A 60,948-nucleotide genomic window follows, 5' to 3' on the forward strand; every position below is an offset into this window, starting at 1 on the left:
CAGCTACTGTCACAACTCAACGAGCAAGTTGCAGCTTTGAAGGAACATATTTGATTGGATACAGAACAATGTCAGTCGTTTCAGGATGTAAAGTTAATAGAACCAGGGTTGGGCTCGACATCTCTTACCTTTGAATAATGGTAAAGTATGGTAAGTTATTTTGATCATTTTATATACAGAGATTTTCATACAACTGGTTCATTAAAAGTTTTTCACGGTATATATTTTTATACCTGTAACTAGTTTAATTTGGACTAAATTTCGTTTTAAAACACTTTTAATGGACTAGTTACGTGAAATACCCTGTATATATTGTCATAAAGTGGCATTGATGAGCTTGAAAATTTTGTAAAATGATTAAATTTTGCAGAATATTCATACTCCGCAGTTTGTACAGTTAGCATTTTATTTTGCCCTAAATTTTAACAGGTTTTAACTTTTTTTTATTTTAGAAGCTAGAACATTCATTGAAAAAAAAAGAAATTATAAAGTTTTAGTTCAGGTTTTAATGTGTATTTTTTTAAATGGAAGACCCTATACATGGCACATTTTTTAATTTCTGAAAGACACTCGTGCCCTTTCTTTGTAATAGTTTTATCAAAATTTAATAAAAAATACACCAAAATTATTATGTTTATTTTTTTTTTAATTTATTCACTTTTTACTCGTTTCAATTTAAAATATACAGTTTACCAATAACTGGGTGATACTTGAGAGTGTATGACATTTATAATAATAAAACCGTATTAAAAAACTTGACTGGAAAACTAATATAATTGTTTTTTAATTAATATTAGAGCTCAAAAAAATTAAAAACATGGCCAGTTAAAGTGGAAAAAAAAAATACAATGCTAACAGTGTTTTACTGGTTGCATATCTTTAAATTTATTTCAAAATTATTAAAGTTATCACCAAAATAACGCAATAAATTTACGAGTTATTACTAAATATTAATTTTTTCTTTTTCTATATATCTAGTAAATTAGATATTTTATTTTTAGTTAACTCATTATAATAGTGCTTTATTTTCTTATCAAGGAATTTTACAATTTTTTGTATCATTTCTGAAGTTATCAATAATTTTTTTTTTTTTAATTTTATATAACTATTACATAAAATGTCTATTATTTGTTTGTTATGTTACATAGTTGTAAATATTAACATAATTTATGTTATTGTCTGTTTTCTGATAGCTTCAAAAATTGCTATAATAAAAAATTACCTAATATTTTTTTTTTTATTTAGGCATACGATAGGACAATTGCTATTAGAAACCGATAAGCCAAACTAGCTGCAAATAATATGTATGGTGGTTATAAAAGAGATTTAAATGGAATGAAACTTGTGCAGAAGAAATTGGTCTGCTGTTACTTAATAGCTGTTAGAGCGGATCCAGTTCTTCATCAATGGTAAGTTATTTATATATTTTATATAAAATTTCATTGGACAGCTTGAAAATGTTTAAAATTTTCTAATATTCGAGCGCTTTTCCAATATTAGAACGGCCAACAACTATAAAAAATAGGCAAGATAAAATAAAATGCTGATACTGTATTACTGGTTGCATATAGTTAGGGTTTACGGGGGTCCACTAATTTAAACTCACGATAAAATACTTACCGGATTTATTTCCTCACAATTTATACTGATTACAACACACAATTAACTATTTAAAAAAATCCTTCGCCAAATTGTCAACATTTCAAAACTGTTTGGTTTAAAATTGCAGAACTCGTCACACACACCTTGACGATAAAGTTCCCACTAGAATAAACGCTATAAATATATATTTTTATAAATATAATTTTGATTAATCTTTTTTATTTTTGTTTTTTATTAATATTGTTTTCAAAATCTTCCAAAATTAGTATAGTAAAAATGTACTTAATATTTTTTTGGAATTTTAGGTATAAGATGGGATAATTGCTGTTAAAAATCCACAAGCTGTACTATCTGCAAATATTATGGTGGACATCAAAAAGCTTTAAATGGAATGAAATTTGCAGGGAAAGACTCAGAAAGACCATTGAGGACTGTACTTAATAGCTGTTAGTGTGGTCGCAGTCCTTCATCACTGGTAAGTTATTTATTTCTTTTTTTTCTTATTAAATTTCATCCACAAGCTTGAAAATTATGATAAGTTTTTATAATATTCAAGCTGCACAGGTCTGTGAGGTCAACGTCTATTTCTATATGTCATTTATTACAAATTGATATAAAAATTTGTCAAAAATAATATTTAAATGAAAAAGGAAAAAGGTTTCAAACATACCGATTATTATACAAAGGTGAAAACCTTAATTTAAAAAAATATGAACTTTGAATTTTTTTAACATTTCATTCTTTAATTTTTTATACATTTTTATACCAATTTTTTATAAATGATATATTGTGGTCTACCTCTCAGAAATAATTGTCATTAATTGTTATTTTAAAAGCCACTATGATGCTGTTTTTTTCTCATAGGGTATATACAAATAACTATTAATTTAAAAAACATAGTTATTGCGTTAATAAAAATATATTTATTTTAATTTTTACATAGTTCGTTTTATTCTTTTTTTTTAATATTATTTTTATTTTATTTTTTAGATATCTCTGCATTTTTTTAATAATGGATATCCCAACAGTTGCTCCTACTCCTCACTTTCCTCTTTCACTCAACATAAAGCAGACTCAATACTCCTCAATGCCTCACCAAGGTTCGTTAGCTTCATTAATATTGTTATTGTTTCAATAAATTTGTTTACTGGTTTTTATCCTCTTCTTAACTATTTAAGTATATCAGGCGTCATATTAGTGTTATTGATTTTTTGTAAAATTTTGATAATCCGGAAAAAAATCTTTTTTTTTCTTAAGATTTTGCAAAATAAAACACTAGTTAAGAACAATTCACTTTATTTTATGAATAGGACCATTATTTCTGTTTATATTGTCTTTTTATTTATTTATATTTTGATGCTCTATTTATTATCTAATCGCCTCTAGTTTGAGGCATGTTTGATTAATTTTAAATCATTAAAATCTATGCATTAATCTTTATGAAAAATATGTTGAGCAATATAATAGTAATCTGTTATAATTTCTCTTAAGCTTTTTTTCAATCTCATTTATCTTTTATTTTTGCATTCATTAAAGGTCATTAGATATTGTAATTATGAATTAAATTGTTTTAATCGAATTAAAGACATTCTTTATTAATTTGTATCAATACCAATTTTTTATAGTAGTAGTTCTTTAATTATTTTTGTCTTATACTATTTATAATTTCCTAAGCTACTCATTTATTTCGGATTATCAAAATTATAAATTTTATACTTGCGCAGCTGCGTCACTATAACTCTATGAACACAAGTATTATTTTGGTTCTAAAGTTTATATTTTTTAATATTTTATTTATTGTATTAACACAAACTAAATGTTATGGAATGTATCTAACTATATCTACGATCAGATGATAATTTAATAGTTTAATGGTCGATTTAATCATTTTTTATAAGTTCTGGATTGATTATTTTTAGTAAAATAATCCATTTTGTTAATACTTGTGTTCATATAGTTTTTTTTTGCTTTTGTGAATTATTTTTGGTACCCTAGGACAGGGGCGTGACCCTAGACAGGTTAGGGTGGTAAAGGGAATAATTACCCCTCCCAGAAAGAAATTTATAAATAAAATAAAAATAATTAAAATTCCAAGTTTATTTTTTTTCCACGATTACTAAAAAACTTTTTAGCAAAAATTTCATTCAAATCTACTAGTTTAGTTAAATATTGCAATTATTCCTCCCAGATCCAGTCTGTAGATGCGCCACTGGCCTAGGGACAGATGTTTTTTCATGACTGATCAATTTTTATCATTATAAAATTTTTTTTTTCAAACGTCACAAAATATTAATTTTTGCGAAGTGATTGACAATATAAAAAAATATATTAATGCCTAGGCATAAAAATACGAAAAAATATATTATTAAACTGACATTAAGTGTCAAATTTAACTAGCGTAATCATAGTTTCTCGATATATAATTACTTACTTTTAAATGTTTTTATTTTATTTGCGTCGTTCTTTGTGTTTAAATCATGGCATCAATTATTTGTGACGTTTGAAAAAAATAGTATGTTCTATTTGGAGTAAAAATGACTTTTTGTGCCTCGCCTGTAACGTCGAACGTACAGCGTCGCCACAAAAAGTATCATTTTTACTCCTAATAAATCGATATACCTACTATTTTGCATTGTTTTATGTCATGTGTAATAGTCTATCCAACGAGAGGATCCCTGACAGTGACAGTTGTGTTTGTCATTTTAATTAACAGGTAAATTGTATTTGCTGTCATTTTTAAGGATATCTTCTGTCAAAGTCTTCTTCGGCTCGTTGAACAGACTATATAACGTAAGCCATTTTGTATGTATTTGTAATAATAATAATGTAATAATTGTAATACAGCGAAATGGAACAAATTCGATAATAAATAAATAGGAATAATATGTCGTAAAAACGCTTGCACACGTGGACTGACATTTTTAGTTGCGCATTTCATTCAACAAAGACTTTTGTACAGGGTGTGTCACGAAACAGTCGCTAATACCGATTTTTATTGTATATTCTAAAATCTAGCGCATCTGTCATAACATAATACAAATTAACTTGACAACTTTATTTTATTTTTTACATACCTATAACATTGCTGTTTGTCCTAATTTTTTTGGTCAAGTTTTAATTTTAAATTAGCAAAAGCTCTCAATTGTTAGAGTTATTGGTATAAACATGTTTAATGTTTAAATAAGACACCCTGTATATTAGGAGTGTATTAAATAGCACATTTTTTTCTGATTTTAAAGATTGTCACACATGGTTTTTAATTTTAACAGTGCAAAAATGTTGTAAGTTGTCAATTTTTTTTAATATTATTGGTATGAAATATATTTTTAAAACGGGACACCCTGTATACTAAAGTAAATATACATTTTTATATCAAAAATATATTACACATTCTTTTATTTTTTACAGACAGTTAGTTGTTTAGTTGAATATTTCATATTGTATCTAACTAAATATATTCCAGGATAGCCTAGCGCATTCGCCATAATATAAAATGAGCAAAACTAATTTATTTTAACCAGTTATTTTTTTAAATAATATTTATTATCGCATTTATTTCATATTCACTCTTCTTACCTGAAGTTTTGTAGTTAACTAATTAGAAGTACATGGGGCACCATCTGTTTATTATAGCATCTTTTTTAATATTTTGTGTGATATTTCAACTTAAAAACTTTGTGTTTGACGTTAAAGTTATTTGCAAACGCTTCTTAAATATAAAGTCGGATAACTATTCAATCATTATTTTTTTTTGAATATTTCATTTTGTTGATTTAACATTAATTATTTAAATATTATAATCATTCTTATTTCAGTTTAGAGTAATTTTTTCGCTAATACATTTTTCTTTAGGTACTTAATTAATAGCTTATAATTAAATAGCTTATTGTTACTATTGTTACTTGCCTTGTTTCTTAATACAAAATTTAGATTAGCGTAAAATATTGAAAATTACCTCATTAGAATAACAATAAAAAAAAACAGAGTTAATAAAAAATATATATTTATTTATTTTTTCATCTATTAATAAAGTACAGTATAATTAATATCAAATTATATTTTGTTAATAAATATATGGATGCTACATGTACGTCTAATTGTTGTTTTGCAGTTGTTTCTAATTGTTCTTTATTTATGTAAAACTTAACTGTCGCATTTTTCTTAATATTACAATTTGCTTTTATATGTAATATAATCAATATAAGGTGTTTTTTTTTCAGTACAAATATTTAAATAATTTAATTTGCAGAGTAAGGTAATTGTTAAATTATAATATTATTGGTTTTGTTGCTCTAATTTTTAGATGTTTTTGATTGTGCTAAAAGAAAAAAAGATAAAACACTCCTCAATTTGATTGAATGCGCCTAATATTGATTATAAATATTATTGTGTCCTGTGTCCTATTTGCTGTGGTTATCAAACTTTTAATTTTTTTTTCGGGTTTTTGTAAGTTAAGATGATTTTTTGGTTGCCTATATTTTCTAAAAAATATTTTTAAAACCTCCAACAACTATCAGTTACATATTATATTTTTTTTTCTTTTATTAAATAATTGTAATATATTTCTTTTAATTTTATATGATAATTTACAATATATACTGTATACAGGGTGATCCAGTATACTGAAAAATCTTCATATCAAGTTAACATCTTTTCCTCATTCTTTCTTGCAAACTGTTTTAATAGATATTACACGGTGATTCTACTATAATTTTACACTTAGCAGTTTTTTAAATTGGAAGGTTTATATTTTGTTTGCTCTGTAGATTTACTATAGAAATTTTCAAATTTTAAATAACATCACTATTATTTTGTTTTTCAAATTGAAGTATATAGTGTCTTTTTCAAAACTATATGTATTTATTTTATTTAGAAAATTGGACAATACAAGTTTTAAAAATGTCTGAAAATCTGTGTCATGCTTCTATATCAAATCTAATTGAAGTCAAAAATAATTTTTAACTTTATTATCCAACCTTATCCAACGATATAAAGTCTAAAAAATAACTCAGTTTAAATTAATAGTAAAATCTTAAACAAAAACGGTACAAAAAGTATGAGCTCTATAAATTATTATAGATAATTTTTTTTTAGTTTTAAGGGAAAACTATAACAACATTAGTGCAAAAATATTTTTGTATCACCCTGTACATGTGTAAAAATATTTTCAACATGTGCGCTACCATTGGCCACATTTGTAAAATAAATTGGGGTGAAAATCGCAAACAGAAAAAATTATATTAGGTCTTTTTAATATACCGGGTCGCCCTGTATTTCGATATAGGCTTTTTGTCTAATTGGCATAGACCTATGGCATAGACAGTGTTGATAACCACAGTAAAAAATATACAGGATCCTGCAACAAAGCGTCTTAAGTTAATTTTAAGTGCAGACCATAAACGTGCACTAGGTCGTATTTCAGGAAATTATGTTCAGTTGTATAGGGTGCTGAAAAAAGTGTGGATGTATTAATGGCCCTCTTTTACACGTTTTTAAGTTTTTACACTAAACTTGTTTTGATAGTTCAAGAGAAATAAGTACATAAAATATAGATGCAGGTTTTTCAGAGACATTTAGTGCGATAAAAAATTAAGTTATAGAATTTTTTGGAATAATTCTGATCGTCTTTTGTTTATTTTTATTTCACTCTCTGGCGATTTAGGTAAAACCTTACATGTCCTACATTTAAAGTTTTCTTCTACCTTCAATAGGAAAACTTGCTGGTATCGCACTAAATATTTCTGAAAACTCTGTACATATACCGTATGATAAAAAAAACGGCGTCCAGTTGGCTGGGAAATGAACATCGATATTTCCCATATAATTAACAGCTATCGCTGACGCGGTTTCTTTTTCGATCATATTGTATTTTGCAGCCATTTTCTAAAAAAATTAAAAATACAAGGCTTGAAATAGAAACAATGCTTGGTATTTACTACAGGTGGTCTGTACTAACGATTATAAATGTTATAACTATACAGGGCTATACGTTTAATATGCTAATAGGTGGTTAAAAACATACAGAAATTTTTCTTGGGTTTTTTTAAAAACTATTGGGTGAAAAAGTCGTGTCAATATTTCAGTGCGTTCCTTTTAAAAAATAAGAAATTTTAGCAAGTTCGACATCGAATTTTGAACCCCCTGTACAATGTACGATTACGATATTCATGATAAAGTTAGTGTGAACCAACTGTAAACACTGAGTATAGTTTTAACTTCAAGGCGTCAATTTGTAGGTTTTTAGTTATTTTTTAAAATATATTGTAAATGTATATGTTTTTATTGGTTAGTTTATTTCTCTGGAACTATCAAAACTTCTACAGTGATAAGAAAGGAATACTTTACACTCGCACTTTTTTTAGATATCCTGTATACAAGTGAATATATTTTCGTGAAATATGTTCCAGCAAGAGCGTAGCTAAGGGTGGGCAGAGCGTAAGCTAGAGATTAAAAAATTGCCTTAAGGGTAAATTTTTGAGAAATTTGCAAAAAAAAACGAGGATTTTGTTTTACTGCGCCTTCTAGGCCATGGACTGGCGACGCTCTTCTCTTGTATTCAGTAAGATCTCTTCAACGTGTTTGGGAAAATTTTGACAGACGATTTCCAAAAAATGACAGAAAGTACAATTTACTTGTGGATTAAAATGACTCACATAACTGTCACTGCCATGTACCCTCTCGTTGGACAAACTATACACAATTTAAGTCTGCACTTAATGCGTCTGTGCAGTAAAATCCTTAAGTTCTTGAATAAACGACCTCTATCGATGCTCGGCGTACTGTTTGTTGCTGGACCCTGTATAGTATTCCATTTAGTTAGTGGGTTTTTTGGCTTATTCGTAAAAAAACTTCCGATTTTTACGAACATGAGTTACATTTGCTAGCCCATTTAGTATTCTTGATACGGGGCGAATTTGAAAATGAGGCAATGTCAGACCCCCTCGTATCACAGTTATTTATATTTTTATGATTTTTTCGAAGAATCCAGTGGTCTTATTAGTTTCTATTTTTGAAATTTTGACCAATGTTTATTTTTAATTGGGACAACCTGTATATTACGAAATTAATTCGTCCTTTTAAAAGCTTATTAAAAATAGATGCCACTGTGTCATTAAAAAATACTTTGAAAAGCTTGTAAAAAGATTCCCTCGCAAATATACAGGGTGTCCCATTGTGTCCAAAACAAAGTAAACATTGGTCAATACTTTGTCTATAAAATTCTTAAAAGAAAAACTAAATAAGCCTCTGGGTTCTACGTAAATAGTTTTATAAAAATGCGTTTCTATCTTTTTGACATATCAGGCTAGTGAGATACGAGGGGTGTCTGAAATGCAACATTTTTATTATCATCTTTAGCATGGAAACTGCGAAGGCTATGTTGGTTTCACTTAAATGTAACTCAAGTTTGTAGAAACTGTTAGGTTCTATTAATAAGTCAGGCCATCTTAATTGCAACTAAAATGGATACTCCTGAGGCATGTACAGAGTGTCCCATTTTGGTTGCAATTGAAGATATCTCGCTCATAAGCAACCTTGAGCTAAATAGTCATGGCCTCCTTAGACCTTAGGAGTTTAGGAGACTATGACTAAAGGCTTGTTGACACGGTCCAAGTGCGATGTAAATACTCTTGTATATAGGCACTTTTCATCATCCAGTATAAAATAAATAATCATTGTTTAAATCCATCCTTCTCGAATCCATGTTATGTAGTAATTTATTATAAATAAATAAACCTATTGAAATGAAAATAATTGTTTTTTTAATTTGTGCATGTGGCGCCCTTTGGTGGTAATGCCCGGAACTAAAAATGATAGCAGCGCCCTCTGACGTTAATGCCCGGAACTAAAAAAATGATTGTGTCGCCCTCTGGTGTTAATGCCCGGAACTACGAATGAAAGCAGCGCCCTCTGGTGTTAATGCCCGGAACTAAAAATGATAAGCAGCGCCATCTGGTGTTAATGCCCGGAACTAAAAATGATAAGCAGCGCCCTCTGGTGTTAATGCCCGGAACTAAAAATGATAGCAGCGCCCTCTGGTGTTAATGCCCGGACCTAAAAAAATGCTGGTAGCGCCCTCTGGTGTTAATGCCCGGAACTAAAAAAAATGCTGGTAGCGCCCTCTGGTGTTAATGCCCGGAACTTACGTGCATATGTTTAGTTCGGTACATTGACACTAGGGGGCGCCACATAAACTAGTGTGCTTAATAAATTGTTTACTATAAAAAAAACAAATATTAAATTCATTATTTTGCGTATATTTATTTGGTACATAAAATTTACATTAAAGAGAGAGGAATAAGGTATTAAAATTTACATTAAAGAATTAGGTATTTTTGACAGCATGTTCTGAGAACACGCTGTAAGTTTTTTGCAGCAAGTTCTAAAGCCTGGTTGACTTGGACTAAGTTACACTTGGATGCTGCCATAAAAGTATATTTATGTGGATGGTGTGCGCGCCTCACTTGTAAGCTGATTCTATTTTATCAAAGTCGAATTGGAAAGCTTTGTAGGATGATATGAAGTTTTCCAACTCGACTTGGATAAAACATTGATACGATACAAACAGTGTACAAGTGAGATGCGCGCAGCATCCATAAACTACACTTATATGGCAGCACTTGGTCTAAGTACACTTGGACCGCGTCAACCCGCCTTAGTGCAGCGTTACACTATGCGTTTCAGCAGCAACGTGTAAACCGGCCTTTAGAACGCGCTGTCTCTTCCGGCAAGTTCTAAGAAATAAGAACTTGCTGTAAGTTTCTTACAGCGAGTTCGAAAAATGTGCTGCTACAGGAAAATAAACAACAAATAAGATTTATCGCAAAAATAAGGCGTCAGCGTTGGCTTGAAAATGGCAATCGATGATGTTTTATATAAAAATAAAATGTCATCAACCCAAAAATCAAATGTCATCAACCCAAAACTCTAACGCCGTTAACTCTAAACGCTACGCTCCAAACTACATATTTTGATTAGTAAAGATTGAATCTTGCGGTTTGTGTAAATTTGAGTTACTTTTAAGCGAAATCAACATAGCCTTCTTAATTTCCATGCTACAGGACGATAAGAAGAATAAGAAGACTGCATTTCATACACCCCTCGTATATCGTTAGCATAACATGTAGACGAATCGTTAAAATAGAACCTTTTACGTAGAATCCGCAGGCTTATTTTTTATCTATCAAGACCATGTTTAGTTAATTTTTAAATAAGACATCCTGTATATTTGATAAGAACTAAAAAGACCATTTGAATGGATTAATCAACGCCGTTCAAAAATATACAGTAAAGAAAACAAAGAAAAAACATATAATCATATGACAGTCAAGCATTGTGTGCATGGCAAATATTTAGGAGGCTAGTATAAAATGAATTTTTGGAAGCTTGTAAAAAGACAAATTAATTTCTAGATAAATACACATGAAGCGTCCTATTTAAAAAAAACTAAACAATGGTCGATATTTCACAAATAGAAATATTAAGAAAAAAACTAAGACACTGGATTCCACATAAAGTATAAAGCTAAGCATATACAGGAGCGGAGAGCAGAACAGCGAAAACAGACACACAAGTTCCTTACTACAGCTCTTACTACTGCATTTTTAGTAACATCCTGTAGCAGGAAAACAAAGTAGGCCGCGAGAATTTTGTTTGGCACATTAAATTTTACAAAGAAGTAGTAAGGATCGTGAAAACCGCAAGGTTCTCAATCTTTATTAATAAAACGAATTCCACATTTGCTACCAAAATGGGACACTCTGTATAGTGTTAGCTTTTATTTCATTTCGCTTTTAAAAAGGTTTAACTTTATTTTTTGGCCTAAAAAAAGAAAATATTTTTTTTAGTCCAGTGTTTATACCACTGCTAATTATAAAGCCTGTTAAATATTGGACAAAGTAAATTGCTAACCTGTACAGGGTGTATCAATTTCATTCGTTCGTGCTTTAGGGAGTTTCTAGCTTATGAACGCAGATAGAGAAAAAGTTGAGATTTTCGCAATAGTTGGCTTAGTTTTTTTTTTTAATTTAAAAATATGAACATATTTTTTTAAGATAAAAACATTTGCTTTGAAAAGAACGTTACACTGAATTATGTTTTTACATTTACAATAAGTGTTTATATCTGAATACAAGGGACGGTTAAAAGCATTTATCAAAATCACCCTGTAGTTCAAAAACTAAGAAGGTTATAACATGTGATTTAAAAAAAGTAAAAAAACTACGTCAAAGGCCTCTGGGGAATGACAATCGATGATAATTTAGCCGAGGTGAATCTCTAGACGTCATTTAGTAAAATTTTACATAAAACTTCAATATTAACACTAATTATGGAAAGAATAAAAAAGGATAGAACGGTTCTAGACACACAAATCTATTTTCAAAAAATATTTTTACCCTGTAATTTTAAACTACGCCATTTAAAAATCGTTTTTTACTCAATATAAAAATAAATTACCACCTTCTTAAGGGCAATTGGCAGTAAGCGCTATTAAACAATAAAGAAGAGGACGGGCCAAGAAAACGAAGTCTAGGGCTTGAGTTCGCAAAAATTGTCATCGTCATTCCCCAGCCGTTCATCACGCCGTTTTTTTTACGACCGTAGAGTATTTTATAAAAAATTAGTAGCCACTGCGAAAACCGCTTCTTCCTATCTCCGTTCACATAAGGGAGAAACACTATAAAACATGAGATACCCATGTTAAACGGGTTCGTCATTTCCACATTTAGTTGCAATTAAGGGCTTTCTCGCTTATTAGTAAAGAATACTAAATGTCGAACTCGTTACTTAAATGAACCCATTATTTTTTTCTTGAAAGCAAAGATACAGTACACAAAATTGTCATGGCCTTCTTAGTTTCCATGATACAATGTGCTGCAGTTTTACACACACCTCATATTATATCAGTAGTCTGAAAAAAATAAATAAAAACAGATTCATATACTTAGAACATATTAGGTGGAACCAGAGGCATAAGAATAAGTTTTTTCTTAATATTTTCATCACACACCCTGTATACTTGTCAAAAAAATAATCTTCGTCCTTCACAAGCTTTCAAAATATATGTAACAGTATATTTTAGTTAAAAGCTGCAGAATTAATAATTTTAAATAATACAAATAAAAATTTACATAGGACCATGCCAAAACAATGCTGCTATTTATTATCTTTTAATTGGCGAAACCAATTTTGATCTATTTAATTTTTAAATGAAAAGTTTAAACAATAAAGAACTAAAAATACAAATACTAAGAACAATGACATAGGATATAACAAAATTTGTATTAAACTCTTTCCTCTAATTAAAAACTGTGACTTATGGTGGCTTGTGAGAAGATACGTTAATTTCCTGACAAATATACGGGCTGCCCCATTAATAGAAACTAAACATTGGTCGATATTTAAAAAAAAAACTATTTAAAGAAATTAAAAAAGAAGTTCAATAGCAATATGTTTTAAAATTTATAGGTAAGTTGTTAGACTACTGAAATAGGAACTAACATTTTCAAAATCACCCTGTATCATAGAAACTAAAAGGGGACCGTGGCAATTTTATTTTTCATAAAAATCAAGTTTATAAAAATCGCAATATCCTATCCTTACTAATGAGCGAGAAAACTCAATTGGACAGTCTGTACAACATTATTGATTGATAAACTTTTCCTAGCAAGCGCCAATACTTTCAATAAAGCACACAAAGTGGAAATGATAAAATGACGGAAAATATTACTCATGAGAAAGTGACAAATACCATTCACATGAGTATACCAAATATTGCGTTATAATTTAGAGCATAGCCGTTAGTTTTTCCTTGATTACAATTTAAATAAACATTTTAACAATGGAAGTTTTTACAAGGTTTATTGTTTATTTTCCATTTAAACTAATATAAAATTAAAAATTGCATAAATTAATTAATCGCTCATCGCATGAATTGAAATTATACAAAAAAAATTGAAGTGAATAGTTGATAAATAAATAAAAAACATATTAAATAACAAGGTAAACTTCTGGTTAACTGAAATTTTAAATGGCTTTAATATGTGCTCTAATATTACCGGCATCTTTTGTAATAAAAAGGTTGAAGTGAAAATCTCAAATAGAACACCTAGTTTATTTAACACTGAGCCACCCTGTAGTAATTTAAACGATTTTTTTTTTAGAAAGCAATAAACAAATATATTAATTACTCTACAAATTTTAACTTTTAAGTTGTTTGAATTTGAATGAGTAAGAATCGATTAGGCAACCAGTTATACTAAAATTTAAAGAAATTGAGATAACTATTTTCGGATTATTTTTCTATGTAAAATGAGCTTTATATAATTAATTTACGCAATTTTCTACTGGAGTACAGTGGTGGATTAATCATTACACAATTACAAATCTTAATCCCATCACTGACTAAATATCTTAAAGATTCCAAAACTACAGTTTACAGCCTTAAAATTAGTTCAGATAATTGATAAGTGCTTAAATAAATTATTCCAGAAAAAGCTTGCCAGATGCATACAAAACAACAATATCAGCTCATAAGAATGTTATTTAATGTAATTTATTTGTGTCGAGTAATTTGAAGTAGGTAGTAATTACTTAAGTATCATTTTTTTAATATATTCTACTTTTAAATATCTGGATATATTTAATTTCTAAATATTCACAATGCCACAATTTTGTTATTTATAAAGTATATTATTATAACATTAAGGGTGTTTTATTTAAATAGCAGAGAAAGACATTATATTATATTTAGTTACCAACATATAATGTATTTTAGTATAATTTGTTTTGATCTTCCGTTATATAAACTATTTTCTATTAAAAAAAATACGACTTTATAAATTTGTGAAAGTTTAAAAATGTACAGGAAAAATCTAAAATAACAATAGAATTAAAATTTGAATAACATTTCATTTAAATACTACCAATATAAAGCAAAAATATTACTACAAACTGGCTTTAAAATATGGTCTACTGTTCCTGTACGTTTTATAAAAAAAATTCAGTGAAAATCTCAAACTGAAGACATGACTATTTTTGGAACCCAAGAGTGGCCCAATACTCTGGTAATATAAATTATTCATTTTTACCTACTAAAAAACGATTCTTAATTAGCTGATTAATAATTATTAGATACGACAAAAAAATATTTAAAATGAAAAAAGAAATGACTGTAAACGTATTGCTCGGAATCTCTAAAACGCTTACAAAATATAGATGTATACAAAACATTTTTATAACAAAAATACAGGAATACGTCACAATAATATATAGAAAACAGATAATAACATTTGTACAGAAATAGTACAATATTATCAATAAAAATGGCGTCGGCGATGGCTATGAAATGAAGATCGCTGTCATTTTATATATAAAATGATATGGGAAATGTTATTGATGTTCATTTCCAAGCCAACTGGACGCCGTTTTTTTCGATCATACGGTATATTGTTTTATTAGAAGTAAAAATGATAGTTTTTGCGGCGAGACTGTACGTTCGACAGTACAGACAAGACACAAAAAGTAATTTTTACTCCGAATAGAACATGTTCTTTTTTCAAACGTCACAAATAATGTTTTAAACAATTTCAAACGTTGCAAAAAATATAAAAATATTTAAAAGTAATATGTTGTAAGTAATTATATATCGAGAAACTAACTTACAATCTTTGTTGTCATCATGTCGCAAAAATTAATAGTTTTGTAACGTTTGAAAAAAAAAATATATTGTATTGAAATACTTTAATGATATCTCTTTGATAATAATAGGGATCTTCAAATTTATTTTGCTTAATAAATGTTATAAAGTAATATTTATTTTCAACAAAAAATATTTAGAAATATTTCCTATTACAGATAGCAAAGGTAAGCTATAATAGATCACTATTATTAACAAAATATTAAAAACAATATTTATAGAATTCTAATACACCAAATAACATACAAAATTGGTATTAAAATAAATCTTTTTGTGACACTAAAGTGGAATGAAATCTATGCCAAAAGATTTTAAATGTTGAAGGACCAACTGAAAAAAGATATGCCACATATAAAACTAAAATTATTATTTTTGTGTAAAAATGTGTTTTATCTTAAAATTATATATTTAACAAATATATCTACGAATGTTAATTTTTATATTATGACTTAAGATATTTCAATTGATCCTACAATAAATATATTATATACCCTAGCAGACCATTTTCATATGTAAAATTCATAAATTTTAGGAGATAAAGTTTGAGTAGAGGTCTAATAGATATGTTAAATAAATATGACAAGATAGAGACATTTTAAATACTAAAATTGAGAGAAAAAAATACTACTGGAAATGAGATTTTTTTAAATAATAAGAACATTATCACAACATTACATAAAAAACGATTAGGCAACCAGTAATACTAAAGGTTAAAATTCATGTATTTATTTTCAATTTAACTCTTCTAAAATAATTAATTTATGCAATTTTGATTGGATTACAGTGGTATACTAACTAGTACCGTATGATCGAATAAAAACGGCGTCAACGATGGCTATGAAATGAAGATCGCTGTCATTTTATATGTAAAATTATATGGGAAATGTCATCGATCGTCATTTCCAAGCCAACTGGACGCCGTTTTTTTTCGATCATACGGTACATACATAAAAAAAACACAATTTTAGTATAAATATACTTGAATCGCACAGTATATCTACGAAAAATAATTTTAAAATGTGTGCTCACAATATATTTGTTAAAAAAATTGAAATGAAATTATTAAAAAGAAAAATATTTTTATAAGGAATGTATCTTTTATGAAAATATTAATAAAAAAAGTTTTTGCCCTTGTAAAGACGTTCTGAGGACAGACTGTATATAAAGATAATTCTGCACATAAAAAAGAAAGCAATGCATGAAGTGCATTGCTCTTTGTGCTCAAAAAACAAACTTTATCACTAAAATTTAAGTACAAAATAGATATAAACATAAATGTTTTTAAATCATATAAATTGATTTAAAACATCTGTGTTAGGGTACCAATATTAATTATCAAAAGCAAAAAAAACCATATGATCACAAGTGTCCAAAATTGATTTAGTAAAAAAAATTATTTACAATAAAATAAACACTAATAAATCATATCTACTGTCTTGACATTAGTATTCAATAATCACATTTAATTTTTATGGAAAAATATTAAATTGACCATTAACTATTAAATTATCATCCGGTTGAAGATATAGTTAGTTAAATTCTATAAAATTTAGTTTTGCGTTAATACAATAAATAAAATATTAAAAAACATAAACTTTAAAACCAAAATAATACTTGTGTTCATAGGGCTATAATAGTGACGCAGCTGCGCAAGTATAAAAATTATAATTTTGATAATCTGGAACAAACTTAGAGAAGCTTAGGAAAATATAAATAATACAAGATAAAAATAAATTGGAAATGATATTATAGCCTATAGATTGTTTTTTAATTCTTTTAAAAAATCCCTTTGACGAAATCCAGAATACAAATTATAGTTATTTAATAATAATTTAATGACTGAACTAATGGAAGTAAATATAAGATAGGTGAGATTGAAAAAGTTCTATAGTTCTATAGAAAAAGCAATTGCTTCTCTTTATTCATCAGGCCCAATGGTCCTATTCATAAAATAAAGTGTATTGCTCTGAACTAGTGTTTTACATTGCAAAAGCTTAAGAAAAAAAAAGGTTTCTATCCAGATTATCAAAATTTTACAAAAAATTAACATTAAAATGACGCCTGAGATAATTATATAGTAAGAGGATAAAAACCACTAAACAAATTTATTGAAACAATAACACTATTAATGAAGCTAACGAACCTTGGTGAGGCATTGAGGAGTATTGAGTTTGCTTTATGTTGAGTGAAAGAGGAAAGCGAGGAGTAGGAGCAACTGTTGGAATATCCATTGTTAAGAAAATGCAGAGATATCTAAAAAATAAAATAAAAATAATACTAAAAAAGGAATAAAACGATCTATACCATTAACTCCTATAAGTTAATGTCTATAATCTAAAAATTAAAGTAAATATATTTTTATTAATGCAATAACTATGTTTTAATTAAATTAATAATTTGTATATACCCTATGAGAAAAAAAAGCATTATAGTGGCTTTTGAAATAACAATTGATGACAATTATTTCTGCCAGGTAGACCCCAATATATCATTTATAAAAAAATTATAAAAATTAAAGAATGAAATGATAAAAAAATTCAAAGCTCATATTTTTTTAAATTAAGGTTTTCACCTTTGAATAATAATTGGTATGTTTGAAACCTTTTTTCATTTAAATATTATTTTTGACAAGTTTTGATATCAATTTTTAATAAATGACATATAGGAATAGACGTTGACCTCAGAGACCTTAAATATTATTGATGATAACTTACCATTGATAAAGGACTGCAACCACTTTTCCACAGCTATTAAGTACAGTCCTAAATGGTCTTTATGAGTCTTTTCCTGCAAGTTTCATTCCATTTAAAGCTTTTTGATGTCCACCATAATATTTGCAGATAGTACGGCTTGTGGATTTTCAACAGCAATTGTCCCAGCGTATACCTAAAATTCCAAAAAAATATTAAGTAAATTTTTATTATACTAATTTCGGAAGATTTCTGAAAACAAGATTAATAAAAACAAAACAAAAAAGATTAATTAAAATTATATTTATTAAAATATGTATATAGTATTTATTGCGTTTATTCTAGTGGGAACATTAATATATCGTCAAGGTGTGTGTGACGAGTTCTGTAATTTTAAACCAAACAATTTTGAATAGCGAATGTTGACAATTTGGCGAAGGATTTTTTTAAATAGTTAATTGTGTGTTGTAATCAGTATAAATTGTGTGTATATAGTGCGAAAATAAATCCGTTAAGTATTTTATCGTGAGTTTAAATTAGTGGACCCACAGAATCCGTAACAATATGCAACCAGTAATACAGTTTCAGCATTCTATTTTGTCCTGCCTATTTTTAATAGTTGTTGGCTTTTCTAACATTGGAACAAAAGCGCTTGTATATATTTAAAAACATTTCAAGCTGTCCAATGAAATTTTATAAGACAGATAAATAACTTACTATTGATGAAGAACTGGATCCCCTCTAACAGCTATTAAGTACCAGCAGTTCAAAATGGTTTTCCTTGATTTCTTCTGCCACAAGAGTTTCTCTTTCTCATTTCATTTAAATCTCTTTTATGACCACCATACATATTATTTGCAGCTAGTATGTCTTATCGGTTTCTAATAGCAATTGTCCTATCGTATGCCTAAATAAAAAAAAATATTAGATAATTTTTTATTATAGGAATTTTTAAAGCTATCAGAAAACAGACAATAACATAAATTATGTTAATATTTAGAACTATGTAACATAACAAACAAATAATCGACATTTTTTTATATTAATTTGAATAAGTTATAAAGAGTTGTATAAAATTAAAAAACAACTTTTACTGATAACTTCAGAAATGATACAAAAAATTGTAAAATTCCTTGATAAGAAAATAAAACATTATTATAATGAGTTACTAATAATCCAAAAAATAAATATCTAATTTACTAGATATATAGAAAAAGAAAAAATTAATATTTAGTAATAACCCGAAAATTTATTGCGGTATTTTGGTGATAACTTTAATAATTTTGAAATAAATTTAAAGATATGCAACCAATAAAACACTGTTAGCATTGTATTTTTTTCCACTTTAACTGGCCATAACTTTTTATTTTTTTGAGCTCTAATATTAATTAAAAAAAAAACAATTATATTAGTTTTCCAGTCAAGTTTTAATACGGTTTTATTATGATAAATGTCATACACTCTTAAGTAAATGCCCTATAAATTAAAAAAAAAAATAAATAAATAAACATAATAATTTTGGTGTATTTTTTATTAAATTTTGATAAAACTATTACAAAGAAAGGGCACGAGTGTCTTTCAGAAATTAAAAAATGTGCCATCTAATATATTTTTAATGTATAGGGTCTCCCATTTAAAAAAATACACATTAAAACTTGAGCTAAAACTTTATAATTTCTTTTTTTTTTCGATGAATGTTCTAGCTTAGCTAAAATAAAAAAAAGTTAAAACCTGTTAAAATTTAAGGCAAAATAAAATGCTAACACTGTACAAACTGCAGAGTATGATGAATATTCTGCAATATTTTATCATTTTCAAAATTTTCAAGCTCATCAATGCCACTTTATGACAATATATACAGTGTATTTCACGTAACTAGTCCATTAAAAGTGTTTTAAAACGAAACTTAGTCCAAATTAAACTAGTTACAGGACTTAGAAAAATATATACCGTGAAAAACTTTTAATGAACCAGTTGTATGAAAATCTCTGTATATAAAATGATCAAAATAACTTACCATTATTAAAAGGTAAGAGATGTCGAGCCCAACACTGGTTCTATTAACTTTACATCCTGAAACGACTGACATTGTTCTGTATCCAATCAAATATTTTCCTTCAAAGCTGCAACTTGTTCGTTGAGTTGTGACAGTAGCTGTCAAAATGTCCGTTACCATCAATTTCTTCAGCTCACTAAAAGCCCAAAAAAAAATTAAAATATAAAAAATTTAAATAGGTAATAAAAAGAAATTATGGCGTCAGTTTGTTCATGCTAAATTTATCATAATTTTCAACCTTGTCAAAGAAATTTAATAAAAAAAAATAAAATAAATAAATCAGACGCCTAAATGCAAAACCCGACAAGTGACCCATTTTGGAAAATTGAGACCTATAGACCATTTAATTCCTTATTTAGAATTATTTTTGTTAAAGATATTTTCAAGAAATAATACACCAGATAAATTCAGTCAGGTAGATTTATTATTCTTTCTACTATTCATGTTTTAAATAAGTTTTAGTGTATTTTGTAAAATTGATTTCAATGGACTTGTCAGGTTTTGCATTTAGAGACGCCTGAAAAAACTTACCATTGATGAAGGACTGCATCCACTCTAACAGCTATTAAGTACAGTTCTAAATGGACTTTCTGAGTCTTTTTCTGCGCCCTAAATGGTCTTTCTGAGTCTTTTTCTGCAAGTTTCATTCCATTTAAAGCTTTTTGATGTCCACCATAATATATTATTTGCAATTAGTACTACTTGTTGACTTCTAACAGCAATTGTCCCATTGTATACCTAAAATTCAAAAAAAGTATTAAGTAATTTTTTAATGAATCAATTTTTAAAGATTTTTAAAAACGAAAAAAAAAATATATTAATATTTAGAACTTGTTTAGAACTATGTAAAATCATAAATATACGGCTATTATACCAATTTAAATAAATCACAAACAATAAAGACCTTAAATAGACTCTAATAAAAAATAATTATAATTTTTATATTAATATTTGCGGTTTTAACGATCGAAAAAAATATAAATAAGGTATCTGCTGTACTAAAAATATCAAAATAAAAAAAATCAACTTATATTTACCATACCGTAATTTTATTGTGCCTATCTTATTGGAAACTTTAATAATTATTAAAACCAGATTTAAAAACTGCATTTTTTCCAAGATCGCTATATGCAACCAGTAATACAGTGTCTGTATTTTATTTTGTCCTGCCTTTAATAATCCTTTTTATTATTGTTTCAGTTTAAAAAAAAAACAGAAAAAAATAGAGCATGTTAATATTGGAACAAAAGAGCTTAAATACGATGGAAAATTTAATATTTTTATAAAATTTTTAAATTTTATAAGAATAACTTGAGAGGCATAACTTACCATTATTAAAAGACAACAGGTGTTGAAGTCAATCCAGTAAATGGAATTTTTCTGTGTCCATTAAAGATTTTCCATTAAAACTGGAACTTGGACTGGAAACAGCTATCAAAACGTCCATTAATACCAATTTGTTTTGCTTACTAAAAATACAAAAAATAAATAAGTAAATTTTTATAGTCAGTTTCTTCACACATTTTGGAATAAAAATTTTTGTTTTTTTTTAATACGTTAGATAGATATTAAAAAAATAAACGCAATAGTAACTCTTTAAAATATTTCAAAGATACATAGAATTTTACAAAAATAAAAGATACTAAATAAAATTAAAATTGTCTGATACAAATTTGTAAATAACTACAAAGATTGAAAAAAAATATATATTAATATATTTTCAATCTCAAACTTATTTTATTTTGAATTTGCAGCCTACAATTTTGTAGTTAAATACATAAATTGTAACCTTAAAAATAAAAAAATAAAAATAACTCACCATTTTCATAGCGCAACAGTAATGAAGGCCAATCAATCCAAATACTATTGATTGTATCTTAAAATTGTCATTGGTGGGTAAGATTTTCCGTATCATTTTATTCAAAAAATTCCTTGGCATTCCTCCAACTTATGTACAGTAATAACTCATTTGCAGATTTGTAACAGCAACTGTTAACGCCCAGTACATCACTCGAACAGATATCTAAAAATAAACAAATATTAATAAGTATATTAATTTGTATCAATGTAGAAAATTAAAATAAATAAGAAAACATTGTAATATCAATATAGATAGGCAAAATACAAAATTAAGTTGATTTGAATAAAAAAATTCTCCTAATAAATTTAAAATTAAATATTGCACCTAAACTTATTGAAATATATACATTATGTGTAAAATATGTCATAACTTCCACGCTTTCCAAAAACTTTAATAGGAAAGAAAATAATGTGAAAAAAACTTACCATTTTTGAGAGATATCTGCGTTGTTGAAGTCAATTTAATGTCCTGTATCTACTGTAGAATAAATTGGTAATTTGTGAGCTTTTTCCCAGTTTAAATTATGCCAAAACTTCTTTGGTGTTTCTAATAATTCATCCAAGTTGTTATAACAGCTGCCATTCTACATTTCCACCAATACATATGCTTGTATAATACATAAATAAATGAAACTTGACGTCCAAGATACAAATAACATCTATAAAAAAATAAAAGTTGTGATAAGTATTTACTTTTTGTAACTAGATGAAAAAAATTACCTTAATACAGTTGCTCCAAATTTCACTCAAAAAACATCCGTTACAGCGAACAAAGTCCTCCTCCTTTCCTCAAACATCTTCTATCTCCTTTCCTTCTATTTCAAAGCAATCCTCTTCCATCTTCTCTGTCCTCTTCTATTTTCCATGTCTCACCAATTCTTATTCGACTACTTATATAACTAACTTATACAAACTCCAGGCGTCTTACAAACATTTTTTAAAAAGGGGGAAAAGGATATAATGCTACAACAAACGACTACGCTAGCGCACCTACCTAAAAAAAGAAAAACACTTTTTTTAGTCAAAGAAAATGATAAATATAAAGTTATATAAATTTACCTGATGGCATCTAGAGGATGGCTCTAATCCTGCTGTTGTCCCCCAGAAAAATTCATTCCAAAGCAGTTTAGTACTAAAAAGATTTATGCAGGAACAAACTGAATTTAATTTTAGTAACAAAAATAAATTACTAATACTTTAATTCTCACTATAATGTAAATTACATTATTTACTAATTTACGTTTAATTAAAATCACTATTAAAAAATTAAATAATATTATCAATTTTAAAATAAGACGAAAAATAGTTATTTCCAAATATAATAGAAAAACAATATGCTACCTAATTTTGTCTCTTGGAGTTATTTTTTTATTACCATTATTGCTAAAAAACTTTTTTTTATTAAAGCCTTGTATAGAGTAAGAAAAAAAGTAAAAATGAAATGTAAAAATTGCAAGTTAAAAAATGAGTACTTAATGCAAGTAAATGTAGGAAATCTAAAGTTACTGCTGTGGAACCACGACGCGAACCGACTTTTGAAGTTCTTCAAGCCATACTGTATTACCTGTAAGAGAAAAAAAAAATAATATTAGAATATTTCTAACAAATACATATGCTAGAAGAAACAAAAAACAAGCTATAGACAACAAAAAAAACAATGTAAAAATATAAAAACTCACCATCACATCTTGCTTAAGTTCATTTTCAGTCCCACCATAATAATTATACGGCGAAAAAAACAGTGGCGTCTCACTGCTATGGGGCACATCGAATGCCCCCAACTCCATGGACTTCGGTCGATCCTGTAGAGTTGATAATAAACACGTTTTCCAGGTATTCGACGGTGCCTGGAACAATCCGAAATTATTTGGGACTGATCATATGCAGCATGTAGATAGAATTTCTGACTTCTTCAATCTTGTTTTTTAAAATCGCGCTGCGAACCCGGGTTGTCCTAAAAAAATTAAAAAAAAAAAAAATTAGTTATATAAGTAACTACAAGTTAAATTAGTATTTAAACTTATATCTACTATAAGTTTTATAAAAGTTGTTCTGTTTACTATACAAGTTATTCTACTTTAAATTGAAGCTCATGTATGTTGCAACAAAAAAAACTAAAATATACAACACTTTATATAAAAAGAATTTTGATTGCTAAATGGTGGCATAAAAAGGTTATTTGGTAGAGAGTACAGTAAAAGTTTACAATTTAAATGTAATATAAAAAAATTAGACTTACTTTTAACAGGTTTAAGTTAGGCCTGGTTATGCTCGCCTCCTCCCGACATTTTCTGCCTTCAAAATTCGACGCGGGGCAGACCAAGAGAAAAAACAAAAAAATGTTTCCACGATCCGCCTGCGAGTGTGTGCTGGTTACCTTCCTTATGCAGATTCGACCCTTTGGTCGACGATTAAGCCTCACCAGTCAGTTCCCATCCCAATTAAGCCGCCTCGTCTGGGGTCACCCTCGTCACCCGTCGGACGGACATCCACCGGGACCCCCTACAGGCGGACCCCCCTCATCATCTTCAATGTGTCCGATATTCCGCCCCCTGCCCCTTCGAGGGTCACGGAATACGTGCACGAAGAAATCTCGGAGCTTGGGTGCCAGGTTGTATCCGGCCGAAGCCTCTAGCATTAGAACACCTAGCTCGTAAATCAGAGGGTGGTGACTCCCTTGGGTACCTCTGCATGCTACACAGGTCATCGATGCTCGAACATCAGGGTTAGGGGGTGACCCAAGAAGTCTCCTCTCTTGGGGAAGGCCGCGCCGCGCTCTGGAGTCATCTTAAGCCGGGGATCCACACCGACAAAAACACTGTTAACCAACTGCATCAGCTAACGAAATTCACTAATGTTGAATTAGGAAATTTTATTAACCAACACAGAGAGCTAGCAATGCTCGTGTGAGTGGGATAGGAGTGTGTGGTGTTGTAGTATTAATATAACGCGCCTAAAAAAAGAAAAAATATTAGGATACCTATAAAAATATTATCGAACACCTATAAAAATATTACGACAATATATAAATAGGTATATTTATTTTAAATGAAAAAAGAGATGCTCCATTTATACCTCAGCAATATTTTATAAGATATTTCCTTGATTACTATACCAAAAATGTCAAAAATATAAAGATGTTATATGATCTAGGGAAAAAAGGGATATAAATTTGATGAATATGGTCAAAATCCAAAGAATTTTTCCATGATGTAACACATAAAAAAATAAAAATACACAAGGAGTTTTTAGAGTTGTAACATATTATTTAGAGCTAAAAGTTAAACCTACAGTGTTTCAAATAAATAAAAAATATTAAAGTTATACTTTTTAACAATGAGACATCCTATATATTTTATTACATTTTTAGTTTCTACTATGAAGACAAAAAACATTCGGTCAAAATTTACCTCAAAATAATCATACTTGTTTTCAAAATATTTTAATTTTTATAAAAATTCAGTAACAATTGATTTATTTCTTCAATGCAAATTTACAACTAATACTGAATTAGCAAAAATCGTTTGTCAACATTAATACTATTTTTTAACATGTAATATTACATAACGCGCTTTAAAAGAGAAATATATTTTAAAATACCAATATCAGAAATCATTACAAAAATGCTGAGACATAAATATGTAGGAATCTTAAATAAAAAAAATACGTAATAAAATTCCTAATACCCATTCAAAACTTAAATACAAAAAACCTACTCATTCAAAATATTATTAAAATGCGCATATTATATTTTTAAAAAATAAAGAAAACTCTAAGTATGCCCTATAAAAAGAAATTTAAATTAAAAATAGCAATTTACAAAAAATCAAGACATCGAATTCCAACAGGCGGCCATTTTATTTAAACATTCCTTGGCCGAAAAAATTAAATAAAAAATCAAAGATACATTACGTAATTTACCAAAAATGTAGTGCTATTAGTACTATTATTTTACCCTTAGTTTTACATACTTATTTATTAATCTACGTATATTATTTAAACAATATTCTTAAAAATTAATAACTTAATGGCGAACATTGAGAAGAAGGCTGCCATGATGGATATTGCGAAATCCAAAAATTTTGAACTAAAATATCTCAAAAAATACATAAAATTACGGGTACTCACTTTTTCAGGAGGCTAAGCAGGGCACTAGTAATAGATTACGCATAAATTGTGTACACTAAATGCACTTTTTCCTCAGAAAATTAAAAAAATCGATGCAACCGACGGGAGGACCGTGCGGATCCTTCGATTGCAAACGACAAAAGGAGGACCAACGTTGCCAGATTGAAGTCATTCGTAAAATTTAAGCTGCTCATAAAATTAATTTATTTATTACTAATAAAATTGTTTATAGGAAAATTCTTCTAAATTAAGCTTAATTTTGTTCTCAAAAGTTATTATTTACTCAATACGTTCCACTGATATCGTTTTTTTACGTAAGGTAAAATATTTATTGTCATAAATAAGAAACAAATAAGTAATTACAAACATAAACACACAAAAATCATGAAATAAACCTAAAATGAAGCTGTTTAAATATATTTTTAATGCTATAAATATATCGAAACCAAGAATAAAGACTATAATGTTAGTACGTAGCTACAAGAAGAAATAAAAGAAATTTCTACAAAACAACATTACTAGTACTTGTTTTATTAAAAATATATAGAAATGGCCCTTACTATAGTGCCAGTGATCAATTTAAACTAATATAATTTCACAAAAATCATACAGAAAAAAAGATTTTCGGCATTTTTTAACAATCCGACAACATCGAACGAGAATAAAATTCAAAATCTCCAGGCGACCGAAACTGACCAATCACGATCGAGTATTTTTTGCTCTTGGATGCCTCGATTTTAACTTTTTTTAATAAACATGGATGGTTTTTATTAAGTACGCACATAAATTAGATGAACTATAAAATATAAAATCATGCATTTCTTTAATATCTTAATAAATTATTAAGAAACAAGTGTTTTTATTCAATAAATATCCCTTAGTTTAATAAGAAACTAATTCTATATAGTTAAATAGTAAGAAATATGAGATAAATTATATAAAAAAATAACCTCAAAAGTCTTTAACTTGACTCAATGTTCACAGCTCTTACCGGATGTATCTGTTCAACTTTTGGCGCCACAATTTTCAAATTTGAAATTTAATTAAGCTGAAAAATCCTTTATTTACAAGAAAAAATATATTAATAAGTACAAATTATGATCCAAAAAACGGCGTCCAGTTGGCTGGAAAATGACGATTGAGTACATTTGCCATAAATTTACATATAAAATGACAGCGATCTTCATTTCACAGTCATCGCTGACGCTACAATTTTAGATATAAAACAATAGCGATCTTCATTTCACAGCCATCGCTGACGCCGTTTTTTTCGATCATTATAGAGAGACACAATTGTATATATTACATTTTAATTTTACATTATACCGTATATGATCTAAAAAAAAACGGCGTCCAGTTGACTGGGAAATGACGATCGATGGACATTTCCCATATAAATTTACATAATATAAAATGACAGCGATATTCATTTCATAGCCATCGCTGACGCTTTTTTATTCGATCATACGGTATTATATAATATGGTCTTGACATAAGAATATCAACAAATTTATTAAATAAAAAAATAAATATTTTTATTTTAAAATTTTTAAAAATTTAATTATTTTTCCTTCACCATATTGTCAAGAAAGGTCGTGTTTTAGCTACTCTAATTTTGATATTTTGTATTTCATTATAATTTATAATATTGATATACGCCGTTTTTTTCGATCATACGGTCAAAAAAAAAAACGGCGTCAGCGATGGCTATGAAATGAAGATCGCTGTCTTTTTTTATATGGGAAATGCCATCGATAACTTATCATCGATAATTAAACAATTCAAAATTTTTCTTTAACAATTTCCACAAAAAAAGACCTATTAATACAAAAAAAAATCATAAAAAAACTTTTAAAACATTTTCAGCGTTTCTGCAAGTCTTCTTGAGATGTGTGCAGAAGATGTGTCCATGGAGAAAAAATAGAAGTACCAGTACCAGCTACAGCTCTTATACAATGATGTCCAAAAATCTGATGATCTGAAAATAAAAATAAATTTAGTCAGAGACTAACTTAGACTCATACACATATAATAAACAATATTTTACATTATTTATTAATAATAAACACTTTTTAGTGTAATTTACCTAAATTTATTTAGCTTCCTCTTCAATGATCAATTTTCTTCTCATTCTACTGTTGAATGTTGAATTTCAGCAAGCTAAAGGCATCTTGAAGAGGTTGGTTGAATTGAAGTGCAGCTGTCCAAAAAAAATCCTTGTTCCAAAGCAGTACAATATCCCATTCAAAAAGTCAATTTTAAAAACAATTAGAAAATGTATGAGAGGAAAATCAATCAGAAAATAAATCCAAAGCTATAAAATTCTATATAGCCAATAGAAAGACCTAGAAAGTCTTAGAATAACAGCAGTAAAATAAACAATAATACAAATAAAACAGGGGCTTAGAGATCCAATCAACATGAACGAAAAATAATAAATTATATTTAAGAAAAATAAAATTTAGTTCCTCTGTAAGAAATGATGAATTGAAGTCATGAAAATGATTCAAAAACTACAATTCTAAATAGACAAAAGAAATAAAATGCAACAGAGAAAGAAACTCTCAGCACAGAATGACACAGCTCAAAAAAAATTATACAACTAATTGGAGGTTTAGTAGATTTCACAGAATGAATATAATAGGAAAACAATTACAGTAATGGAGGTATGTAGAATTGAAAAAAATGCATGAAAATGAGCGATGAACTAAAAGAATTCTCAGAAGAATGACACAAAAATTAATAGAAATATAAAGAAAATTTAGAGAAAAACAATCAATGGAAGAGTTTATAGAATTGATGAATGGTGTCATTCCCATATTGAAGAAAATATGGGAAATAAATAATGAAATCGAGGTATTATGATGCGTTGAAAAAATGGCATGAAAATGGGAGATGAATTGGAAAAAGAATGACATGAAAACGAATAAAAAAACGATAAACCTATACAGGCAATAGAAATGTTGAAATAAGTCTTGGAAAAATCTTAGAAAAATGACACAAAAATAAGACAATCATTGGAAGAATTTATTGGCATTTATGAATGATGATATTCCAATAATAAAGAAAATATGACAGACAAAAATTGTATAACAGAGGTAGGCCAAAAGTATGAGAAAATCATGTGGCCAATAAAAACTGGAAAATTGACCAAAAATTATGCTTAGCCTCCTCTAAAGAATATCTGGTCAAAATTTGACATAAAGCACATAAAGAAAAAATCCTCCAGAGCATACAAGTTCACCCCCCTTCATCAGATTTAACCCTTGTCCGACGATTAAGCCTCACCAGTCAGTTCCCATCCCAGCTAAGCAGCCTCGTCTCGGGTCACCCTCGTCACCCATCGAGCGGACATCCACCGGGACCCCCTACAGGCGGACCCCCCTCATCATCTTCAATGTGTCCGATATCCCGCCCCCTGCCCCTTCGAGGGTCACGGAATACGTGCACCAAGAAGTCTCGGAGCTTGGGTGCCAGGTTGTATCCGGCCGAAGCCTCTAGCATTAGAACACCTAGCTCGTAAACCAGAGGGTGGTGACTCCCTTGGGTACCTCTGCATGCTACACAGGTCATCGATGCCCGAACATCACGGTTAGGGGGTGACCCGGGTCTCCTCCTCTTCGGGGAGGCTAGTTATGATGCTCTGGAGTCGAAGTTACTCAGGAAAATTCATTGGAAAAATACTAGGAAAAGTAGAAGTCAGATTTTTTAAATAAATAGCAGAAAGGGGGTCTCCTCCTCTTAAAGGAGGCTAGCTATGATGTTATGAAGTGGATATTAACTGGGAAATTTCATCGGAAAAAAATCTAGAAAAGCCAGAAGTGATATCTTGTGGATAAATCAGGGTTTTGAATAAACGGCGAATGCGCCAGGAATCGATCCGAAATTTTTATAGTTCTTATTGCGAGATTTTTAAGTTTTATTGTGTATTTGAATTATAATTACACGGGCAAACCGAACCAACAGAATATGTAAAATTAAGTCATGGCATACGATCTGAAAAAAACGACATGAAAATAAATCCACAAAAACTTAATTCTGTGCAAGAAATTGCACAAGCAAAAAAATATTAGAAGAATGATACCATAAGAAAAATAATACATATAAAAGATTTATTGAAATACAGTTGATGGAATATTTTATAGAACTGATTATAATGCCTATATAATGGACAACATATGGGAACCAAGCTGTTATAGAAATATGAAAGTTAACCAAAAACAACTTGAAGTAAAATTCTAAGATTTGTTTTCTACCAAAAAGAAAGAGTAGTGACCAAATGCCAAAAATTGGACCAAATTTTAAATAAATGGTCTGAATTTGTTTATGATAATAAGGAACCATAAAAATGTAACTCAGAGACCCATTGGAAATTTTTTCTTACTTATTTAAAAATGATGAGATCCACTGATGAAGATTAAACACCAGCAAAAATATTTTTACCAAAAGAAAACCATAAAATTTTAGATATACGTCTAAGTTCTGATGCATTGCTAGTAATATTCAAGAAAAGGATAAATGTACTGCCCTGGAACTGTATACATCCATCGATTTGTTTTACAAAATCTGTAAAAAAGAAATAAATAGTATTACAATTTATTAATAATGCTCTAATAATTGTGTTTATTTTTTTTGTTTCATACTAATATTAAATATAAAAAATTCGGAAAGAGATAACTTTCCGAAACGTTAAGCATTTTTTTCTTTGTTAGGCAAATTTGTATTACTGTAAACATAACTTCGGACAAGCAGTGTCCGTTTAGGTTTAACGCAGAAGTGTTTATAAAAAATAACTATTTTATTTTGTAGATTTTCTTGCAGTGCAGTAGCGAAATACCCATAAAGGATTTTTTTGGAGAAATATTAGATATATCTTTAAAAATAAGGGACAAGAATAAAATAAACTTACTTTTAACTGGATAATATAAAATCAGTCTCGTAAACCAGAATGATTGAAAAACATCAGCATTATATAAGTGACCAAGGTTTCTTCTTGTAGGTGGTCTTTACATGTTGGGTGTGTATTATTAAGAACAGCCCTAAAAAGAAAATTACAGTTAAAGCATTATATTAATACAATGCAAATTTGTTAACAAAAATATGACTACAGCGTATTATACAACTAAAAACATTTTTTTAATCTGTAAGTATTACGTAATTGTGGAGAATGGGGGCACCTTTGGGTATACAAACACTGATTTATTCTAAAAGACGTAGAAAATACTTATCTGCCTGGACAAATAAACACCTTTCAGAATAAAAAACATCTGAAAACTTGAAAAAATCTAAGGAAAAAATATAGCAAATGCTTCTAAATATAAAGCAATATTAATCTAAATAATTTTAATTTTATTATACAATAGAGACATCAAGGAATGTATCTATACTTCCATATACTCGATTTCGAAAAAGAAATTTATGAAAATTAGGAAAATATAAAGTTTTTAACGATGATGTAATTGAAATGTTTGAAAGTGAAAAAAACTACAAAAAAAGGGAAAAGTAATGGGTACTTACGTTTTCAGGAGATCAAACAGGCCTTAAGGAACAGAATAAACTCAAATAGTGTACAGAAAAAGCACTTTTTCTATCAAAAAATCAGAAAAAATGTAAAAGCGTCGTGACTCCTTGCCGTTTACAACGGAAAATGGAAATGGCGTCCGTCAACGTTGTCAAATTGAACACGCATGCAAAACAGAATGGTCATTTTTTGCTGCATAAATAATAGATAATAGTGAGTCTAAAAGGAAATACATTATTTATTCAATTGAAAAAAAGCTTGTATCAATATGTGTATTAGATTTATCATGATCTTATAACGGTTCAATTTATTTTAGACTTGGAAAAATATTGATCTAGATTTAAGATTTCGCTAATATCTTGGCAACCTCGGAAAAATTTTAGTTCAAAATTCTCTCACTTTTTCCACAATGGCGCCACGTACATTCTTCTTCTTTTTTAAATTTCAGGTTTTAAAAGAGCACAACCACAGATTGACATATATTTTCTTCTTCTTCATTTTTTAATGGCTTTAACGTAGATAGGTCATCTGGCCAGCTTCCTGAAAAAAATAATCAAAAGGCAAGAGTTAAAATTGTAATCTATGGTTAATTGTTAGACAAAGATAACAAGAAAATTAAAAAAGAACAGCAATATCTGACGGTGGTAATTTGTGGTGGTAATCATAGTGGTAAAAACAAGTAATAATGTGGAAAAACGCAACTTTTCTTTTGAAAACGGCAAGCAAAGAAGTCCCTTCTCTATGCGGCACCCCCTTTCTTCAACAAGTCAGAGTAAGTAACAAAATTATGTTTTATAACCCCACATTCAAGCTCTCCAAAATTTCAGACCACCTACATACTTAAACGTCGATTTCCAACGCAATTACACAAGAAAGGGGGCCAACCGAAGAAACTGAGGAGTAGACATTATGTGTACGATCTAGTAAAGGACACTACCACTGAGAAACAACCAAACATAGATGTAATTCTCACAGACTTCGTGGAAGGTTATGGAAATGCAGGCGAAAAGATATCGGTTAACTCCCAGTTCGCTTACAACAATTTATTAGTCCCTGGATTAGCTGTGTACGCCAGCCCAGAAAACATAGAGAAGTACAAAGACCAAATAGAAGCCCTGGCTGACAAACAAACTTACAGTTCAGCTAATGCGGCCCTTGTAAGTCGTCAGAATACAGTTTTTTATTATAAAATACATTTTGTGGCGTTTTTAGACCCTGAAAACCCTATCTAGAATGACTTTATCGGTGGTAATGAACAAAGACCATCCCTGGACTTTACAACCGTGGCATATAAAAACTTCTTTTCGGAAATGTGGATATGTAGTGCCCGAGGATGCAATTGCACTACCTGAAAAGTCTATTACAGGTCCAAATATGGACTCGGAAGGAAAGGAATTTTATGTTATTGTCACAGTAAGTTTTCAAATTATGTATTTTGGAAGATAAATACTGTTTTTTGTATATTTATAGATAAATAATACTGAAAAAGTGAATGTAAGATGTAGACTACATCACTGGAGCACAGAGATAGTTGATAGAATCCCTTACGTTGATAAATTTTGGGAAAATCCAACTGAACCAATTTATAGTGAATTTACAGATGTTTTACAGACTATACCACCAAAAATTACAAAACTTAAGGATTAGAAATAAATAAATATAAAAGTTATTCGTGTTTTATTATTTATAAATTAATAAACTACGGCAAGAATACGTGATGTTATTATTTATTTAGAAAACATAGGAAACCAACCAATTTTTCTTGTAGTTTATAAATTTTAACAAGAGTTAAAATATTTTATTGTGTAGGCAACCAAATATACACATGTAGAATTATTAAAAAAAAATTATTTTATAAGTTTTAATATATTTATTCATACTGAGTGTTCACAACGCCGTTATACGAAGAGTTAATAAATATATCTAAGAGTGATAGATTGCAAGATGTGAAATTATCTGAAAAACAGGCGTTTTCGTATTCTTCAAAGTCTGTACCGTCTGAAAATGACCTAAAAATAAGAAAGACATATTAAATATTACTATTTTTTACTAAATATTAATCTAGACCTAATTATTTAACACGTACTTACCTGAATAATAAACCTATTAAATCTCTTAATAACGATTTACCTCCCATTTTTACAAAATCATCAGATTCGCATAATAATCGCTTTATACAGGATGATCCATTAAATCCCATGCTAGAAAAAATAATTTTTTATCATTCGAAACTCAGAATAAAATATTTTTCCCTAGCTTTTCTTACATTGTTAAAAAATCTTCCATCTTTTCAAGGAAGTTCTTTCTTTCAAGCACATTCCTTTTTGTTTTTGTTTTAGATTTGAAAAATATATCGATGTCAGGGGGTACAGCAAAAGGCACATCCATTTCATACACGATATTCCATGTTAATGGTTGGGGTCTTAATAGTGGTTTTGAACATGTAAAATTAATCTTAAAGAATATATTTTTTGATATCTTTAATTGGTATATTTTGGGGCAGAGAACTTACCACAAAATTGCTACCTTTAGGCCACTGTAAATACCGTCTTTTCCGAGATAAAAATACGTTTTTTCTCTTCAAAACTGTGAAATTTTGGGCATCACTAACCCAACTAAAGGCGAAGATGAAAAAATATATAAGTAAAACCCTCATTTAATGGAGGTGTATTCAAAATGAACGTAAAGTATACTAAAATAACAGTAATACTACAAACAACAGGTGTATATATATGTTCTTACTCTAATTTGTTGAAGAAATTATATATGTTTACGCATTCACTTAGTATACTTATTATCGTATATCCCTAACTGTAACACCTTTAAAAAAATGCTAAACAAACATATATATATACAGAGTGGTATAGAAAATATTTCAAAATATTATTCGAATATACGAAATAAAAATTCAATTCAATATATCTTAATTTTTTTTATTATTATACAGGGTGTTTCAAAACAAATGCGAAAAACTTCAGGGGGTGATTCCTTGTTCAAAATAAAGGGTAGTTTGCTTCATAAACGTTGGGTCAAAAGTCAACCATTAGGGAGATATTGCGGTACAAAGATGGCGGAAAAACAATGTTTTTATTTTTTATCTTGAAAACGAAAAGAGATAGACTAATAAAATTTTATGGAAGCATTACTGTTATGAAAACACATTTTCTGGTAATTTTTTCACTTTTTTAAAATGAGTGGAAGGGGTTGAAATAAACTACCCCTATCATTCTTGTTAACGAAATTTAAAGAAAAATCTTATCAAACACAAAAAAATTAATTTGGATAGTTTAGTTTGTTTAGAAACTTTTTTATCTCTTGTATTTTTTTGATAAAACTCACCGATTTGAAATTAAAAAATAAAATGTAAAGCATTACATGTCAGGACAAAAAACATTTTCTGATAAAGAATCTAGTGGGCTGCTGTAATTTTTTTAGGAAAAAATCTAGTCGGCCGCTGTTACTTTTAGGATGTTCCTAATATTATTTTATTTGACATTACTCTACTGCAATACGTTATTATCTAGAAGATTATTATTATCGTTATTATCACTAGATTCTTAATCTAAAAATGTTTTTTGTCTTGACATGTAATGCTTTACATTTTATTTTTTAATTTCCAATCGGTGAGTTTTATCAAAAAAAAAACACAAGAGGTAAAAAAGTTTCTAAACAAATTAAACTATCCAAATTAAAGCATTTGCATGTGTTTGATAAGATTTTTCTTTAAATTTCTTTAACAAGAATGATAGGGGTAGTTTATTTCAACCCCTTCCACTCATTTTAAAAAAGTAAAAAAGCTACCTGAAAGTGTGTTTTCATAACAGTAATGCTTCCATAAAATTTCATTAGTCTATCTCTTTTCGTTTTCAAGATAAAAATAAAAACATTATTTTTCCGCCATCTTTGTACCGCGATATCTCCCTAATGGTTGACTTTTGACCCAACGTTTATAAAGCAAACTACCCTTTATTTTGAACAAGGAATCACCCCCTAAAGTTTTTCGCATTTGTTTTGAAACACCCTGTATAGTACCTTGTCACTAAATATAATGGTAAAAATTATTAGAAAAAAAGCACGATTAGAAAACAATATCAACTCCAATCTAAAACAAATCAATACTTGAAATACTTGATTATTCAATAAATAATTATTCATTTATCACTACTTATGCGTTACTTATTAGTTGTTTAGTAGTGTTAGTTATATTCATCACAAAATGTGAGTATAAAAAGTATTAATAATATTTTTATTTACACTACATAATTATTTATACACTACATATTAATTTCTAGGATCTCAAGTAGTATTAAATATATTTTGTTAGCTACATATTTATTCACACTAGCTGAGTGTGCTATCGATATTTGTCTGAAATTGAGTGATAAAACATTATCAGAAAACGAAGGTTAGTATAATTCAGCCACATTTCTGTCTATTTTATAAATTAATAACACTTTTTACGCTCTTTTATTACGGGATACATAGTCAATCAAGTATGTTTTTACCCACTTTGGGGCGTAAAATTTAAAATTAGATTAAAACGTTGCACACTGATCAAAAACCGATAACAGCACAATAATTTAAAAAATACAGGGTGTCATTGAAATGGTGTAAAAAAAAATCTGGGTGTGATAGTACTCTTAAAAATAGTAAAAAAAGTTCCTATAAGTATAGGACGGAAAATGCATATTGAGGGAGTTAGGGGCAGTGAAAGGGTGAATTTAAAAAACGGTTGTTTTGAAATTGTAGTCAAAAAAAATGCTCTGTCATAAATTTTGACCCTAAATCAAATGGTGATACAGAAAAATTTATTTGGAAAAGCGGAAAGGGTAGTTCTTGCAAGGGTAGGGTTTTTTTTCGTGAATAACTTTTTTGTGGTTATTTTTTTTTGCAACGTGGGTTCATTTTTTGTAAACTACATTCTTTTACCTACAAAAAAGGCACTCTTGTTGCACATCGCCCAGAGCGATGGTTTTCGAGAAAATTGAAAGCAAAGAGATTGCTCTGATGGGTTGCTAACTGGTTAATCAACCTAAACTTATGAAAGTTATGGCGGTTCAAAAGTAACCAAGTAGTTATTAAATAATTAATTGGAAAATCAAAATTTCATGATTTTTAAAACATCGTTATACATTATTAATGTTAATTTAATTGACTATTTAAGGTAAAGACTGTTCAACCATCGTTCATCGTTACGTCATCGTTATTTGTCAAATACGAATTTTAGGGTGTGTCTGAGATCAGTTCATATGGTTTAGAAAATTTGCATTGATTTATTTTTTCTTTAACTCTATATCAGTTACGATCCCTTAAACTCCAATCCTTTGGACTGTTGCTGAAATTCTATTTATATACTATTTTTGTTGCCTTGAAATAAATTGCCATAAACTAATATTACTTAGGTTTAATTAAGTGCGAAAAAGAAAAAAACAGTTCTTTTTATCTTCTTTTCGTACGTCCATTACAGAAAAGGCAACAGCTTTTATCAATTTTAATAAAATAAGTAATTAATTGGCGTTATCTGAAAACTGTTTAAGTCATTTTGATACCAGTAGCAAAAATGTAAGATTTATAATAAAAAAAAGCGCTACACTAGGCTTACTTGATGTTGTTATTTATTATGTATCGTTTACAGAGGAATATAAGAAAAGAATTAACAACAGTTTCATGCAAACATTTTGAAATTAATATTTCTAAGTAATGACCCTATCTGGGAACCGCTGCACGTCTCTTTCTCGAGAAAAATAATTTATAAGTTTAGCAATGAGCTCTTGTTCATTTTGGTTAAATCTTTGAGGAATTTTTTGCAATAAAAAATTTGAATTTTGTTTCACAGCAACAATCGAATATGCAGTAATTTACGAAATGCCGTAATGGCTTCACCAATCTTTTTCATCTGGCTGGCAAGTGATTGAGAGAGTTCGACAATATATGACGTGACTTTGAACGATGGCCAAACATTCTATACATTCTATACAAAATGTATAGTTGCCTGCATTTAGTATTAATAAGTAACTTTTAAAATTTTTACTTAAAACAGTTAAAACTCAAACTAAAGCCTGTGAAAATTATTTAATTTTATCAACTTATTTGACTATCTATAGCTGTTTTGTTTTTGTTCAATACAGTTCAGAATTGACTTCAGATACAGATAGTGTATTCTTTAAAAAAAATTGTGTTTTAGATGAAATTTCAGACTTACTGGATGATGTGAAAACTGGAATTAAGAGTGAATTTAACAAACTTTTTGTAGAAAATCCTTCACAACATTTCGATTCCTTTCATCTCAATTTAACTCATCCAGCCTTAACGTAAGTAACATCAATTTAACCGAATTTGATCAATTTTATAGTTGAAAGAGTATAGCCGGATTAATATAGGAAATCTGCTCCCGCGGCTTTTTTGACTCGCACTCAAGGGATTTGGTGTTGAATCAAAATAATTCATCTACATTTTTAGCTCTCTAATTCAAACGGTTTTCGAGATTTTCAAAAAAAAAATGTTTTTTCAATTTTATAGTAAAATTCAAAATTAATTAATGATGATTTTCTTTTCTAATTTCTAGAAGTCTGAGACATGAAAAAATAATATGATCATGATTAGGGAATGCAATCCCGCAAATGCGGGATCCCTCTGTGATTCCGCGGGATCAAACTTGCGGGGATCTGCGGGATCGACACGAGGGGATCAAACTTGCGGGGATCTGCGGGATCGACACGAGGGGATTCCCCTTGCGGCTTAGCCATTAAAAATAAGTGAAACAAACAGGTTAATTGTTAGATTTCTTTTTGACGCGCCTAAGTGAAGAAAAGCGTTAACTAGTACCGTATGATCGAGAAAAAACGGCGTCAACGATGGCTCTGAAATGAAGATCGCTGTCATTTTATATGTAAATAAATATGGGAAATGTCATTGATCGTCATTTCCCAGCCAATTGAACGCCGTTTTTTTTCGATCATACGGTACTTGTGGACAATTACGTCAAATAAACTTAATTTATTTTTTAATTTGAAGAATAACTCTATTTGTGTTTATGTATAACTATTTTGTGTTTTGCGATGTTTTGTTATGATTTTTATAAATAAATATTTCAGTTCTTCTTATTTTTTAAAATATTTCATATATTTCCAATATTTCCATATATTTCGAATGTTTCAGGAAATATTTCCGAAAATATATTTCTGGAAATTTTACATTACTAGTTTCTTATTATTATGTTTTTAGAATTATAGGTGATTTTAACAATGGAACCCTAGTTTGGACCGAACCTTCCCTAAAATTATGGACCTTCAAACCAGAAGGTCTAGAAATATTCAATATGACCCTTGATAGCTTGTACATCAACGGAACATACGCCTTTGATGGTTATATTGGAGAAAAATTATTCAATCTTTATGGCAATGGCTCTTTCCAGTAACTATTTAAGCATTTAAGAATAATTTTAATGCCTTCATGATTTTATTTTTAGTGTAAACTTCACCAAATTCTCTGTAGCAGCCATAAGTAGCTTAGAAATAAATTCAACTTCTCTGTGCGTCCCTGTATCAGTAAACGTTTACTTAGTAGAAGCAGAGGTACTATGTCAAAAAAACATCCGAGAAATAAGTTAACATAGAGTAGTATTTTTTTTATTTCTCTAGAATTAGTTTTTTTCTTCTATAACAAAATGGACCCCCTTGTATATTTTCGACATTTTTAGAACAACTATGAAAATTTTATGGATGGCGATGAAGAACTAGACCCATTGTTAAACAGGGTGTTTGAATTATTAATGCCAGATGCAGTCAGAGTTGTTTGGAGAGACACAGCTGATGAAACTGACAGTTATATACAGAGTGTAAGTAACATTACAGAGAAAAACAAATCAAATAAATCATCTATCACTTACCTAACTTGTTGATTTCCTTTTTTAGATTATTGATAAAATTCTGAATGGAAATACTTCTGAGTCTTTATCTAAACTGTTATACAGCTATACGAAAATCAAAGATAAGCTGACATAAAACAATTTTGAATGGAAGAATATATCTACGTATAAAAATTATTATTTGGGGTATAAAATAAACATAATGCATATTGGCCGCATAATATTTAAATTAATTAAAGAATATACTAAATAGGTGTATTTATTTTACCTAAATAATCTTGTCCTTGCCTCTATGATTCCAATGTTTCATTTCAACATGATTCTCACGTATATCATCATCTTTCTACTCATTTTAATGCAACCTGCTTGACAAAGCCCAAAAAAGAATCTAAAATATACAACTAGTCTTTATTGTCTAACTTTGTAAAATTTGATGTAAAAAACTGCTTTTTTTAATTTTTCTCAGCTTTTGACTGTAGATGATTCTTTTGATTCTCATGTTCAAGAATCAACTTAAAGGTAAAGCACTCAAATGATACAAAAAAACAAAGACAATAAGTACCTTAAGATCTTCGAGTGCATCAAAATGAGCAGGGATGTCTTTCTCCAACTCATACCTTCTTTAATTTATTTCTAACAGATTTTCCAGTTCTGCATAACTTTCTTTCGTTTTTTCATCGGTTGCACAGCTCTGTCGGCCTCACTGAGTGTTCCTTTAAAATGGATCATAGCAGATCATAGTAAAAAGCACGATAATTTTCAGTAAAATAATAAAAAATTGTTAAAATACAGCAAAAAGTGACAATTTTTGACAACCGTTTCTAGGGTTAGGTTAACTTTCTCTTCTTTCTGTAATATGGGCCTTAAATTACAAAGTACAGGAGAGATAGGATTCTATCATATACTTTTCTTTTAAAGTATATGACTTTTACCTCTTGTCTATTTAGACAGTTGAATTTTTGAAATCAAAAACTAATTTGAAAATGTTGGAAGATATTGTTAATATCGACACAAAAACTCTCGATTTAGAGACAGCAGAGAAAGTTTTACCTATCTGGGAATCAATGTTGCAAATTTGTAAACTAAATACCTAGGTATACCCAAGTTAATAATTCACCTACCTTTTTTTAGATTCAGAAAAGTTGGAATGCTTACAACACCAAATAAAAGAGCATAAACAGGCACTGATGGCTTTAGAACTGAAAAAATCCGTAACAGAGAGATCCATAAGGAAGAACAATGATTTTCTTAAAGTTTAAAGCCATTTTTCTTCAAGTTATATCATAAAATTAATATTTTCTTTACACAGGAACTCAGTGAAAGAGATAATAATGCCAGTCAGGAGCTTGAAGAATTGAAATTTTTATATCCTGTTTACCATCATCAAAACGAAACACTTTTAAGCCAAGTCCAAAGCGATTTACAAGCTGAAACAAAAGAAAATGTATTAAAAGAAGATCTAAGCGAAAAGGAAGAAACGTTAATACAAATAAAACACTTAATTGAAGAAAATATAGAAGAAAATGAGATCAAGATCGAGAGTTTTATTAAAAAATACTTATAAATTAGATTAATTCATGTTAATGCTGTCAATTATTTTATTAAAAATACTTTTATAAATTAAATTACAATAATTCACGTTAAGATTTCAATTTCTTCGTTGAAATCATGGGCTGATAAATTACTTTCCAATTGTTCTAAGCTTTCTGGTATTTCCGATTGTAAAACGGCTACTTTGTTATCAATTTTTTCATACTTTGTTTCCAGATGTGATTTTCTCTTAACACATATGTCTTTAACATTTCTAAAATGAAATTTTCTTACGTTAATGAAAGAAACATATAAATTTTATATTATCACACCTGATCTTCTTCAAAGCATCATGTTTTTCATCAATTTTCAATTCCTGAACTGCTTCCCTGAATTCTTTAAGGAGTTTCTCTTCGTCAAGCCATTCTGATTTAACAGAATTAGGCAGGTCTTTCATTTTGGAGGAAAGTATAGTTTGTTCACTAAAAATCAAGTTGTTGGTATTGATATGAATGTATAAGGTAATATACAATGAACGTGATATAGCGAGAAATATGGTGGAAGATGATGGTAAGGATGGCAATCAGGCCGGGACAGGTGCAATATGAATAGTAAATATACATATTTGCACAAGCTACAGCCTAAATGCTTCACCTCCAGATCCAATCAAAAGAATTAACCTATATATTTTCAAAGAAAAAGAAACAAACTCCAGTCCCTCTAAACAATTATTTCTTCTTTAAATAACGAGTTTAGTGAGTATAAAACCGCAAAAACTGCGTTTTTCTTGAAAAAGTAATAAGGGCATTGACCAAATGACACTTATGATTTCTCAAAGCACCTTACCTGGCTTTCAGGATTCCTTCGTTTGCACGTTTCAAACTTTGCAAAAGCCTTTCTGTGAAAGAATCTTCCATGTTTTTGTCGAAAAACATTAATTACAAGGCCTCCAATTAAGCAATTTTCCTAGTAAAAAAGTGTGTTTAATTTCCTTTGCCGGAATTTCAAATAAAAACAGGAAAAGTCGTTAAAATGTAACAAGATTTCTTGACAGACGCCGGCAAAAACGATGAAGTAAAGAAATCTGTATTATGGGTATATATTTTCAATAAATTTGAAAAATTCAGTAGTTTGAAGGAAAAAATTAATAAAAATCATTGATTTTATTTAAAATGCAATAAAAATCTATTTAACTATTCATTAATTAATTGGAATATTACAGAATAACCATAAAAATTAATTCAATAATATACCGAAGTTTTGGCAGTCCTGGATAGATGGCGACATACAGAAAAATGATATTTTGAAAATATTTTTAGCTTTCTAATACAAATAACTAATAAATACGTATTTTTATTATATTATATACGAATTTAATCAATATAGAATTATTTCTGTTTAATTCTGCTACAATTAGGCTTCTAATAACTTGTAAAGCTTTGTAAATTAGTGGTATAATACTCACTTCATAGATGACACCACATGTTTTGTATTAGAGATGGGCATTTTATAAAAAAAAATTTAGCTGTTTTGCACGAAAAAAAGACCGATTCAATGAGCCTTTTCGCTTTTATATTGTCAGAGAGCGTTTCAGACTCAAATCAAACACAGACTTTGTCCGTTTCAAGCATCCGCAAAGGCTGAAAACTTTGCGCGATGTCAAATAAATTCGGAACAAATATAGCGGGGATTTGAACTTTGTGCGGCTTTGAACCACAAACAGAGCCGCAAAGGTCCCCGATCCCGTGGCGGGAAAGTTGGACGCAGAATGAGCAATTAATTCTGCGGTTCTTACGGGCAAACACCTCTTTTACGCGGCAGATAGAAGTTGGGTCTGAGTATAGGAAGCATTTACAGCTAGTAATATTGTTTTATTTTAGTTTAGGGCTTATTATAAATCTGTATGATGCGCGACTTTGCTGAAGTTTGAGTTACTTTTGTATGATTTATGTTTTATAAATGAAATTTTTGCTTTTAATGTAGGAATTTGTGTAAAACTGGGAAAATAAGTTCGTTATAACGTTTTCGTTTACAGCTTCTTTATTTTTAAGATTTTGAAGGTGAAACATCAACAAAATATTCCTTATGTTTGGACTAAATTTTCTCGAAAATAAAGACATAATTTAAAATTCCCTTTCAATATGGAGATAGATTGAAGTTTTGTGAATACAGTGATATATAATTTATATGGTTTTGCAACAAATTGCTCGCTATTTTATGGCAAATGCTGAAGCTCTGCAAACTTTAATCAAGCCTTAATCAGAGCACGTGTGTTTCGAATTATGTTTGTGGTTATAATAAGATTATTTGGAGGCTACATATAATTTCAACAAACCTCGAAAAATTATGACATTAATAATAAAATAAAAATAATAATCCCATTTTTAACGTAAAAATCGTCTAGTTCTTTACCGTATCATCACCCAGAGAGCGCTACTATAAACAGAAAACACCTCCATTTTGGAAAAACGGCATCGTTTAAGCTGAAACGAGATTCCTGATGGGTGGAAATCACGTCTCAAAGCGGATCGGTCTTATCGTTTATTTAAGATCTTTAAAATGGCGCCTGCCAGCTTGATGCCGTGCGATCCCGATGTTTAGCTTTGCCTGAGAGAGGTGTAATGCCTGGATTATGTCGTTGAGGTCGGCGGTCCTTAGCCAGACTACTAGTCGAGGGCCTTTGTTATGGAAATCGTACGTTTTGCCTCCAAAGTCAAGTGGTGTCTGCAATCTCAATCGTCTATTCGAGGGGATGGTGGGTTTTATTTTTCTTTTACCTGTGTTCCTTTTTTTATAACTACATTATGTTTGTTTTGTTTTTACTTTTATTTCTTGAAATTGCGTTTTAAATTTATTTTAAATTTTAGAACAGCTTCCATTATATTTTTTTATTTCTTAGAGTTATAGAGGTTTAATCTTTAAGGTGCGTCCACATTGCTCGTGATCCTGCTCGCGCTTTTGATTGTGCTTGCGTTGCTTGCGCTTCCTGTTTGTCGTGTTTCTCTAGATCTTTCGGCTCGCAAGCAACGGCATTGTAAAGCCGCGTCCAAGCTACTCGAACAAAATGTTCGCGAACATATATAATTAAACAGATACTAAGTGAAAATTGTGAGATAGGTAGATTTATAAATAATAAAGCCAACATGTACAGCTAGCCTAGGCCTATTACGCCAGGTAGGGCGTGCGTCTGCCTATGCTAGAGCGCGCGCGTTCTTTTTCCGACGGGTGTCGGTAAATCAAAAGGAGCGAACGGCGGACATTGTACCGGACACTTGGAAGGGTCTCATTTAATTTCGGGCGTCCATCTGTGATTTTTATTTTTTACCGAGTATTCGACAATGGGGGACGCAGTTATTGACTGGGATCGTGAAAAACATTTACAACTAATTTGTTTACACAAAGAAAAGAATTTATAATTTAATTTTATTGTGGGTTGAGTGTGAATAGCTATGTAGCTAGACTTCGTCCATATAATTTCATTTTTGTTAATAAAGACCTTTATGATTATTTTTATTTAAAACCGGAATTATTATGGGATTTTGAAATTAAAAATTACTACTTAATAGGAAGTTTGACACCGGAAATGAAATTTTACCATTACATTTTTAGAAATAAATATACCGGGTGTTTCTGTTTCACTTCTATAACTTTTTTAATTTTTTAGATAAAAAACGAGATTTGGTATGTTAGTATAGAACATAAATCAGGATTGATCGACAACAACTTTTGATTTAAATGGTACCCTCGGTATTTTTTACCGTATATGATAGAAAATGACATTCTAAATAGAATGATATATTATATGTCAACTTTTGACATTTTCAATTTAAAAATGGCCATAAATAAACGTAACGACAATTTTACTCCAAATACCAAGTATGTGGTACCAAATTATACGTAAAAAATGCTTTTTCCAAATATGCTGAGCCAGCCTAGTACCATTTGAAAAATTTGAGTTATCATTAAAAATACGATTTGGGCACCTTTTAAGCGGTCATGAAAGGATACGAAAAAAAATTATACGATCAAATATATGTTTCCAAAGTTCTTTGATTACAAATTAATAGTTTTAACTCAGTCTTGGCACTCTAGATTTAAAATGCTATTTTTATTTAATTGGAATTGTCTAAAATTGACGTATGGTATGTCATTCTATTCAGAATGTCATTTTCTATCAAATAAAGTAAAAAAGTACTTAGGATACAATCTAAAAATACAAAGTTGTAGTCATTTCCGGTGAAACAGGAAGCGACCGAAGCTAATTGAATACGTCAATCAATCCCGATTTATGTCATATACTAACAAACCAAATTTCGTTGTATTATATGAAAAAATAAAAAAGTAAAAAAGTGAGCCCCTTTTGAGAAACACCTTGTAGAATCGGCTGAAAATGAATACAGATCTTAAAAATACACTATAACGAATAATCTACCAAAAGACCCCTGTAACCCTCCGCCTGCTAAATATTGATTCTTCAACGACAAAAGTTCTTAAACTGTTTACCGGTTAATTTATTTAATAAAATGCTTGCACTCGAAATGCGGGCACTCGAAAAAACAGCGACTACCTAAACGCATCTATAGATCTATAGAGCAAACTGGTTGTCGCATTCTTCCCCGCACCTCGGTCCTCGGGACCGATGCGATGGGCTGTGCCGTCGTTTACGACCTGCTGCTACGAGTATATAGTGCTAATTATATATGTTCCCGAACGTTTTGTTCGAGTAGCTTGGACGCGGCTTAATGTAGCGCTGGCGTTCGTGCTGTTCGGACATGGATGATACCGAAGTATTTTTAATAGCGGCTGCTAGTGCGATCATTATTGCAAAACGAAGAAGACAAACAGAAAAAAGGCGGTATTGGATGTCTAATAATTTCAAAAGTAGATCAGTGAAAGTAAACATCTACGCGATTTACAAAACGGGCAGAATGTTTTTTAATATTTTTTATCGCATGTCCGCTACTGATTTTGAAAGACTTATTGACTTAATTGGCCCCCGTATAGAAAGAAAAAATACAACTTTTAGGAAGCGTATTCCGGTTAAAGAAATATTTAAATAAAGATTGGCCATAACATTAAGATTCCTTGCAACTAGAGACTTACGAAACAAATTTTGGATACGAATACAAGCAACTTATGACTTGTTTAAAACAATCTCGAAGTGGATAAGGATTTTTGACGTTAACGGGTCAAAAATCTCAAAAGTTTTTACCTGATTTTTTGAGAAATAAGGTCTATATTATGTAGTAAAGTATCAGATTCATCCACCAATATGTTGCAAAACAAGAAAATGTGTGTAATTCTGGAAAAACCGGCAAGTAAATGTTCAAGACCTGCTTTTCTTTCTGCCTACCTATTACAAAACAAATCTACGCGGCGAAAATTTAACTGAAACTGAAAATTTTAACGAAGTTCATCTACGAAACAGCAAGGCATCATCCAAAGTATTTTTCAGAAGTAGATCTCACTATGGAAGCACTGACTGGCACAATACAAAATTATTATTCGTTCTTTCCAGCGAAAAATCTATGTCTGGGCCTGTCTGGTGGGTAGGAATTTTCTCCAGCTCTTAGATATAAGTATGTTGGCTATTAGATATAAGTATGTCTTAGATATAAGTATGTTGGCTAAAAATTTAACTGTAACCGAAAGAACCTTTAGTACTTATGGATTTGTCCATCGACCAACAAGAAACAAACTTACTATGGAAAATGGATCTCCGGGAATAGACCCGGAAAACTTACTTCTATTGCCCATAATTATATAATTTATTAAATGGAGAAACAAAGAATGGTAGAGGCTGCTGAAGAAGTAATATATAGATTTTTGACAATTAACAAAAGAGAGAAAAGATATCCGTATACTATCGCATAGGTCACTCTGGCTTTGAATAGCTTAAAAAACATTATTGTCTTTTTTTTTGTAATTTTTTTTATTATATTATTTAATAATTTTTTTCTTTGATTTATAAATTACCTGTAATTTTATATCACTGTACGCCACTGTCTTTCTCCAATATCATTCGGTCAATAGAACGTTCGAACGATATAATCCTATACTCTCTTCTTTTCTCCCTCCCAGTACAACCCCTACCCTCTATCCCTACCACCCTCCACCCCAACATCCGATCCGATAACAGTTTATTCTCCGATATCTCCACACAGACACAACTCATTAAAATCTCCCAAGTTTATCCTCCTCCTCCTCCCCTAACCGATAATCCCACTACGAGCTTGCCTAAAACAAAAGATAGTCGATACACTTAAAAAAATATATATCACTTTCTAATCACTATAATTTTTTTAACTAAAAACACAGTTTACTTATTGGACAGCTAGTCGACTAACGATCATTCACAATTATTCACATACCAAAACTCTCGATTTAGAGACAGCAGAGAAAGTTTTACCTGTTCGGGAATCAATGTTGCAAATATGTAAACTAAATACCTAGGTAAGTTGTAATGCTTACAACACCAAATAAATCAGCATGAACAGGTACTGATGGTTTTAGAACTAAAAAAATCTTTTTTACACAGGGACACAGTGAAAGAGATAATAATAAATAAATAAATAAATCATATTCTGATTGTTGAAACAATAATTGTATAATAAAAAAAAATCTTAGAGTAACAAATGCACATAGAGGAGAGACTATATTTTGTCGCGGAGTGTACACTAGATAAACATAGTGGCGAGAATAGGATTTCTTTCGCATTTCTAGAGATTCTGCCTCCCCAAGGCCCCCTTTCGTGGCCCCCTCCGATCCGGGAGCTGCGTTTAGACCCGGAATAATCCGGACTTGTCGACGTCTGGTGGTTTTTCCGCAGTTTTTCCTCTTTTTCGGTAATTTTCCGGAGACGTATCTCGCAAAATACGGATTTCAACGAATTGTCTGTCTATTTTCGTTTAGGATTTAGTTTTAGTGTCTAGAATGCCACTTTATCTAAAGAAGAAAACATTAGATTAATGTCTATTTAATTATTAATAATTCCCCAACATCTCCGCCACTGGTCCACTTGCAGCGCTCATTTATACTTTAATTCGATACAAACGCCTATAAATAAGAAAGATTAGCTTGTTTTCTGGCCGGCCTGATATAGTAGGAGGGAAATGGGGGAACGTAGGGGTAGATAGGAGATATATTTGCGCTTCCTGTAAGGGTTTAGCGATGGTTTCCGCTAAAATCGCACGATCGTCCTATATTTACTGCGTCATTAATAAATCCAGCTTGATCGGATATCTATATAGACCGAACAACTATCTATCAGTCGTTTGTATCTGTCGGATTTAGATAACGCTTTAATAACCACGAAACTACAGATTTATTTATTTTTTGAGAAAAAAACATTCTTAAATTGTAGCAAAATTCTGAATCTTTTTGAAAAAAAAATCCATAAATTTAGGGAAAATTATGTACATTTGGCAACATCGCAAAAAATCCCCATCTTCAGGGAAAAATCGTCAACTTGGCAACGTTGCATTTTTTTTTAAATTTGATTAGATTTTTGAGATGGTCTTGATACTTTTTCAAATGAAAAAAAAAATCCGTGTAATTGGGGAAAATTGTCGAAATTTGGCAACATGAAAAAGCAATTTTTCTCTCATCAACATTCACGTTAGGCCGCTGGCAGTGACGTATTCGAGTCCTATTGTCCCCAACATTTATCAACGGGCATATTGGCAGTTGAGTATCGGATTCCTGAGTCCTTTTGTTAAAGGGTTCCTGCGGGACGCCCGGGAAGGAAGGGGGGATACACGCAGTTTGACTGATGTCCGTGTCCACGGACACTATTAATTTCCATTCGGTATTTCCAGGTTTCATTATTACATTTTTTCGCTATTTCTCTCAAAAGTGTAACGGTTTTTCAACGAATCAGACATAAATTTTGTCAAAGTTAAGTGATAGAAAGATAGAAATGATACGTTAAAAAACTATGTTTCATTCATATAGTCTAGGTAAAAATTACAGAGATGCTTGATTTACCAATAAGTAGGTACAGAGCGATCAAAAATGATTTTGGAAATTTGCGAGCCTTAAAAACCTTCATATTCCTTCAACTTCACAAAAAATTCCAGGTCTTGTAAAATATCATCAAATTTCCTGTATTTTGCCTTTTTTATAATTAGGAGAATATTTTTAAAAAATTATTTCTGCTAATTTTCGGACATCGATGTATGTATTTAAATAAACTTTTTATTAAAAAAATAAAACAATCAAAAATGCTGTGATAGATACTCGATAGCAGTATTATAAAGTATGTTTCAAAAGATTCATTGCTTACAAGTAACTGCTTGATCAGCCATGATCAGCTGACTTATTAGTTATATTTTCCGTACACCTATTTATTTCTTTTCAATATCAAAACTTTGGTTTAGTTATGGTATGTCTGTAATAAGACGTGTTGAACGATAAAATGTATTTAATAATTTTTTATTATATGTTTAAATCTTGCGAATTGCGGACTTTTTGACAGCAACATTGCTTTAAACTAAGGCATCCTTAATTAAACACCGTTAAAATTAAAGAATAGAGGTAGAAAAAAACAATAAATACTCCTAATAAATATTTTAACAATTTTTATTGTGCAAAACTACCAGAAACCTTCATGTCTTTTTGTCTTCTTTTTCGATAAAAATCCTTCAGCTGTTAAATCGACGAAATTTTACTGTAAAATCCCTAATATTGAGGGAAACCTTTCAATTCTGGCAACACTGTCCCTCCCATACAATCTACATCTACACCTAGAATAAATTTCTATGAAAATAAGGAGCGAACAACAATTATAGACGAATTTACAGATCGCAAGGCACAATCGTTCCATTAAGGATAAGAATTATCTAGCCAGTAAAACTAAATTTATTCAAGTTAATAAAGCTTTTCCGAAGTGCTCCGCTCTTTTCCAAAATTAAGTTTTTCCAAGATAACGTTGGAAGTCGTTCCGCACCAATTTACAACTTTCATTATCGAGTTTCCCTAATTGAGAAGTAGAGGAAGTATCAAATCGATTTTTTTATTTGCAATGATAATAGGTACCTTAAAAATTCTCCATCTAGTGTAGTAAAAATCCTTTCAAAATATTTGCACTTCTTTGAGATATATTCTATATATTAGTATGTAAAATTAACTTACAAGAATTCATGTAAGTTCCAATACTACACCCAAAAAATGCTACAAAACTCAAAAGTGATACTATTAAAAATCCCATTTTCATGATTTTATACAAATAAATGTACATACAACCATGCAACTGAAGGCTTATCGTATAAATAATATGCAGAATTGATTATGATCACTTTAGAATATACCCTGTTTCATCAAGTAGTCTTATTTATTATTAAACTTAAGATTTTATCGATAATTTAAGTTGTTTTTATCGAAATTATTATTTTATTCACTCAGCACCTGCACAAAAATTTGTAATTATACAGCTGTACAAATAATTGCTCCTTACCATAGAAAGTTAAACAATGATTTCTTCGAAATAATATGTATCACGATGAAACATATATTGTAGTACTAGCGTGCACCAGCGACTTCGTTCGCGTCGAATTAATCATTTGTAATGGTGATGATAAAGCAAAGCAAGAATTTCCAGTTTAAGCAGAATCGTGGTTAAGAAATTACCCAACTTTTTGGAACACCCCGCAGGATTTTTTAAAAAATTTCAAAATATGTAAAAAAACCAAATAAATTATGTTTGTCCAAACGTTTTCCCGAAAGACTAACCGTTTTTTAAATAACAAATATTGCATTATTTGAGGACCGTTTTCACCCTCTTGGAATTTGAGATTCGAGAAACCCCTTCTTATCGAACCTCTACACCCCACAGTCAATTCGTTTGCCAAAAATCAGCTTTAAACGTCAAGCAATTTAAGTCGTAATTACTCAATGGTCATATTTTATGAAACACCCTGTATAAATTTATAAAAACTCTTAAAATATGTAAAAAATAAAATAAAATATACGTGTTTAAGCGTTTTTTCGGAAACTTGACCGTTTTTTAAATAAAAAATATTGTAATATTTGAGGGGTGGTTTCACCCTCTTGGAACTGGAATTTCGAAAAATCCCTTCTCATCGAACTTCTACACCCTAGAATCAACCTGTATGCCAAAATTGAGCTTCTTACGTTGAGTGGTTTGAGCAGGATCGTGATTAATCAGTATGTCAGTCACTTAAGGATTTTATATATTAGTATAGATTATTGACCATTTTCAATGAGGAAAAAATCAATATGTACCTGCGAAAGCTTATAAACGAATTTCCAATTGATAAATTAAATAACGACGTAAGAATTCTTCGGGTAATATTGTATTGTTCAGCAATAAATCAATGCTGAATCTAGGTTATATTTTAAAGTCAGCAGTTTTGTAAGGCTAAATCCGCCTGTAATGGCGTTCGAAATTCTGTTTCTAACAATATTGAGGAATCCTTCTTTTCGAGAACGATTTTTCTAAAAAGAGAAAAATGATCTAAAGTAGAAAAGATTAATTTTAACAGGTCTTTTTTTTAACAGTCTTTTTTTTAACATTTTAGGTATGAATTAGGATGACAAATATCCTTGGAGTTTAATTTATTTTTTAGTACTTCTTACTAACAGTACAACAGTACTTCTTACTGACATGCTTGAAAAAGTGTGAAAATAAAGTTCTGTTTTAATATAAATTTTATTTTCAATTTATACTTCTGTAATCTGTACATTTTCTGTTTCCTGAACAGCCTGCAAATTTTGTGGAATACACCCCAAAATACACGCTTTTATGCAAATGCCTAATAATGTTAATGCTTAAATTTATTTTTTTTAGAAGAGAAAAACTTCTGAACCTAACGAACAATTCGTATTTATAGTGGTTTACAGTAATTTTGTTAAATTATACCAATATTCTCGTTGATTGTTTGTTTGAAATAATTATGACAATGTCCTCCAATGAAAATGCGAGTTGCTTAACTCTAATAATTCTAATTCTGAGCTAGCAAAAGCGCTAAATGCTTTACCTAGACCGTTATTCAGAAGCTACAAACTTATCGATGAAAATATGCATAAAAATTTCCTTTCTAGGACACAACCAGTGGATATAAGTACCAAGGTACAGTATCAAGTTTATTATAATACTTTTCTCAGCTTTAAATCAAATGTTTTTTGGTTTTTGCGCAATCCTTATTCCTTTTTCTTCTCGCTAGCTCATATAAGGCCGTAATTCTCATAAAGAGGAAGAGGAAGAGGAAGAGGAAGAGGAAGAGGAAGAGGAAGAGGAAGAGGAAGAGGAAGAGGAAGAGGAAGAGGAAGAGGAAGAGGAAGAGGAAGAGGAAGAGGAAGAGGAAGAGGAAGAGGAAGAGGAAGAGGAAGAGGAAGAGGAAGAGGAAGAGGAAGAGGAAGAGGAAGAGGAAGAGGAAGAGGAAGAGGAAGAGGAAGAGGAAGAGGAAGAGGAAGAGGAAGAGGAAGAGGAAGAGGAAGAGGAAGAGGAAGAGGAAGAGGAAGAGGAAGAGGAAGAGGAAGAGGAAGAGGAAGAGGAAGAGGAAGAGGAAGAGGAAGAGGAAGAGGAAGAGGAAGAGGAAGAGGAAGAGGAAGAGGAAGAGGAAGAGGAAGAGGAAGAGGAAGAGGAAGAGGAAGAGGAAGAGGAAGAGGAAGAGGAAGAGGAAGAGGAAGAGGAAGAGGAAGAGGAAGAGGAAGAGGAAGAGGAAGAGGAAGAGGAAGAGGAAGAGGAAGAGGAAGAGGAAGGAAGAGGAAGAGGAAGAGGAAGAGGAAGAGGAAGAGGAAGAGGAAGAGGAAGAGGAAGAGGAAGAGGAAGAGGAAGAGGAAGAGGAAGAGGAAGAGGAAGAGGAAGAGGAAGAGGAAGAGGAAGAGGAAGAGGAAGAGGAAGAGGAAGAGGAAGAGGAAGAGGAAGAGGAAGAGGAAGAGGAAGAGGAAGAGGAAGAGGAAGAGGAAGAGGAAGAGGAAGAGGAAGAGGAAGAGGAAGAGGAAGAGGAAGAGGAAGACAAAAACCGCTTAAAATAAAAATAAAACGCTTTATTCAAGACTAATAATTCGTAACGCAAATCGATTGAATTAGTATATAGGGTAAGTGGGGTTAGGGCTGCAGTTACGTCATTTTACAGCTTCCTGAAATCTCGGCTCGTATAATTGGGGCTATATTTGACTTCCGGGGTTCGCCTAATACCTTCGCCGTCGAGCCACAATTGCAACTTACCGATACCGTAAGATTTAATCGGCAATATCTGTATGTTCTGTGGGTGGGAATCGATAATCTTGACCCCGTTTTACTACCTCGATCCCAGGCAATATCAGCCGCTATTACAATAAAAGACCATTGTCGTTTATTTGTCTTAATGGGAATTTGTCAGGAAAATTGCCCGAATTTCGAATAGATATCATTTTTTAAATTAAACATTTCTGTCAAAAATCGGTAAGTAAATAATTGTTGTTCACTGCAAATCAGTGACATACTAGGAAAGATATTCAACAGAAAAATAGCATATTCAAATCAAGAAAGATATTGAAATACCGGGTGCGTCTCAAAAGTGACTCACCCCTATAACTTTTTTATTTTATTCAGATAAACAAAAGATAAAATAATACCTTAGAGAAAAATTACAGAAAATCTGCATTAAATAAACAAATAAACTAATATTTTATATCGCTGTTCAATAAATTCCATTGAAGCGATGTAACCAAAAGCACTTCAAGGATTTTCAACTCTTTATAAACCCCGCTTAAACTTCCTAAATGTATGTAAAGTACCTTCATCTACACTTTACAAAATTGCCTTTAATATTCTGGCTCCGACCAGCTTTACTTTGCATCAGCCATTTCCGCTAGCCAATTTTAAAGAAACTCCATTCACAAAGCTGAGTTTTATATAAGGAAACAGCCGTTTTTTAAGATCTGATTTCTCTTTTCCGTTTCAGCCTTTATTGTTATTGTTATTTTAAAGTTTTCGATTTTTTTTTCTCGCTTTTCTGTAGTGTATTTAAACTAAAGAGATCAGACTAGGGAAATAAAGAAGAATGCGATCTCAGAGAAATAAGTCAATTTAGAGCAATACTTATATGTAAACGTGTTTCTGTATTTACTTATTTCTCTAAGATTGCTATCAGTCGAGAATTCATAAGAGTCCATTTCACTAACGTTTTATGTAAAACTGGCTAGGTATATTAACACAGATGAAGAAGGAAATTAAATATAAAGAATTATACAATATCCTTTTTATTTTTATTTTTAATACAACTTTTTTATTTTTAAGATTTTGATGGTCAAACATCAATAAAATATTTCTTATGTTTGGACGAAATTTTCTCTAAAATAAAGACATAATTTAAAATTCCGTTACAATACGGAAATAGATTGAAGTTTGGTGATTACAGTGATATCTAATTTATATGGTTTTGTAACAAATTGCTCGCTTTTTATGGCAAATGCTGAAACTCAGTTAAAAATAAACATAACATTAAAAAACTGAACATAATTAAGAAATATATAACACATATAAGTATCTTTAAAAATTTTCAAGTGCTTTTTTTGGATTTATTTATGCTGATGGGCAGTCCTTATTTTTCTTTACCAAAATGTCAAAATCAAAACACACGACGTCTTCATTCAAATTCTTGTCCACAATTGAAAATCTTAAGTTAACAGTAATCTAAAAATTGTTTTATAGTGCCAATTATTTAAGATAAAGTAGTCTCATGATTCAGCATCAATTACAGAAATGAGACACACTTTTTTTGCTGTTTTTATATTTCTAAATTATATGTTTTAAGTACTTACTTCAGGAAATATGTTTGGTACGTCCATGGAGTATTTGTAATTTACTAGTTCGCCTTTTTCAATAGGACATACGGCGTTGGTTATACCATCGCATGCATCGTCTTGGCCTAAAGGATAGTCTAATGTAACACCATCGGCAGTTGCAACGGCCCTAGGTTTTATATTATCCAGGTATCGTGCTAAAAGAGTATATACAGGGTTGTTCACCACATACGACACGGAGTATTGTAGCTAAACGATGAGATTTTTACAAATTGTAAGTTTGGGGTTCGTTGAAGGACTATTAGAGCTACAATTTAAAAATATTTTTACAAGATACAGAGTGTCCCAAATAAATAAAAAATATCAAAATTGTATTTGTTTAAATGGAACACCCTGTATATTATTACATTTTTAGTTTCTACGATTAAAATAAAGGTAAATTTGATTAAGGTTTATTATACTTAAACCTTACCGTTTTTGAAATATTTTCAATTTTGTGAAATTGCAGTAAAAATTTTAAGGCTTCATTTCTCCAAGGGTATCAAAGTTTTTAATACTAAATATTTAATGAAGTTTATTTATTGATCAGTTATTGTGATGCAATAATAAAAATAATACTACCTTATACAGAGTGTCTAAAAATTTATTTTAAATAATTATTAGCTTCAAACGGCAATAACTTCTTTAATTTAAATAGAAGGCCCTGTATATTTTAAGAGAATCAGATGCACAATTAAATTGTCTATCAAATTGTATTATACCTATCCCTTCAAGTTTTCGTAGAAAATGCATTTTCTTATAATTTAGACCTCATTTATCAATATATCCATGGAATATTGACATTTTAGATTGTTTTTAAAGCAACAAATGTACAAAATGTACAGACTAGTAATATTATCGTTTTTAGCAAAACGATAATATTACTAGCCCATTTGTATGAAAAAGAAAACTATTTAAATCTTTATAAAAGAGTATACCATTAATTAAATATAACACCATTATTTCCGCCCATATACTAATTAATTACATACTTAATTGTGTTCGTTAATAAATTATTATAAATAAATGTGGATTTGAGTCAGAAATCAATATAATAATAAGTTATCAAATTAAAGTCTCTGTTGTTATAAATAAGCATTTATTAAAAAATGAAATATCATTTTTAAGGTGTTACTTTTTATCACACTGTCTAATGCCAATACAAAATTCAGTTTTTTAGTATTTGGAGCAATTATTATTAATCAACGCAAACAGTCAGTTAATGTAGTTTGAATACTGGAATCATATTAATTTTTTTTTATTTTTTTAATGAAATAAACGAATTATATCGACAATATCAGTATCTGTACTTTTTAAAAATTTGGTACATCTTTAAAAATAATCTAAAATGTCAATAGTCCATGGGTATATTGATAAATAAGTTCTAAATTACAAGAAAATGCATTTTCTACGGAAACTTAAAGAGATAGGTAAAAAATGGTATAATATAATTTGATAGAGAATTAAATTGTGCATCTGATTCTCGTAAAATATACAGGGTGTTCCATTTAAATTAAACAAGTTATTGCCGTTTGAAGCTAATAATTGTTTAAAATAAATTTTTAGACACTCTGTATAAGGTAGTATTATTTTTATTATTGCAACACAATAACTGATCAGTAAATAAACTTCATTAAATATTTAGTATTAAAAACTTTGATACCCTTGGAGAAATGAAGCCTTAAAATTTTTACTGCAATTTCACAAAATTGAAAATATTTCAAAAACGGTAAGGTTTAAGTATAATAAACCTTAATGAAATTTACCTTTATTTTAATCGTAGAAACTAAAAATGTAATAATATACAGGGTGTTCCATTTAAAAAAATACAACTTTGATAATTTTTTATTTATTTGGGACACTCTGTATCTTGTAAAAATATTTTTAAATTGTAGCTCTAATAGTCCTTCAACGAACCCCAAACTTACAATTTGTAAAAATCTCATCGTTTAGCTACAATACACCGTGTATGTGGTGAACAACCCTGTATAGTGTAAGGGACCGTGGTGACGCTAGAAGTTTTTTTTTGGGGGGAAAGACAAGCAAGTTTTCCAACTTCCTACTTTTTTTTAGAGGCCATAATACATGTAATACCTGCACTTTAGACGGGGAACTCCAGACTCCAGCAGAACGTTGTTGTTTCCAACCAAAATTTAATTAACAAAAAGAACACAAAAGTGTGGCGTGTGCCGGTGGCGCATAATTTTATTTTGCACGACAGTTTGACATCACATGTATCGTTGGTTGCCTAAAACCCACTAAAAAAAGACAAAAACCAAAAAATTCACACCCATAAAAAAACAAAAAAAGGCTAACCAAAGCAACCAAAACTCCTTCGTGCAACTTTGTGTCGATAGACAGTCAATTTTTATTCGCAAGCAATTACATTAATTATTAAACTATTTAATTATTAATTAAAAGCAGGATTGCACTGTTCGGTAGTGTGCGGTTCGTGCCAAGGAAGAGCGTATTCAAATTCTGAAATAACTCCAGAAGATCCAGTGGACGACGAAGAAATCGATTCTCGATTAAAAGAATTAATGACCATCGAAAATATCGAAGACATAGACATTGAACAAGAACCAGATGAACAGTTTGATGAAGAATATATTAATGAGTCAATTGATCAACCTTCTACGTCAAAAAAAAGCAGACGGTGGATATAAAAACAGAACAATTGCACAAGAACAAGAAAAACACAAATTTGTACTGGCAAATTATTCAAATTTACATAGAATCAGTTTCTCATATTAAATGAACCACTAGAAAATGTATGCTTTGTATTTAAGCGCTTGTATCTCGTTAACCTATTCATGCACGAAATCGGTGAATAGGAACTTTTTTGTAGAGAATTTAAATAGCTTTCTTTTTTATCTCTTGCAAATTTTCTGTACAGTGCACCCAGACCGAGTTATTTAAAAAAACCATAAAAATGTCATAATTTGACAGGATTTTCTAATATGGCGGCCAAATCCGGGATCGATAGACCGTGCAAATTTAGCAGAGTATTCAACAAAACAAAATAAAGAGAATAAGTGTTATTGCAGCTTGCCCCTAATTATTTCCATCTAAAACCACTTGTCGACTGGTCTATATATTCTAGGTCATCAAATAATTCTCAGTGAGTTTTGCCTGTGTTTGTTGACATATTGTTGTCATATACTTGAATAATTTGATGTGGGACGGATGGATATAAATGTTCATAGCTGGCGCTTTAAAACATGCTAATTTTGTTTCTCTAACTCTTACTTACGAGAATTGAATGTTACACTGATTACAGCAGCACAACCTAATATACACTCGCATGGAGTTGATTCACACGTGTAAGAATTTATTGAGTAACTGACATTCGGTTTGATTCCATCAAAATCACTGCCTGTAAAACAGAAAAAAAACAATTTTTTGTTAAATCACAAATAATACGTCATTAAAATAAACTTTTTTAAATTAGCTTTGTGTAAAAGTAATCGTATATCAAAAATTAATTAAAAAAATGACATTTGTATCAACAAATATTATTAAACTCATCTAGGTCTACTTATTTACCTTAGCCAAGTATTCACAGACTAATATTTTAAGAATTTAAGTAAATAAAACAATATAGCTTAAGGAAAAACACTATTTCATGTTGTACAGGATGAGTCTTAAATAAGTGCAAATATTTTTAACACTATGATTTTTTTTTCGCTAAAAAAGTTGAAAATATTGAAGTTTCGAAAAATATTGATTTTTTTAAATTTTAATTTAAATATTATATCACATTTGCACTACTTTCAGATTCACCCTGTATATTACTATTTAGAATTAACTTACAAGAATTCATGTCAGTGCCAATACTACACCCAAAAAATGCTACAAAACTCAGAAATACTATTAAAAATTCCATTTTGATGGTTTTATACAAATAAATGTATATACAACTGTGCAGCTGAATGTTTATAGTATAAATAGTATGCAGAATGGATTATGATCACTTTATATATACCCTGTTTCATCAAGTAGTCTTATTTATTATTAAACTTAAGATTTTTTATCAATAATTTAAGTTGTTTTTATCGAGAATATTTCTTCACTCAGCACCTGCACAAAAATTTATAGTTACAGCTGTTCAAATAATTGCTGCTTACGATAGAAAGTTAAACAATGATTTCCTCGAAATAATATGTATCACGATGAAACATATGTTTGTCTTAAATTTGTTAAATATATTATTTTTATTTAACCCTTGTTTTCCCCGCTTGTTTTCTAAAGCATAAATAAGAAAAAAACTGTGAAGAAAGAAACGAAAATCTAACCAAAAACAAAATCAAAACTAGTGGCTAAGAAATCTAGGCTTAAAAGATCGTAGAAGAAATTAAAAAGAGATTAGTTATTGGAAAACTTTTGTCGTAGAGTTACAGAAGAAGACCGGGAGGAAAAAAAACGGACAAAAAAAGGACAGTGGCGTAGAACGGGGGTATTTTTCGTGATACACGACACAACAGCACGTCGATAATGTGTTTAACGATGCTTGAAAGCAGTTTTTCCGCATGTTTGGCCCGGTTTTGTGTTCGGTAAAGGCGACCGTGAAAAACTGGCTGCCTCGTAATTTTCCCCAATTATAATGAGAACTGAGATTTCGGGGGCGGATCTTTGCTTTATATTTATTTTTCTCCTTATTTATTCCTTATTATTATTATTATGTACTATTTTTGATAGATATAAGGCAATTTTAACAGTTGCTATGGAAATAATGCTGTTATTCGTTTAACAAGCCCTTTTACCTTTTGTTCTGTACGCATTTCCACATCAATCAAACATATTTCACCACCCTTTACCTCATCAATCCCCAGATATCGGTAGAGGTTTCTCATTAGGGCTGTTCGGCCTATGAAATTCCAGCCTCGCATTCCTCAAGTTGTTTGATTGGCGTGGGGCATTCGGCTATTAGTTTCCAGTTCTGGATCCTTTTGAACCCGTTTGTCACCCTCTAATTAGGATAACCGTACATTAGAAACGTTTGTGGTGGTACACATTGTCAATTTATTAAAAAGTATTTTATTAGCACTTTTAATAAAAGGCGCTATTAGATTTTTCAAGTTTAAATATATATTATACAGGGTGTCCCAGAAATAGGTGCAAGTATTTTGACGGGTAGTATAGTTCAACCTCAGAAATACGCCTATGAGGTTTTTTCAGGAAATTTTTTTTTTGAAAATTCGATTTTTTTTAGTTTTTAGTTAAAAAACATAATTTGTTGATAATATGGCAACATAGGTACTAGATTAAATTTACAAGGAAGAAAATCCAGAAAAGATCCAGGGACTTTTTTAAAAAATTAAAAATATTGACTCTTCCTTCCTTATTTATATTTGAATCCGTTTGCCTAATACGTAAACATGTATCAGCTTCTCAAGAAAGGCCATCACACACTTATCCACTCAGAAAAGCGGAGCAAGATCTTTATCTACCTACCCCACGCTCAGAGTTAGTTAAAAGTTCAATATTATACAACTCGAAAAAAATGCACAATCACCTGCCATTTGAAATCAAATCCATAATATCATTTTTTTCAGTTCGCAAAGCATTGAACTCTTATTTACTAGACAAGGCTTTCTACGCCGTAAATGAATTATATTTTGAAAATCAAATTTGATCTTCTAAACACTGGTCTAATGTTTGCTATTGCTATATTTACTAATGACATCGAAATGAATTTATTTAGAGGTCATTGATATTTTACTATAAACTATAGCTAAATATTTTTGAATATTGTTTTTATTTTTTTGTTCTTTGACATTATAAACATTCATAAATGTTTATTTTAACAATAAGACTGACAATATTATTTGTATAATGTTTTGTATTATCTTTTGTTTGTTTGTTTGTGTACCTTGTTTTTTTACTTTGTTTGTTAGTTTACCTTTGTCTACAAATTGAAAAAAATTTTTACAGTAAAGGCATTTATTTATTTATTTATTTATTTATTTATTTATTTATTTATAAACTTACTAAATAATATTGAATCTTATTTTTATTTTTTATTCTTTGACATTGTAAACATTTATAAATGTTTATTTTAAACAATAAGACTGACAATGTAATTTGTATAATTGTTTTGTATTCTCTTTTGTTTGTTTACTTTACCTTTTTGTCTAAAAATTGTTAAATTTTTTGACAATAAAAGCATTTATTTATTATTTATTTATTAATAACAACCTTTGCTTTTCA

The 60,948-nt window shown here is 29.8% G+C and overlaps 6 protein-coding genes and 4 long non-coding RNA genes across 12 annotated transcripts in view; 4 read left to right on the forward strand and 6 right to left on the reverse strand.

Moving 5' to 3' along the window:
• Positions 1-3,169, forward strand: part of LOC115885450 — a 5,544-nt gene extending 2,375 nt beyond the window's left edge. Inside the window, exons 6-9 of one of the 2 annotated variants that reach the window (XR_004050732.1) lie at positions 1-150; positions 1,246-1,409; positions 1,908-2,077; positions 2,593-3,169. The exon at positions 1-150 is cut by the window's left edge and continues 35 nt beyond it. This is a non-coding gene — a long non-coding RNA (uncharacterized LOC115885450). The remainder of the gene's footprint in view (positions 151-1,245; positions 1,410-1,907; positions 2,078-2,592) is intronic. The other variant, XR_004050731.1, reaches the window with a different exon arrangement.
• Positions 3,170-16,162: 12,993 nt separating this feature from the next.
• Positions 16,163-23,175, reverse strand: LOC115885420. Its single transcript, XR_004050726.1, has 10 exons — positions 22,964-23,175; positions 22,625-22,898; positions 22,331-22,563; positions 21,864-22,067; positions 21,374-21,513; positions 20,576-20,782; positions 20,006-20,180; positions 18,706-18,895; positions 18,013-18,184; positions 16,163-17,551 (listed from the first exon to the last, which is right to left on the reverse strand). It is a non-coding gene; the product is annotated as an uncharacterized LOC115885420 (long non-coding RNA).
• Positions 23,176-23,347: 172 nt separating this feature from the next.
• Positions 23,348-26,155, reverse strand: LOC115885421. Its single transcript, XR_004050727.1, has 4 exons — positions 26,033-26,155; positions 24,144-24,857; positions 23,584-23,858; positions 23,348-23,468 (listed from the first exon to the last, which is right to left on the reverse strand). It is a non-coding gene; the product is annotated as an uncharacterized LOC115885421 (long non-coding RNA).
• A 3,965-nt stretch (positions 26,156-30,120) lies between these two features.
• On the reverse strand, positions 30,121-31,647 carry LOC115885310. Its single transcript, XR_004050710.1, has 3 exons — positions 31,550-31,647; positions 30,942-31,071; positions 30,121-30,598 (listed from the first exon to the last, which is right to left on the reverse strand). It is a non-coding gene; the product is annotated as an uncharacterized LOC115885310 (long non-coding RNA).
• A 512-nt stretch (positions 31,648-32,159) lies between these two features.
• LOC115885337 (39S ribosomal protein L9, mitochondrial) lies at positions 32,160-33,222 on the forward strand. The gene is made up of 4 exons (XM_030904216.1): positions 32,160-32,325; positions 32,381-32,710; positions 32,766-32,966; positions 33,024-33,222. Exons 1-4 carry the CDS (start codon positions 32,239-32,241, stop codon positions 33,198-33,200), a joined length of 795 nt encoding a protein of 264 aa, XP_030760076.1. The 5' UTR covers positions 32,160-32,238; the 3' UTR covers positions 33,201-33,222.
• A 189-nt stretch (positions 33,223-33,411) lies between these two features.
• LOC115885342 lies at positions 33,412-35,592 on the reverse strand. Its single transcript, XM_030904221.1, has 5 exons — positions 35,586-35,592; positions 34,066-34,168; positions 33,820-34,007; positions 33,644-33,754; positions 33,412-33,562 (listed from the first exon to the last, which is right to left on the reverse strand). Exons 3-5 carry the CDS (start codon positions 33,939-33,941, stop codon positions 33,424-33,426), a joined length of 372 nt encoding a protein of 123 aa, XP_030760081.1. The 5' UTR covers positions 33,942-34,007; positions 34,066-34,168; positions 35,586-35,592; the 3' UTR covers positions 33,412-33,423.
• A 23-nt stretch (positions 35,593-35,615) lies between these two features.
• On the forward strand, positions 35,616-39,793 carry LOC115885338. Its single transcript, XM_030904217.1, has 7 exons — positions 35,616-35,771; positions 35,846-35,958; positions 37,738-37,864; positions 38,778-38,966; positions 39,022-39,127; positions 39,253-39,390; positions 39,467-39,793. Coding segments are annotated over exons 1-7 (765 nt in total). The 5' UTR covers positions 35,616-35,769; the 3' UTR covers positions 39,557-39,793.
• A 544-nt stretch (positions 39,794-40,337) lies between these two features.
• Positions 40,338-41,016, forward strand: LOC115885340. The gene is made up of 3 exons (XM_030904218.1): positions 40,338-40,497; positions 40,552-40,673; positions 40,730-41,016. The coding sequence occupies exons 1-3, from the start codon at positions 40,404-40,406 to the stop codon at positions 40,982-40,984; spliced, it is 471 nt and encodes a 156-aa protein (XP_030760078.1). The 5' UTR covers positions 40,338-40,403; the 3' UTR covers positions 40,985-41,016.
• On the reverse strand, positions 40,757-42,015 carry LOC115885341. Of its 2 annotated transcripts, XM_030904220.1 has the most exons (4): positions 41,797-42,015; positions 41,283-41,432; positions 41,050-41,224; positions 40,757-40,847 (listed from the first exon to the last, which is right to left on the reverse strand). In XM_030904220.1, the coding sequence occupies exons 1-3, from the start codon at positions 41,883-41,885 to the stop codon at positions 41,056-41,058; spliced, it is 408 nt and encodes a 135-aa protein (XP_030760080.1). In that variant the 5' UTR covers positions 41,886-42,015; the 3' UTR covers positions 40,757-40,847; positions 41,050-41,055. The 2 variants fall into 2 exon arrangements, with proteins under 2 accessions (XP_030760080.1, XP_030760079.1); XM_030904219.1 differs by lacking the exon at positions 40,757-40,847 and having other exon boundaries at positions 41,005-41,224.
• Positions 42,016-54,150: 12,135 nt separating this feature from the next.
• On the reverse strand, positions 54,151-58,729 carry LOC115885445 (NPC intracellular cholesterol transporter 2 homolog a-like). The gene is made up of 4 exons (XM_030904362.1): positions 58,552-58,729; positions 57,992-58,114; positions 54,718-54,896; positions 54,151-54,589 (listed from the first exon to the last, which is right to left on the reverse strand). Exons 1-4 carry the CDS (start codon positions 58,622-58,624, stop codon positions 54,479-54,481), a joined length of 486 nt encoding a protein of 161 aa, XP_030760222.1. The 5' UTR covers positions 58,625-58,729; the 3' UTR covers positions 54,151-54,478.
• Positions 58,730-60,948: the final 2,219 nt, after the last annotated feature.

This window comes from Sitophilus oryzae, unplaced genomic scaffold (genome assembly GCF_002938485.1).
Source record: "Sitophilus oryzae breed Bouriz unplaced genomic scaffold, Soryzae_2.0 scaffold_381_pilon_pilon, whole genome shotgun sequence".
NCBI classification, from domain to species: Eukaryota; Metazoa; Arthropoda; class Insecta; order Coleoptera; family Curculionidae; genus Sitophilus; species Sitophilus oryzae.

Coding starts and splice junctions, on each gene's coding strand:
- LOC115885337 (XM_030904216.1), top strand. CDS start 32,239: ATGTGGAAAAACGCAACTTTTCTTTTGAAAACGGCAAGCAAAGAAGTC. Junction 32,326..32,380: donor CCTTTCTTCAACAAGTCAGA/GTAAGTAACAAA, acceptor CCAAAATTTCAG/ACCACCTACATACTTAAACG. Junction 32,711..32,765: donor GTTCAGCTAATGCGGCCCTT/GTAAGTCGTCAG, acceptor TGGCGTTTTTAG/ACCCTGAAAACCCTATCTAG.
- LOC115885342 (XM_030904221.1), bottom strand. CDS start 33,941: ATGGATGTGCCTTTTGCTGTACCCCCTGACATCGATATATTTTTCAAA. Junction 33,755..33,819: donor ATGGAAGATTTTTTAACAAT/GTAAGAAAAGCT, acceptor TATTTTTTCTAG/CATGGGATTTAATGGATCAT. Junction 33,563..33,643: donor TTAATAGGTTTATTATTCAG/GTAAGTACGTGT, acceptor TCTTATTTTTAG/GTCATTTTCAGACGGTACAG.
- LOC115885338 (XM_030904217.1), top strand. Junction 39,128..39,252: donor TTTACTTAGTAGAAGCAGAG/GTACTATGTCAA, acceptor CGACATTTTTAG/AACAACTATGAAAATTTTAT. Junction 39,391..39,466: donor CTGACAGTTATATACAGAGT/GTAAGTAACATT, acceptor TTCCTTTTTTAG/ATTATTGATAAAATTCTGAA.
- LOC115885340 (XM_030904218.1), top strand. CDS start 40,404: ATGTTGGAAGATATTGTTAATATCGACACAAAAACTCTCGATTTAGAG. Junction 40,498..40,551: donor GGAATCAATGTTGCAAATTT/GTAAACTAAATA, acceptor ACCTTTTTTTAG/ATTCAGAAAAGTTGGAATGC. Junction 40,674..40,729: donor AGAACAATGATTTTCTTAAA/GTTTAAAGCCAT, acceptor TTCTTTACACAG/GAACTCAGTGAAAGAGATAA.
- LOC115885341 (XM_030904220.1), bottom strand. CDS start 41,885: ATGTTTTTCGACAAAAACATGGAAGATTCTTTCACAGAAAGGCTTTTG. Junction 41,433..41,796: donor GAAGGAATCCTGAAAGCCAG/GTAAGGTGCTTT, acceptor CTTGATTTTTAG/TGAACAAACTATACTTTCCT. Junction 41,225..41,282: donor GATGCTTTGAAGAAGATCAG/GTGTGATAATAT, acceptor ATTTCATTTTAG/AAATGTTAAAGACATATGTG.
- LOC115885445 (XM_030904362.1), bottom strand. CDS start 58,624: ATGGAATTTTTAATAGTATTTCTGAGTTTTGTAGCATTTTTTGGGTGT. Junction 54,897..57,991: donor CAGTGTAACATTCAATTCTC/GTAAGTAAGAGT, acceptor ATACTCTTTTAG/CACGATACCTGGATAATATA. Junction 54,590..54,717: donor TACCAAACATATTTCCTGAA/GTAAGTACTTAA, acceptor AACAATTTTTAG/ATTACTGTTAACTTAAGATT.